Raw genomic sequence first — 71227 nt, forward strand, 5'->3', positions numbered from 1 at the left:
GAGGAAATGAATGAAATGGTCCACAAAGGGAAAAAGAAAGGAAGGAAGGAAGGAAGGAAGGAAGGAAGGAAGGAAGGAAGGAAGGAAGGAAGGAAGGAAGGAAGGAAGGAAGGAATTAAACATTTATTACAGATCTGGCCCTGGGCTACAACCTAGGGGTACAAAGTTCTGGGGATATTGCTCTCTAATAGTTTCCATTCTGACTTAGGAAGGCAATGCCTATGAGAGAGTTCATCTGGGCCCGGTGATGTATGGCGGGGTTCTGAATTGCCCTGGTAAGCCAGTCCAGTGTCTTCATCAAGTCCGACACCAATATGGTGTGCTCCTGGGAAGAGAGGACCACCAAACTGCCAAAGGATGGGCAAACCCACACAGTAGGAAATGGAGCAGGCAAGTCTCTTGCCCTTCTCAGGAGTAGGATCAGATGCATGAGTAGCCAGTATGAAACAGGGAGACTGTCTTTAAAAAAAGTAACCAAACCTTCTGCTATGTAGTGAATTGAAGGCCCAGTTGTCTTAAGGGAACAGGTGCAAGTAGATGGAAGGCAAGGAACCCAAGAGTCCTGGAGTTCACTAGCAGGTCAGATCCCTGGGTGTCAGAAGAGGATCCTGATGGCACCAACGGTAAGGCCTCCTTCTTACCAAAAATAGTGATAATTCCTTCCTTGTTCAAGAAATAAAAATAAGAGATCCCTAGAATACATGCTATACCCTCAGTTCTATCTATGATTCTAATATTTTCTCCAAAAGAAAGCAGGTTTATATTTCATAGTTAAATTCCACAGTCCAAGAGTGATGACTCCCACACTTACCAGCTGTGCGACCTTGGACAAGTCTCTGAGATTCAGTCTTCTCTGTAAGATGAGAATATTAATGCTTGTATTTCCTCTGGAATCTTGTTGGGAGGAGAGTAGGGATTGGTTTTGTTTGCTTTCTTGTTTTTTTGTCTCTTTATTCCCACAATTTGACAGAATGATTGGTCCTTAGAAGGAACTAAGAAAGGCTTGTTGCTATGGTTTTAAACTTTATTTTTTTTTGTTTTTTTAGTTTTTACAAGGCAGTGGGGTTAAGTGACTTGCCCAAGGTCAAACAGCTAGGCAGCATTTTTTATGTGTCTGAGACCGGATTTGAACTAAGTTCCTCCTGACTCCAGGGCTGGTGCTCTATCCACTGTGTCACCTAGCAGCTCCTATTGTTGTAAACTTTAAAACAATATGGAAGGGTAATTCTCACTCATCAACCCATCAACAAGCAATTATTTGGTCCTTGATTTGTGCTGCATACTGTTGGGTCGCAGAGATAACAAAGACATCAGCACTGACCCTCAGGGAGCTTCCATTCTATCAGTGAGAGACAATGACACAAAGACACAAAATTGTGACCATTCCAATCACTGCTTCCAGATGGGTACTGGGGGCCCCTACTTCATGGATTTTAAAAAAAATACTTTAAAGTATTTGTATTTATTATCATTTATTTATTATTGTTAGAAAATATTTTTAAAATACTTTACTTTGAACCTTTAATGAAAGTGTTTCTAACTTTGCCTCTCCCTTGCCTTAGACAGTCTAAAGTGTGAAGCTGAGTGTGTTTCTTTGATGCCTGAACCCCTGAGATAAAAGACTAGAAGGGAGCTTGTTTTACAAAGGAGGAAACTGAGGCTCATAGGGAAGGGACTAGCCCAAGTAAGGGACAGTTAGCAAATGTCAGAGGTGAGATTTGAGCCCAGGTCCTCTGACTCTCAAGCTCATTCTCTTTTCTACTGCACTAGGCTGCCCTTCAGAGGTGCTCTCAGAGAAGGGGTGGGAGGTAGAGCTAAGCACAAGTGACCTCAAGAGCCAATCTAGGGGGGCACCTCCCCAGTGTTAAGATACACTCCTCCCAATAGTAGTTTGTTTTCTTGGGATTCAGAAGTTTCTGCTTACAAAAGGAGCAGTGAGGGAACCTGGGTTTGATTCCTGAATCCATTCATTGAAGATGGATGGTCTTGGGCAAGCATCTTGACCTAAGTTCAGTGTCCCCATCTGAAAAGTGGCAAGGAAATAATCAATCACATTTGTTTGACATACTCCACAAGGATTTAGAGGGAAGGATGCTTGGAACTACTCAGAAAGGGGGATCACCATCCTTACCCTTGGCCATCATGCTTGCTAATATAACTTGGAGAGAATGCTGTCAAGGTTGGAAGGAAAATAGCAAAATAGAAATAGAAAACAATTTTCACAATCGAGGGTTCTTGATAAAGGCCTCATTTATTTTTTTGGGGGGGGGTTGCAAGGCAATGGGATTAGGTGACTTGTCCAAGGGCACACAGCTAGGTAATTGTTAAGTATCTGAGGCCATATTTGAGCTCAGGTCCTCCTAACTCCAAGGCCAGTGCTCTATCCACGCGCCACCTAGCTGCCCCCTCTCATTTCTAAAATATACAGAGAACTGAATCAAATTTGTAAGTTTACAAGTCATTCCCCAATTGATAAATGGTCAAAGGATATGAACAGGCAGTTTTCAAATGAAGAAATTAAAGCTATCTATAATTATTTGAAAAAATACTCCAAATCATTACTGATTATAGAAATGCAAATTAAAAGCAACTATGAGGTACCACCTCCTATCTATCAAATTGGCTAAGATGATCCAAAGGGGAAACAATCAGTGCTGGAGAGGTTGTTGGGAGGATCCGGTCACTGATGCATTGTTTGTGGAGTTGTGAACAGATTCAACTATTCTGGAGAGCAATATGGAACTTTGCCCAAAGAGCAATAAAATTGATCACACCTTTGATTCAGCAATATCAATACTAGGTCTATATCCAGAAGAAATTATAAAAAATGGGATAAGTCCCACACATTCCAGATTCATAGTAGCTCTTTTTTGTAGTGGCAAAGAAGTGGAAATTGAGGGGATGCCCATCAGTTTGGAGGATTACTGAGCAGGTTGTGGTGTGTGAATATGGTGGAATGCTATTGTTCTATGGGGAAACCATGAGTGGTCGGATTCTAGAGAAGCATGGGATGAATTACAAGAACTGATGCCGAGTGAAGGGAGCAGAACCAAGAGAACGTTGTCCACATTAACAACATTGTGAGTTGATCCACTGATGGATATAACTCTTCTCTTCAGTTCAGAGAGCTAGGACAACCCTAAGAGACCCACTATGGACAATGCTATCCACATTCAGAGGAAAAACAAAACAAAACAAAGAAAAACTTAGAGAATCTGAATGAACACTACATTTTGCTTTTTTAAAATTTCACTTATGTTTTTCTTTCCTGTCTCATGATTTTTTTCTTTTCCTTTAGTCCTAATGCCTCATACAGAAAATGACTAATCTGTAAACATGTTAAGCACAAGTGTTTACCAGACTCTTCCCCATTGCGGGGAGGGGGGTGGGAAGGGAGGATGGAAGGAAATTATGTTAACTTATAAAAATGCATATGCATGTGGATCAATGTTGAAAAACTTTCATAACATGTAAAAATGAAGTAAAATATCACTGGGAAAAAATAAAAATAGAAAAAAAATTATAACTCTTGAGCTGAATGTGCTGGTAGGAAGGTTTGTCCTGCCTATGGGTGGGATATATAGGGAAGGAAAGTATACATAGGGAGGGCCCTTCAAGAATAATTCCAAGGTTGCTTTCTCCTTCTGGGGTAAGCTTCCTTCCTGTCAGATCTATCTCAAGGACTCCTTGCCCTTCTCCAAACAGAAGCTGCTCCCATCGGGCTCCAAATGGGATGGGGACAAGAACTTAAATCTGAGCTTCACAAAGGTTTGAAGTTACCCTAGCTGTCTCCTGAGAAATGATTTGTGGGACCCAGAGGAACAGGTGGGAAGAAGCTGGGCAGCTGAGAACATCCCCCCACACACACACACACAATGACTCAGAATAACAAAATGGCAGACTTGACCTTGGAGAACATCTATCCAATCCAAACTGGAAGAGAGGACAGAGGGTCTCTCACCTCCTTCTTCCTAAAGGAGCAAACTAATGTAGTTAATGTACAAAACAGGGATTCAGACCTCAGAAGAGTTTGATTTGATTCCCAGTCTTGTCCTATGTGACACTGAATAAATTATATCTCTCAGGACTCAGTTTTCCCATCTGGAAAATGAGATGAATGGGATGAATGAGATGGCTTCTAAGCTTCCTTCCCATGGACAGCTCACTGGACTTAAACTTGGGAAGGTCTCCAGTTTGAGTCTTGCCTCAGACATTCATCGACTAGCTGTGTGATGTTGGGCAAGTCATGTCATCTCTGTCTGCCTCAGTTTTCTCCTCTGTAAAATGCAGATAATGATAACATCCACTTCATTGGGTTACTGTGAGGATCAAATGAGATAATATACATAAACCTCTTAAAGGCTAATCTTAAGGGTCAGCTTTCCTGCTCCCTGTTTCCTATGAGGCCTTGGGCAGTGCCAACTTCTTTGACTCTCATTCCCTTTAAAAGATCACTGGGTTGAACCAGATAACCTCTAAGGACCCTCCCAGCTCAGAATCTACAGAACCTGGGAGGTCACAGCACAACCAGCATTGTTTCTGTAAGGGAGACCAAAGGGGAAACTGAGGCTCAGATCACCCACGTGGCCCAGTCTTGTGACTCCAAGGTCAGCGCTTTGTTAATGCCCCTGCCCCTCAGGAACCGCTGGACCCCAGGAGAGGCTCCTGGGTGGGGCCGGAGCCGTGGCTCCAGCCTGGGGGGCTGCCTTGTGATGGGCCAGGCCTCCACCAGGGGGCACAGCCATCCAGCAGGAGCTGTCCAGGCTGCCAGCCGCCCAGCTCTCCCTCCCTCCCTCCCTCCCTCCTTCCCTCTCTCTCCTGGCCTGCATGGACAGATGGGAGCAGCTGCCTAGCCCGGCTGGGCCCGCCTCCAAGCCTGGCAAAATGGAGCCAGAGCTGCTATTGTCCTTTGTGGCAGGGGCTGCCAAGCCCCTGAGGCTGCCGGCTCCACCCACCAAGCCTTGGGGGCTGCCAGATCCCGCTTGTGCCAACCTCGTCTGGCCAGAGCAGAGCAGACGGCAGCCTTGGGCTGGCTGGGCTGCAAGGGACAGGCTTGGGCCCTGGGAGGGAGGAGGGGAGGAGGAAGAGGAGGGAGGGAAGGGGAGGAGGAAAGGGACAGGAGGGAGGGAGAAGGCAGGAAGAGGAAGAGGAGGAGGAAGGGGAGGACAGAAGGGAGGAAGGAGGGAAGGGGAGGAGGCAGGGAGCAGAGAGGAGGAAGGGGGAGGGGAGGAGGAAAGGAAGAGGGGAAGAAGGGAGGAGTGAGGAGAGGGAGAGGAGGAGGAAGGGGAGGGGAGGAGGAGGAGGAGGAAGAGGAGGAAGAGAACCTGGCAGCAGGTCTTGTCGCTGAGTGAGAGCGAAGAGGGAAAACAGGCGGAGAAGGGACAGACTAGAGGCCTCCAAAGGTTCTTAAGTGACTTCTAAGCCCCTTCCAGTCCTGCCGTTCCCTGTACTAAGGCCCCTCCCAGTTTTGACATCCTTTGTCCTCTAACGTCTCTTCTGTCTTTTATGTTCTCAACTTTTGTTTCAAGAGAAATGCCTCCGATTCCCTCCCGCTCCCCACTCCTGCACACTCTCAGCTCAAAAACTCCCCAGTCTGAAGCCAGCACGCCGTATAACGGCTACAGAAGATCTCTTCCCCTCTGCCCTTTGTCTGTCTCTGGGTCTCTGTTTCTTTCTCTCTGTCTCCTCTCTGTCTCTCTCGGCATCTCTCACTCTATGTCTGTGGATGGGTCTCTCTATCTCTCTCTTTCGGGTCCTTGGTACCCCAGTTATTATTCCTTGTTCCCAGTCTACTGGGTCCTAAATGACCTCCCCCCCCACCCCCTTGGACTTCTCACAGGCCTTTGCTTCCTCCTTTGGTGTCTATTCCAAGCTGTCTCTGCATCTTGTGCTTCTTCCTCTCCTGTGAGCTGCACAAGGACGGGGCTGTCTTGTAAACGTGGTATTTAATACAGCCAAATAGCAGAGCCTGGTATACAGCAGGTGCATAACACATGCGTTTTGTTGTGGTCGCTGCTGTGACCTGCCTGGCCGAACCTTCCCTGGGTAGAATACACTCCCTCTGCAGACAGCTCCAAGCTCCTCTTCTGTGGGGGACTCCCATCGGGTGCCTCCTATACCCTGGAGGAATGCCTTCATTTCCCCCAGCTGAAAGTGATCTGTCCTTGAATTTTCTGGGTCTCCCTTGTCCTCCTCACGTTCTTCCTGGTATCTTAGTTATTTACATCCATGGAGAAGCTTTTCATTAGATCATAAACTCCCTGAGGGCAGGGACTGGGACCCTGTTGGCAGTTAAATCTCCAGTGAGGACGGTCCTTGGAGACCAGAGGTCCAAGACTTCCATTTCTGCCACCCACAGCCTTTGGAAGAGTGGCAGTTGAGGTCCTAAGGTCTGTCTTGAGTCTGTTTCCTCAGAAACTGTGCCTAGTGATCCAGTGTTATGGAAATTTTTTCAGCCTCCTTAGTGGGGGGAGATCCCACACTGGCCTTGGCCCACAGCCCTGGAGAGCAGCCCAATGCTGGGGTCACTGCTAAATCCAATTAGATTCCAGACCAGTTCATGTCATCCCAGCTGGAGTCATCTGGGAAATTCCAAAATGGGACTTCCTGGGAATCCTTTAAATGGAGCTGCGGGTCTTACTAGAACCTGGGCCTCTGGCAAGAGCTAACTCAGGATTGGATAAAATGTAGATAGTTCCATTGTGAGAAGAGGAGGTGACACCAGACCGGGGAGGGGGGCTGAATTTGCCAAGTTCTTGGATTCTAAATTTTCTATAATTCATAGAATAATAGTATCTATCTTAGCAAACTGAAAAGTCCTTGGAGGTCATCTAATCTAACCCTACATTTTATAGATAAGGAAACTGAGGCACAGAGGAGGAGAAAGGACAAGTGAGAGAGTGTCAGAACTAGGATTTGAATTCAGGTCCCATGATTCCAAGGTCAGATGTGTTTCCACAGCTCCATGCTGCCTCCCATTTGGGGCTAGATCAGAACAGGCCACAGCCACCCAAGAGCTTATAATGAATGGAATTTTGGCCACGGCTCACTGATCATGACTTCATGGAACCCACGGGGAGGTAAACAGAGAGATGGTGTAATACGGGTGTAGCGTGAGATAGGCATCATCAGCAATGGCCAAGGTGTGGAATTCTAGATTCATAGACCTAGAACAGGAAGGAAACTCAGAGGTCATCCTTACAGATGAGGAAGCTGAAGCCGGAAGAAACGAAGGGACTTGACTTGCCCAAGATTACCAAATGGCAGTAATCTACTGGATGAAATTTGAACTGAGGTCTTCCTGATGCCAAGTCTAGCACCTTAGCTGCCATGATGCTGACTGACATTTATATGGCTTACTGAATAACCATGTTCGTCCTTTGTTCTCAAAGAGGACAATGACAGAGATCTCATGCCATGACAAACACATGAATTGGATCGGAGTGAGGGGCTGCTGTGCTAAGTCACCAGCCCCCCTTTCTCCTCCAGAGTCATCTGGCTCCAGGGGCCAGATAGGGATCAGGACAACTGGAGATGGCCCTGGATGACAGGCAATCAGGGTTCAGTGACTTGCCCAAGGACACACCGCTAGGGAGTATCAAGTGTCAGAGGATGGATTCGAACTTCTGTCCTCCTGACTCCAAGGCCAGTGCTCGGGGGGAGCCACCAGTCACCCTGGCTTAATCAATAGCATTTATCGAATGCAGAAAACTTCACTAAGCAGTTTGCAAGTGTTTTCTCATTTGAATCTCATAATATCCCTGTGAGGAATTAGCTATTATTATCCCCATTTTACAGATGGGAACCTGAGGCTCTGAGAGGTTGAGTGATTAGCCCAGACATTCATTTATATGTGTTATTTATATTTATAGTCACACAGCCAATCCAGACTTTCTCTTATCTACTCTATCACATTCCTTTCATTTATATTGCTTAATTCCATTTATTATAGGGAACATTCTCAAAAAGGGTGGAAACAAGGGAAATCAGAATGTTTTTTGGAAAGGTAGAATATGGGATTGGTGAGATCCCCAGGTTTGAATTCTTGTCCTGTCACTTTTGTATAATCTGGGCCAATTCGTTTTTCCATCTTGGGTCGGAGTTTCTTCATCTGTAAAATGAGGGGAAGAGATCTGGGGAGCTTCCCCTCAGCTCTTGACCCTTAATCCTCCCCAACTACCCGCCCCCTCCTGGTTTCCTCCCTTATTCTCCATTCTGGACCCCCAGATTGAGTTCAAAGGAAGATTGAAGGAGTTGATTTATAAGAAACTCTGCATTCCCCTTCCCCCACCCCCATCCTCCAACATACCACCCTCCTCTCTTTTTTCCCAGCTGCCAAACACCATCTTGGCCCCTCGTTGGGCTGGGCTCTTCTCAGACACTCAGGTTTCAAATATGTTTATTTCTTTTTCAAGGAAGTCTGCCTTGTCCTGACTGTCCTGCCCATATACTAGGTTCTCTGGGCCTGGCATCAATGGCGCTGTCTGCCCACCAGCTCCCAGCCTTGCCCATCTCCCTGTCATCTCTCTTCTCCCAGGTCTCATTCATCTTCTCGGAGAAGAGAAAAGTACCAAGCCCAGACAGACAAATTGGTTGCAGGTCCTTTATTAAGATCAGGAGAGTCACACCCATTAACTGAGAACATTCTCTTTCTCTCTCTCCCTCTACTTCTCCCCCTGCTCTCTCTCTCTCTCTCTCTCTCTCTCTCTCTCTCTCTCTCTCTCTCTCTCTCTCCCTCCTCCTCCTCCTCCTCCAGTGTCTCCAATGTCTCCAACTCTTTGAGGAGCCATCTGTCCGAGTCACCATCCCCAAGGAAGGCTGGCGGCACTGGCTGTGACAGCCTTGGGGAGAGGAAGAAAAAGAGGAAGGGAAAGAGAGTCCACAGTTGAAGGGCTAATCAAAGGCAGAATGGAAGCCATTAGGGACCCAGATGGTGGAAAGAAGGAGGGCTGAACCATAGCACAACCCCTTCACCAAATTCTCTCTCCAGCCCTGCCTAGGAAAAAGAAAACTGGTACTGCCTCCCAGAAAGGAAGCCAAGAAATATATCCAAAGAAAATGTCTCCAGCTACCCACTCCCAAGGGCTTTGGTCTCCACCTTTGGAAGACTAAGGAGAAAACAAAACATGGACCTTTGGCAGAATTACTCTGACCAGTTAGTAACAGATAAGAAATATCCCCTGACCGTCACCCTCTATTCTTCCATCAACATGTCTCAGATAGGGTACCCCCAAACCCAAAACTAAGATGCTACTTTAAGAGAAGCTAACTACTTGACCTAGGGGGTCGGGCAGGACTGATGACAGCCAGTGGAGGTGTCTGGCCACCACCTAGCCCTGGAATCCAAACTCCTTGTACTTGGCCGCCATATCGTTCCGAAAAAGTTCCAGGGCCTTCCCCATAGCAGCCTGGGCATCCCCACCGAAGTCTCCTGGGTGTTTGCTGTGGAGCACTTGGATGATGGCCTCTGAGATGAACTGCCAAAATGGAGAAAAGAAGAGAAAAGGGAACAGGGTGTGGGAGAGAGGGAGAGAGAAAGAGAGGAAAAAAGGAAAGAAAGAAGGGTCATTGAGGGCATACTGCCAGCCAACGCTGGGATGGAAGTCTTTAGAGAGGCCAGGGTGGGAGCAGGGAGGTCTGTGGTGAGACCAACGGAATTCAGAGAGGAGGGAGGAGGAACAGGGCCAGATGCTCTGATTCAAAATCTGGAGGGAGAGCTAAGGGTTGGAGGACAGAGACGGGAATGGGGAAAAGGCCTCATGGGCAGGGGCTCAGATTTCAGTCAGCACATATGGAACCAATTTTGACCAGAGGAAATGGGAGGAGGTTGGTTGCTTAGAGAAGTTACAGACAGACAGTATAAGCAGACTTAAGTAGAGGACCAGTCAAGTCCCAGAACTTTGGGGAAAAAAGGGGGCAAAGCAACATCTAGGCTAGGTGGCCCAATGGATAGAGGGCTAGGCCTGGGGGCAAGAAACCTGGGACATCGGGCAATTATGTAAATGTTATGATTATGATGCCTAGCTGTGTGACCCTAAGCAAGTCAATTGCCTTTTCTAGGTCTCAGCTTTCTCATCTGTACACTGGGAGTAATAACACCAGCCCTTCCTTTCCAGAGTTGATAGGGCAAATTCCATAAGTAAAAGTGCTTTTTGCCAGCCACTATATAGAACACTATAGAGAAGCTGGCTCCTATTAGACTTGGTGGGACCTTGAGAGTTTTGGGGGTTTGGGGGTTTTTGTTTGCTACATAGAAGGCTCTCCATTCCGATTATGATGTCCTGGGAAGAGCGCAATCTGAAACCAGAAGGAATAGGTTCACATCCCACGCCTGCAACTTGCTAGCTCTCTGACCCTGCCAAGTCAAGGCATGATGTTGGGAAAGCATTGGATTTGGACAGAGAAGACCTGGATTCAAAACCCAGTTCTGCCATGACTATATGTATGACCTTAGTTGAGTCACTCAATTTCCTTGGCTCTGAGGTTCCTCATCTGTAAAGAGAGGGGGTCGAAACCCTGCTGAGGTTCCTTCTAATTCTACATTTTTGATCCTCCAATCTATCACTCACCCAAGCTTCAGTTTCTCCAGTTGTCAAATAGGGGAAAAAATACCTGCCCTACCTGTGTCTCAGGTAGGTGACAGGAGTCAGAGTCAGGAAGACTTGAGTTCAAATCCTATCTCAATCACTCAGAGCTGTGTCATCCTGGACAAGTTGCTTAACCCTCTCTCAGCCTCAGCTTTCTTATCCATAAAATGGGTATTATTATATCACCTACCTTTCTAAGTTGTGAGGTTTAAAGGACATTTATACAAAACATACTTGGTAATCATTAAATCTCAATATAGCTATTATTACCTTATGGTATAGGCAGCCCAACTGCCAGCTCTGGTACTACTACCTCCATGACCTTAGGCAACCCCCACCCCACCATTACCACCTTTTGTCTCATTTTGCTTATCTGTAAAATGAGGAGATTGGGCCTCATGACCTGTGACTGCCCTTCTTGGCTCAAAAATTCTTTGCTTCTAAATATGTGTAAACCCAAATAGCTGGCTGATTAGTAGCCCTAATTTAAGGGAGCATATCTGGATGAGCACTCGAGTCTTCTTTTCATGCTCATAGGTCCAGAAAATTAATCGCATCTGCCAAAAGCTTGAGAGTGAATAAGATCTGAAAGGGCTGAAGTTCTTTGACATTTACAAAGCCTCTTAGCTTATTAGACCCTCTAGGATTCATTGGAGGGATGGGTGGAAGGATGGAAGGATGGATGGATGGATGGATGGATGGATGGATGGAAGGATGGGGATGGATGGATGGATGGATGGAAGGATGGATGGATGATGGAAGGATGGATGGAAGGAAGGAAGGATGGATGGATGATGGATGGATGGATAGATGGAAGGATGGATGGATGAATGGATGGATAGGGAGGAATATGGATAAAGATGTATGTGCACACATGTCCATATATACACATGCATGTATATATGTGCACTGTACAAATAGGCATGTATATATTCAATATTTCTCTTTTTATTTTGGATGGTGCCTATTGTGAAAAGTCAATATATCAATACAGATCAGCCCTAATACTGGAATCTAATCTTAAGAGAGTGGGCTTGGGAACACTGAAAGGTTAAGGGACTTGCCCAGAGTCATATGACCACTATGCAGCAGGTATGCCACTTGAACCCAGAGCTTTCTGATTCTGTGGCCACTATAGCCTCTCTAAGGGCAGGTTTTATTAGCCCTATTTTATAGATGAGGAGTTCAGGGAAGGGCATTAATAGCCTAAAGTCAGTAGCCAGTCCTTTTTCTGGGGCATTTTCAGGTTTGCAACAACCCTGTGAGATGGTTGATGATCATTACCCTCTTCCCTTTGACAGTTGAAGAAACTGAGACTCCAAGAGAAGTGACTTGTCTGTGAATACATAGTGAGCAAGTGTTTGGGGCCGGGTTTCCAGCTTGTTCTATTATGGCAGAAAAAGCTTTCAGATGGAAACTTGGGGCTCTTGGGAGAAACTGCTAGATAGATTGACCAGATGTGCAGAATTCACTAGGGTTGTTAAACAAGTTGGTCTGTAAATTACAAATTTAAAACAAATTCCCCAATCACAGGTGGGAAGATGAGGTAACCATATATACACCAGTTTTCCTATTGTGTCCCATGGGGGGATAACCCTTGCCCCACAGTCCATTTCATCTCCAGCCCAAGGGCCCCCATATGTCCAACAGGTTCTAGCAATTATGTCTTTCCATGCTAACTAGTTCTCAGATGACCTCACTAATATCATCACTTGTATTAGGGACGGTGAGAACCTTGCTACATCTCATTTGTGAAAACATTAGAACTTTTGGATTTATAACTTGAGTTATTTGCAGCATCACCTAAAATCAGGGTCATATAAAATCTAGGAGTGCTAGAAATAAGATACGAGATAGCAGGGAATATTGATGAGAGTATTGGATCTGAGTTCAAATTGGATAATATGCCTCAATTTCCTCATCTGTTAAATGAGAGAGGTTAGACTCAATGCTTCTAAAGTCCTTTCTGGTTTTAAAGCTATGATCCTGCAAAATTCTGGTTCTGACAGTTGCTATGTGGTGACTTTGGGTGAATAATGTGAGTTTCCCCATTTGTAACAAAAGGGGATTGGTCCAAATGACCTTGAAGAGGAATGGTTACATAGGAAAGAGTGTCAAACTTGTGTTCAGAGAAGTTCTACCACTTCCTCCTTCTTTGACCTGGGGCATGACTCTGTTTCTCAGTTTCCTCATCTGTAAAATGAGAGGATTGCCCTAGAAAACCCATAAAACCCTCCCTAATTTGAAGTCAATGGTCCTGACATGCTGTGTCGTGTAGGTTGACCTGGGTCCTCCCTCCTGTCCCTCTCCCAATGTTCTCTCCAACCCTACAAGCCAACCCCAGCTTCTGACCTCTAGGAACTTGACGGAGATTTTGTGCTTGGTGGCGTGGCTCTGGGCCAGAGGCTTCAGCTCCGCTTCATGCTGGCCCTTCTTCTTCAGGATGTTCCCCAGGGCAGTGAGCACTGTTTGGCCGTGCTTCTTGAGGTCTTCAGATGCCTTCATCTCATCCTCAGACTTCAGATGTTTAAATTTGTCGAACTTCTCCAGAGTCTCAGGGTGCCCCTTAAAGAGTCTGGGAACCAAAGAAGAGATTTGGCTCAGGGAGGAATAGGGAAAGCCATGGAGTTTAGGGGAAGTTGGGAGAGGGAGAGGATTATGGGATTTATGGCACTATGAAAGTCATGAAATATGGCTTCAGTGCCCAGTTTTGTGAACTTCTCAAGTCAATACCCCTCCTCAAACCCAATCAATTTTCTTCTCTAAGGGCCAACCTCTCTTTTTTTCAGATGATGAAACTGAGACCTCAAATCCATTCTCAGACATTTATTAGTTGTGTGAGTCTAGCAAGTCCTTTCCCCCATTTGCCTCAGTTTCCTCATCTGTAAAATGAACTCTATATGTGTGTGTATATACATAATTTTAAATTCTGTATTTATTTTTCTATTAAATTAGATTATTATTAAATTAAATAAAAATGCTGATTCTATTTAATATGTTTGTATATGCATGTTTATATACATGTATATCTATAGCTAAAATTTATCTCCATAAATGTTACTTTGCTTGGTCCATATAAGTACTCTATAAATATTAGTTTGATGATGATGATGGTCAGCAGCAGCAGCAGCAGCAGCAGCCTCATAGTCATCGAAGGCAAGTAAAATACTTCCCAGTCTCAAGGTCTCTACTGGCCCACCAAGGGCTTTCACTCTTATCTTTGTGGTGCTTTAAGACAAGGACCAGGTAATTAGGTGATCGATGCTGTTTGTTGGATGGACTGGAAGGATGTGCCCTGGGTCCTTTCTGACTGTCCAGTAGAGACACCCGCCTCCTAAGATGGGCCTCTGAAGGAATCCCTCATAAATCTAGCCTGGGGATGTCTTATTGTCTATGTAATTTGTTAACCAGGCAACCAAGTATTTATTAAACAGTAATCCGGAGCCTGAAGCTGTGCTGAGTCTGGGGCCCACCCTAGCAGACACCTGTCCATCTGACCAGGCCTGCAGCAGCGTCACCCTGACCAGGAATGCTACTAGGCTGGTTCTAATCTCCTTTGGCATGTTGGGAGCTGTCCCCGGCTCTGTGGAGAAAAGGCAATGACCTGCAGAGTAAACCCCCTGGACTAGTCCTTAGGATAACAGAGAGGGGAAACTGGGCTTTGAGATTGAGGCTCAGTCCACCTTCAGACCTATGCAGAGCTGTAACTCTCTATAGAGAAAATAAAAATATTTTAGTTATATTATTGATATCATATAATATGTATATTTATTGTTATATTTCTACACTATAATACATATCATTATTTATATAATATTTATATTATAAAATTTTCTCTAGAGAAAATAAAAATATTTTATTTATACTATTGATATAATATGTATATTTATTATATCCCTATAATATAATATCTATATTTAATTATTTATTTTATATATTATTTATATTATGAATTTTCTCTAGAGAAAATAAAAATATTTTATTTACACTATTTATGTAATATGCATATTTATTATATATTTCTATAATATGTCTATATTTAATTATTTGTATAATATATTTATAGTATAAAATTTTCTCTAGAGAAAATAAAAACATTTTATTTATACTATTTATATTTATTATTATATTTATATAATATAATATCTATATTTAATTATTTCTATAATATATTTATATTATAAAATTTTCCCTTTATAGAGAAAATAAACATATTTTATTTCTATTATTTATATAATATATTTATATTTACTAATTTATTAACAAATATTTAGTTATTTGTATAATTTTTATATTATGAAATTTTTGTCTATACAGAGAAAATGAAAATATTTTCACATGAGGGTGGGGGTGGCAGGGGCCCAAGGAAGAGTCTGGCTGAAGGTGGTGACAGGACCCTGGAAGTATAAGGATCTAGTGCCACGTGGTAAAAGATGAGAGGACAAAAGTTTCTAAATCACTTTGAGGAGGAAGCGCCCCCAGATGGCAAAGCCCTGGGCCAAAGACTCAGTTGCCTGTCCCAGTTATGTCTCAGATCTTATACAAACAGAAATACATATTCTGTACAGGTTGACACATATGTAGACAGAGAAACACTACCACCAGAAACGATGAGTTACATTCCCATAGCATAATATAGATACAAAGTGGTTTACATGAATGGTGGTTTGATGCTCAACACCAACGGAGTCAAGAATTTGTTTCCTCGGGGCGGCTAGGTGGCGTAGTGGATAAAGCACCGGCCCTGGAGTCAGGAGTACCTGGGTTCAAATCTGGTCTCAGACACTTAATAATGACCTAGCTGTGTGGCCTTGAGCAAACCATTTAACCCTGTTGCCTTACAAAAAAAAAAATCCTAAAAAAAAAAAGAATTTGTTTCCTCTCTTGCACTGTTCCTTACTAGCTGGGTGACCTTGAACAAGTCATTTTCCTTATTTGAGACTTAGGTCCTTCATCTATCATTATATAAACCCATTAAAATGTAAGCTCCTTGAGGGAAGGTCTATCATCTTGTCTGGTGTTTAGCGGCATAACGGAAGCTATGAGGTACTCACAAAGTCCTTGCTGTATTGAATTAGAATGAGAATAATAATAGTTATGCTATAGTCGAATTCTTTGGTTTGGGATCACAAGCGCTCAGCACAGTGTCTGGGACACAGAAGGTGCTTACTAATTGCTTGCCGATTTATCGATTATTGATATCATCTATAATCTTCATGGGGTTGTTAGGTGGAAAGCAGTTTGTAAATCGAGAAGGACTGTAGACCTGTGAACAACCATTATCAACTTAGGTAGAACAAGCATTATTATACCCATTTCACAGATGAGGAAACTGAGGTTCAGAGCTGAAGTGATATGCCTCAGGTCATTTAGCAGGTAAGAGACAGAGCACAAAGTCTGATCTAAGTTTTTATTATTCCAACTCCAGCCCCCCATCTCCACCTCCTGTCTATCCTCACTCCCACTCACCAAGTCTTCTCTTTTCCAGGCCCCCAAGCTTTGGTCTCAGAGAAAAGTAGACACACAGGCATGATTATTAGTAGCGGAACAGATACATCGTTATAATTTGTTCATATCTAATTAAACATATTATTGCGACATATGATCGCAATACTTTCAAAGGAGCATTTTGGGGAAAGCCCTCGATCTGGATTTCCAACCCATAGTTGACTTCTTATTATCTGTGCTACCTTAGAAAAGCCCCTTTCTTTCTGGGGCTGCCTCAGTTTCCTCTTTCTGTAAAATAATCTAGCCTAGAGAAAACATGAGCGCCATCTTCAAGGACTTGAAAGTCGTCCCTGGAAGAGAGGCTTCCATTGGTTCTACCTGACCCCAGAGAGCAAGACTAGGTAGAAGCTGCCAAGCCACAGATTTCAACTCTTGGGACAAACTTCTGAACTGTCTGGCAGTGGAATAGGCTGGCTGGCATTCTTCCTCAATGGAGGTCCCCAGGATGGTCATCTGGATGACCATCCAGGACCAAATGCCTCTTTGTTGTATCTGGACACGTTGCCCCCCTCTCTTAAAGGATCTGAGGTCAAAGAATATTTTGGTTTGGGTCCCACACCTCTAGTGTCTAGTGGTGACCTGTACACTTTTCGTCCTGGATATGTGATTTCATTGCTGTATGGAACCCCGAGTATGGAAACTCTTTCTGCCAATGAAGAATCATATGAAGCCTGAGAGATTAAGGAGATTTATGTACAAGGAGGGGCTTGAATCCAAGTCTTGCTGACTCTCTGGTCTCGGTTGCCTAGCTGTACAGTAGGTGTTTAATAACTACTTGTCGAGGGAATGAATGAAGGGATAGATAGATATTGCAGAATGAATCTTTGTTCAGATATCCCTTGGATTACATGACTTTGGAGGACCCCGTATCTCAGAGCTTCTGTGAGGCTATTATTAGACACCCACATGCAGTTATAATTAGGCACCAAGATACACAATTATCATGGTTGCACTGACACCCACACCCACACCGACACCAACACACACACACACATACACACACATAAATGTCAGAGTCCTGAACATTTGTGCAGTTTTCTGCTTTCTCCTCTAATCCTTTGCTTCAGGCCAGCCAGGACCTCCCGGCAACTGTGTGCAATGTTAGCTGATCCCAGTGGAGCCCCCATCCAAAGGCCACATGCGTCAGTGCCTGCTTTTATCCTGTATCTTTCACCCAAGGGTCTCGAGCTCATTACTAATATTATCAGGCAGCCACTATTCTTATCCTGCTCTTCTGACAGCGGGAGAAGCCAGAGCTTAAGGAGGGGAAGGGACTAGGCCTCTCATTCCAGAGGGAGCCTGGTCCAAAAATAATGGGCCAAGGGCCTAGGGCACCTCCTGGCTTGGCCAGAACCAGGCAGGACACATAATTCTAGGAGCTTTAGGGTTTTCAGTTGTTTCCCTTGGGAATACAAACCACAAAAGACACAAAGACTTGGGAGTCCTATTTCTCTCTTAGTCTGTCTAACTCTCCCTGTATTTCTGTCCTTCATCTCTTTCTCTGTCTCTAACTCTCTCTGTTTATCTGTCTCTGCCTCTCTGTTGCTCTCTCTGATTCTGTCATTCTGTCTCTGTGTGTCTGTTTCTTTCTCTCTGTGTCTATTTGTCTCTATCTTTCTCTGTCCTCTGTCTCTGTCTTTCTCTCTGTCTTTATTTCTCTCTCTCTCTGTAGCTACCTGTCTCTCTTTGTCTCAAAAACCATTAGAGATGGTTTTTGGGTACTCCTAGGGGATCTTAGCTAAATCCTGACCTCTTTGTGAACCTCCATTTCTTAATTGGACAAAAGAAAGGACTAAATGATCTCAGAGATGAAAGGAACTCTCCACAGTCCAGTTTGTCCAAACTGCCCCTATACAGAATCCTCTCTACAATATATGGGCAAGACCCCCTCCCCAGTTTCTCAGACCCTCTGAGGTCCCTTTCAGGTCTCCCATTCCAGGCTTCTAAGGTCCTTCATCCTCTTCTTGCTCCGGTCCCAGATAGCCCCTCCCCATCCTATCCTGGGAGGGCTCGGGCCTATTTTTGAAGGTGTGTTGGGAGGACTTGACTAATCAGAGCACCTGGTTCTCCGCCTGCTGAATGATCCTTGCACAAACACAGCTGCCTCCCTTGTTGCCCCCTCACCCCACAGCCGCCCCGAACCATAGCAAGTTAACCGGAGGCTCACATGGACCATGGGCTGTGGACCCAGGAGAGCGCTGGCTGGGCTAGAGAGGAGCCTCCAAAAAGGAGCTGAATCCAACGATCCTCACCTCAGTAAATGTGCAGAAGGAATTGAAAAGACTTTTTTTTTTAATCCTGAATTATTTTTTTCAGTTATTTATCCCACAGTCTTCCTGATAGCTGGCAAGAAAGTCCTTCCGACAAGCCAATGTGGGGGAGTCTGCTTCCGAGACACACTTGAAACAAAGACAGACAAGACAGGAGGCAATAGACACCCATCCCCCATCCCCAAGAAGTTTCTAGGCTTCCACAGACACAGGAAAGAAATCTCTTCAAGAGCTCCAGGGGAAACAAAATGATTCGGGTTCCTTACCCGTCCAATGGGAACACTGCACTTGCTAGTCTTGGAGGTCCCTTCCAGCTCTGTGGCTATGTAATTTCCTCTACCTGGGCCTCAGTTTCCACCCTTATAACATGGATTAATGTCTTCTCTTCTCCCTTCTCTCTTTAAATCTTACATCTCTATGTATCCCTGTGAAGACTAGGTGCAAAGTTGGATTGAGAGGCACAGAAAGCCACAATATTGTTTCTTCTCACCAACTTGCTGTGTGACCTTAGATATGTTGTTTAACTTGCCTGGGCCTCCTCTACAAAATGAGAAGATTGAAATAAGTGATATCTGATGTTCCTTTGAGCTCCAATTTTGAATGGTACTCTAATAATGGCAATATTACACAACCACAATAGCATCATCATAACTGGCATCTGTATAGTGCAAAGTGCATTCCATTAATTAACCCCTAAGAGCCTCTTAACAGCCCCTGGGAGACAAAGATTAAAACCTGGTTTCTAGTGCCAGATTTTATATTAACTTACTATGTGATCCTGGATCAGTCATTTTCCTTCTCCAAGCCCCAATTTCCAAGGGAACTCCAAAACACAGCCTAGTTGATTGCTGAGGTCATCCTCAATTCCCAAATTCTAGAATTCTAGGACTTTGGGTCTCTTATCCAGGTCTTTAAAGCACTTGGGCAGTACGCTAAGTTTCCCAATGAGGAACACTGAGGCAAGTGAATGGGCAAATGGAGAAATGGAAGTATGGCTTAGTGGTAGAAAGTCTGTATTTGGAAGCCAATGACTTGGGTCAGAATTTCTGCTGTGACTTACTCCTTGCATGGCCAGTCAAGCAACTTCCCCTGTCCGATGTCTGGGGCCTTTTTCAGACTTTCATTAATTGTGTGACTGAAAAACGAGGGCTTGGACCAGGTGGTCTGTATAGACCCTTCTGTATCCGCCATCTGAAAGCCTCTCTTTGCTTCTGCTTCCCAATCTAGAACATCCGGGACTTGATCAGATGGTAAATCTGGGATTCTAAAACTGGAAAAATGAGAGGATCTCAAGTCTAGATTCTTTGCTGCTATGATCTGTCCAAGGTCCAGAAGTAAAATCAGAGAAGGAATAAGCCTAGAATGAATATTGTCAAGCATCCAAGAGTTAGGCTTTTGGCTCCTCACTTCTGACCCCAAGAAATACAAATAGCCATTCCCGCTAAAGAAAAGATACCTTTGAATGTAATTCCTGACGAAATAGAAATGGAGACAGACAGAGATGGAGACAGAGACAGAGAGGCATTCCTGATGACTCCTTTGCTATTATAATCTGAGACGTGGGACAAACAAGTGGTACCCCAAGGACTCGGCGGTCTTCCAAAGCCGTCCTCTCTGGACTTTGCATGGGTTTTTAAGATCTCTGGAAAGCCTCCTGTCTCTTCTGTCCAAAATGACCCTAGGGAGGAGGAAAATGTTTCCAAGAAGGCAGTGACCCCTCAGTCCCCAGCTCTAGGTGCCAAACCCATGTCCTTTCAGAAAGCACAAACCCTTCTGGCCAGGGAGGAGATTCCAGTCAAACCTTTACTCCATCACTGCCAACACCCAAAAAGGAACAGTTCAGAGACTCCTGGTCCCCTTATACACACACACACACACAGACACAAATGGGGATTGGGAGATCCATAGACTATCAGAACTAGAGGGAAACTTAGATTATAGAATGCAAGAATTAGAAGGAACCATAGAGTCTAGAATATCAGATCTTCAAGGATCCTTAGAACATAGACTATCAGAGGTGGGAGGAACCTTATACAGAGAATGTCAGAGATGGGAGAGAGGTTAGAGTGTAGAATATCAGAGGAACCTTAGAACACAGAATAGCTGAACCAAAAGGAACACTAAAATGATTTAGTCCAATGTGCTTATTTTCCAAAAGAGGAACAAGACATAGAGAGGAGAAATGACCACCAGCTTGTGGGTTCCATGAGGACAAGAATCAAGTTTCACTAAAGTGCTGGAGATTGGATGATGGCCCTCATATTTCTGCACAGCCCCCATGACTGGCTCCCTTGTTGTACACACACACACACACACATACACACTTTGACTTTTATAGGCTTTCTTCTGTGATTCCTGGGACTTCCAAAATCTGGAAAGGAGAAATCTCATTTTCTTCCTATTTTTGGAAGGTCTCAGTTTCTGCCCCCAATCCCAGATCAACTGAATTGTTGTCAACCTCCCTCCCATCAGGGAAATGGCCCAGATGTCAGAGGAAGCTCAGGGGGTGGAAGGGTGGAAAACTGCCATAGACGTTTGACTGAGAAGGAAAAGGGGAAAAAAAATAGCTTTTCCAACTGCTATAGGATCAAAGGCTCCTATACGTGGGTTTGGAAGGGACCTCACAGGGCCCTTATTTTATAGGAGAGGAAACCAGAGAGCAGATCTGGCTTACCCAGAGTCAAAGAGATAATAAGGACCAGAATCAAGATTAGAATTCAGGTCCTCTGGCACCAAAACTACTTGATTCTTCGCTTCCTTACAACCTGGGGAAAGTAATTTTAGGGATGCTCTAAAGCAGGACCAGGTGTTCACACCCTTTTGGGGGCAATGCAATGAGAATGCCCCCTGAATCCTCAAGCCAGGAAGGACCTCGCAGCACCTCACAATCCAATGTTCCCATTGTGCAAATGCAGAAACTGAGGCCTAAAGTGTAGATTTAATTTGTCCGAGGACACACACAGAGTTAGGGCAAGAGTAAGGTTGCCTGGGGGTGACTAGGTGGCACAGTGGATAGAGCACCGGCCCTGGAGTAAGAAGGACCTGAGTTCAAACCCAGCCTCAGACACTTAATAATGATCTAGCTGTGTGGCCTTGGGTAAGTCACTTAACCCCATTGCCTTGCCAAAAAAAACAACTTAAAAAAAAAGAGTAAGATTGCCTGTCGATGAGTTCTATCCTATGTACACTGGTTCCTGGGTGACCTAGGAGGGAAAGTACTCATTTGGAGGCAGGGGGCCTGGATTCCTCTCTACTGGCTCTTGAAATCTCATTTTCCTCATCTTCAAAATTGAGAAAGAAGACCTATGAAGCAGTCCTCTCAAGGATACTGAGTTTGGAGTCAGGAAGACCTAAGTTCAAATCATGCTTCCTATACTTATTAGCAGTGTGACCCCAGGATAACTCCTGACTGCCTCAGTTTCCTCCTCTGTAAAATGAAAGGGCAGGAATCCTCCAGGCTCTAAACCTATGGTACTGTGATTGCTTCCCAGGTGTAAATAAAAGGTTTGTATGCATTTTCGAAAGGACGGATCACATCCACATGTATAAATATATAAAACTATTTACATAAAGCACATACATTTAAAAGATTATAAATTCATGCAATATTAGAATAGAATAAATACCATAATATACAATAATAAATGCCTTAGGAAAATATACAAATTTCAACTAATGACATGGAAACACTAGACCACTCCCACATACTCCAATGAACAGTATTAATAATTCCCATGTCTAAAGAGCATGGATGTTTCTATTGAGTGGTTACTGAAAAGATTGCAAGCTGGTCCACAGAGGACCTGGTTGGAAAGGAAGGAAGGGAAGGAAAGTTCATCTCTGAAAGCTAATGGTCCCAGCGATAGATTAGTGAAGCCCAGACACAAAGACAAGGGAAGACAATTAATCATGAACCAAGCCAAAGTGCCATTAAAATGGCAGTCTAGTACATTTTGCTTTATCGATGGGGAAGCCAAGGTCCAGAGAATGGAAGTCCCTTGTTCAAAAACCACACAATGAGCAACCCAGGAACCTGGAAACCAATTTCCAAAAGATTGAGCGCTCTCATAGCTTTTCCAGGGCCTTATCAACTGATAAGTAAAATACAGGGAACACTTACCAAGATGGAAGAGGGAAAAGAATAGCTTTTCCAATTGTTACCAAGATCAAGTAAATCATAGTATATCACAACTGTGCAAAACACCTTTTCAAGGCTGGGTCCTTGCAAGGGTCTGACCTGGGGGACAGCCTTCATTCCCTCTTCTGATTTAGCTTCCTGTTTTTAATAGAGTACAATGGCTGGGAAGCAAGAACTCCTGGATCTGGTCTCCAGTTCTGCCCATGAATTTCTGACAGGTCTCCAAAAAGACCTGAATTCAAATCCTGGTTCTGCCAGACATTCTGTGTGATTTGGGACCAGCCAGTTGCTTTCCTCGGGTCTCATTTTTTTTTCCCTATCTGTTAAATGGAGTTGAACTAAATTAGCCTGAATATGTCTAAAAACTCTAGATTTGGAGACCAAGGATAAGTGCCTGAATCTAGGCTCTTCAAGTGAATAGAAGTGTGTCCTGAATAAGCCACTCACCTCTTGGGCTTTTTCTTTCCTCTCTCTGACAAGGAGGGGGGCTGGGGATGGGGAGGAAGGCCATCACTACAAGCTTTCTAAGGCTCCTTCTGGCTCTTGGTCATCCCTTATTTCAAGGTGCAGACCCTGCCCCTGCTCACCAATTCTTGACCCAATGACAAGGAAAGAAAGAGGGGCTTCTTTGAGCTCCTCATTCAAGTCACTCAGCCTTTGTGGGGGTGACCACAGTCTGCCCCTCCTTTACCTGATGAGCACCTCCTGCCCATGGCCGGCGACGTCTGCTTCCACCTTTCCCCAGACGTTCAGCACCAGTTGCCATTCTCCATCACTGAGCCCCATGGCGTTACCCAAAGATGAGCAAGAGTGTCAGTTGTCCCCAAGTCTCCAGTTGGGTTTGGAAGCAACTCGGGCCTGCCAGGGGCCTTTATACCCTCCCTTGGGTCCTGGCCACTCCTATCAATTGACAGCCTCAGCCTCGCTCTCCCTGTCATCCCAGTCTGGGTTCTAATCTCTTTCTTTCTTGCTCACATGGAAGTTATTTTGGGTCAGGTGCCATTGTGAGCCTGCCCTGAGCTTAGGCCACCAGCTGGGGGAGGGGGCAGTGAGCCTGGGGCTAGCCCCCTCCTGAGGCAGGCAGAAAGGGCACAGGCGAGTCCCTTGCCAGAATCCTGTAACTCAATTCTCCCCGCCGCCAGAGGACTAGAAAAGGCCCTCGCCATGCCTCCAAGCTTGGGATTCCAGCTTCTTGGCCCTGACTTTGGGGCCACAAGATCTGCTTACCTTTTTTAGAACCTCTTCCCTGACCTTCCTAAAGTGATCTCAAACCTCTGAAGGAGAGAGAAGAAGGGAGGGTACCCCACCCCCAGGCCAGCTGTTTTCTTCCAGGTGTTTACCTTCACCTAGTCAGGCAAAAAAACTTTTGTTAAGCATCTGCTATGGGAGGAGGAAAGACTCTTTGGTATCAGAAAAATAAATATGTCATAGGATCATAGATTGGAGCTGGAAAGGTCTTTGGCGTCATCTCATTCAACCCCCTCACCTCCTATAGGTGAGAAAATAGAAAAAAATAGTAACTCCAAATTCACACCCTGGTCTTTGACTCGAGACTCTAAAGAGAGGGGTCTTTCTATTAGGCTGCGTGGCCCCTCTCATGCAGTCAATCAAACATTTAAGTGGCTACTGAAGGTAGCCACTGGACTTGGGGTCAGGAAAATTTGAGTTCAAATCCTCCCTCAGACATTGATGAGCTGTATGAGCCCAGGCAAGTCATGTAACTTCACTGGTAGTTTCCTCATCTGTAAAATGGGAATAAAAATGGGGTCCCTTGCCCCCACAGGGTGGGTATGAGGATCAAACAGGAAAAGATGAAAAATGCAATCTGCAGTCCATCAAGTATTTATTGAAATTTTGACCATTTTTATTCTTCCCATGATCCAGGCACTGTACCAGGTCCTAGGCAGAAAAGTAAGTCGAGTCACCGATCATTTATTAAATGCTGACTTTGTGCCAAACTTTGGGGATTCAAAGAAAAGCAAAAACCAGTCACTGCTTTCAAGGAGCATATAGTTTAATGTGGAAGGCTCAAATCCTGACTCAGTCACTTACTGACTAGATGACCTTGAGCAAATCATTAAAACTCCCAGGGTCTGTCAGTCTTGGGGCTCTTATGGACCCTTCTCAATTTGTCTAAGACCTCAGTAAGAATTATAACCCCATCCCTTAGGAAAAGGGTAAATAAATAGGCTCAAGATTGATGAATAGACTGGTTTCCCCTAGGAATTCACCAGTCATAAGAACAGGGGTCTCCAAACAATGGTTTCTCCAGGATGGAAGTCCAGGGAATGACATGAGCCCAGATTTTTGGTAGGCTCATAGGATTTCGGGAGGGATTTTGGAAGTTATGAAGTCCAATCCCTTCATTTTATAGCTAAGGAAACTGAGTCTCAGAGAAGTTAGGTGATATCTGCAAAGTTACCCAGCCAGTTGGTGCCAGAGCCCTTCTGTGCCCAGAAAAAAGAAAAGGAGAGGAGGTAACATTCCATATTTCCATATGACCCCATAATTCTCTAAGTCTGGTTTTCCATCTCCCAAAAGGAAGGTTTTGATTGAACGATCTTTGAGGTCCCTCCAATGAGGGACCTTAGGAGAAGGGAAAATGGAGAACAGGCTCCAGCCCAGGAGAGAGAGGGGAGTGGATAAAATGCATCAGCTCCAAGAAGCCCAGAAGGAGATTTATTAACATCTGGGGATCTCCACTGCCTCCAGATTCCAGAGGATCCAGGAGGCAGGGGGGAGTTTGGAAGCCTCCGGGACCCATCCCAGGAATGAATGTATTTAACAATGAATTGGCTTAAGGCCTGCTGGCGGCCTTCTGGCTCCAAGTCCCCTAACCTGGAGGCCATCACCCACAAACACTGCTCGGCAACTTTGCCCATATAAGCAAATGCAAAGACCCTGAAACGTGGTTCCATTTCTCCATCTCCACAACAGAATGGCCTTGCCCAGAGGTTGCCATAGAAACCCAGAGCCTCCCGCTCTGTTTTTATCATATAATTACCAGAATGGCAGCTCTCACTATGCCAGGACCAGGCGTGTGGGGGAAGAGAGGCTCTGGAAAAGTGGATGGAATTTCAGTGAAAAAAAAACCTCCCCCCCCCCACCAGCTCTTACACAATCTTCTATTTTCCACTGATGGTTTATTGTTTAGGTGAGTTTCTAGATGAGAGGAGCATAATAAAAAGAAAATTGATTCTGAATTCAGAGGAGCTGGGATTGGATCCCACCAGCCTGACTCTGGGCAAGTTATTTAGCTTCCTTGGGTCTCAGTTTCTTCCTCTGTAAAATGAGGGGGGTGGATGACCTCTGAGACCCCTTCTCCATCCAGAGCTATGCTCGGTGCAGTGGATGGAGTCTGGATGACCTAGGTTCAAATCCCAACACTGATGATGGCCAGATGACCTTGAGCATGTCCCTAAAACTCCCCGGCGTCTGTGAGGCTTTGAGCTCTCTGTGATCAAGGGCAAGTCACCTGACCTCTCTGCGCCTCAGTTTACTTGTCTATAAAATGGGGATAAAAAGCTTAAGAGGGTTGAGTGTGGTGTAATAAAAGGAAGGGGTTCTGGGAGTGTAGTACTAGCCTCTGCCATTTGCTGCTTGTGTGATAGTGGATTAGCCAATTCACTTTTCTGGGTCTCAGTTTCCTTCTCTGTAAAGTGAGAGGGTTAGACTTAAAGAACTCCAAATTTGCTTCCCGCTATAATCTAAAATGCTTAATTTGGAGATGAAGACAATGAGACTCCAAGGGAGGAAATAACTCAGTTAACAAGTGACAGGGACCCAAACTTGGCTCCAGAATCCGAGACCTGTTGTGCGCTGTTCACTGAACACGTCCTGGCTCATTCTGGGAGGGGCGATCCTGTACTCCTAGCACTTTATATTTTGTCCCTCCCAGTTCTGAAAAGTCAGATTCTTGGAAAGGGACCAGCTTCTCCCCTGCCATCTCCCCCTTATTCACCTCCAGTGATCTTTGGGAAGGGGACAGGTGGGGCCAGGGCAGAGAGCCTAAAACCCTTCCAGAAGGTCTAGCTAGTAGCTACAGCCTTAATGGCAGCTACCCTTTGTCCCCAAGACTCAGAGACCTGGAGAAGTGAGAGAACATTGAATGAAGAACTGAGAGAGATCTTGAAATATGGAACGTTAGAGTTGAAAAGAATCTTGGAACATGGCACGTCATAACTGGGAGGGACCTTAGAACACGGAATAGCATGACTAGAAAGGACCTAAAAGTATGGAATGTCAGAGCTGGAAGAGACCTTAGAACATGGAATGTCAGAGTTAGGATGGATCTTAGAACTTGGAGTGTCATAACTGGAAAGGGCCTTAAAATATGGAATGTCAAAGCTGAGGGACCTTAGAACAGGGAATGATAGAGTTGGGAAATACCTTAGAATATGGACAATCGGAGCTGGGAGGGATCTTAGCACATGGAGTGTGATAGCTTGGAAGAACTCACTCCAAGTTCTTTCATTTCTAAGACCGTCAGAACGAGGACATTCTGAGCCCAAGAACCGCTAAGTTAAGTAATGACAAAAGCATCTAGAGCCAGAGAAGATGCTGAAATCAAAGTCAGAGGCCTGGGTTCCTAACTCAACCCATTCTGCTGCGTAAGAGTCATAGAATGTCAGGGAGAGGAGGAAGGTCATTTCGCCCAACTGTCGTATTTTTGGATGAGGAAATGAGGCTTGTGGATGTGAAGTGGGGCCTCCAGAGTCCTTAGTCACAGCTCGGAAGGAGCAGAGCCAGAATTGGAAGCTAGGTCACAGAATTTCAGAGTTGGAAAGAGCTTCTTCCCATGGCACCTAATCCAACTGATGATCAAAATCTCTCTGATGCCATCCCCACGTGTGGTCTTCAGTTGGGAGCTCTCCAAGGATCTGGCAAAATATTCCTGAGCCTCAATTTGTCTCTCGGTAACTTCTATCCAATGTTTCTGGTTCAACCGCTAGAGGAAACTGAGTAAGTTATGGGGCTCTCCACTGCCTCCTTCTCTTCTCTGTTCTCTTAGACAATGTTCTCAAAACACAACATGAATTCACTTTCATTTATAGTCAACATAAGGATCTCCCTCCTCCTCCTCCCTCTTCCTAGTCCTTCTTTTCTTCCTGTCACTTTGTCTCCCTCTCTCCCTTCTGTCTCTCTTCTCTTCTGTTCTGTTCTGTTCTGTTCTGTTCTTCCTCTTCTCTCCCCTCCCCTCCCCTCCCCTCCCCTCCTCTCCTCTCCTCTTTTCTTCTCTTTCTGTTCTCTTCTCTTCTGTTCTCTTCTCCATCTTCTCTTCTTCCTCTCCTCCCCTCCCCTCCTCTTCTCTTCCCTCTCCTCTCCTTTCTCTTCTTCCTCTTCTCTCCCCTCCCCTTCCTCTCCTCTCCTCTCCTCTCCTCTCCTCTCCTCTCCTCTCCTCTCCTCTCCTCTCCCCTCCTCTCCCCTCCTCTCCCCTCCTCTCCCCTCCTCTCCCCTCCTCTCCCCTCCTCTCCCCTCCTCTCCCCTCCTCTCCCCTCCTCTCCCCTCCTCTCCCCTCCTCTCCCCTCCTCTCCCCTCCTCTCCTCCTCTCCTCTCCTCTCCTCTCCTCTCCTCTCCTCTCCTCTCCCCTCCCCTCCTCTCCCCTCCCCTCCCCTCCCCTCCTCTCCTCTTTTCTTCTCTTTCTGTTCTCTTCTGTTCTGTTCTCTTTTCTCTTTTCCATCTTCTCTTCTTCCTCTCCTCTCCCCTCCTCTCCCCTCCCCTCCTCTCCTCTCCTCTCCTCTCCTCTCCTCTCCCCTCCCCTCCTCTCCTCTCCTCTCCTCTCCTCTTTTCTTCTCTCTCTGTTCTCTTCTGTTCTGTTCTCTTTTCTCTTCTCCATCTTCTCTTCTTCCTCTCCTCTCCTCTCCTCTCCCCTCCATCATCTGGACTTTTCTGGACTTTCCTCATCTCTAGATGGTAGGCCTGAACCCTGAGGTGCCAGGCTGCTCCAGGCTGGGATCTCGTGGGGGGCTCGTTACAAAGACACTGGAGATTCCCTCTGTGACCTCAAGGAGCTTAAGGTCCTGCTTCGTGGGCTCGCCACAAGGGAAACCATCAGTAAGTCTCTAGATGTGTTCGGTGCCCTAGCACCCCAAACTCCCCTTCCAAGTAGTCTCCTTGGGCATCTCCCCTTGTTCGAGATCCATCATCACTCTATGAAGAAACTCCAGCCTCTCTGGGAGTGGCCTCCAGAGCCCCTTTAGGACTGAGGTCTGGAAGCTTGTGCCCCTGCCCCCTATGGGACTCTGGCACCTCCCTGGGCCCCAGACCAGTCTCTGGGGGATCTCTGGCCATTTCCACACATCACAATGGCATGGAAGAGAGGAGGGGGAGGGGAGGAGAGGCTAGAGAAGAGAGAGGGGAGGAAGAGGGGAGATGCTTCCATCTCAGACCGGACCCCAATCTATGAAGGACATTCCCAAGTAAGACAGTCACTTCAGGACAGGACGGGGCAGCAGAGGTGGTGCCGATGTCTTGCCCGGCCCTCTGTGAAGCAAAACCATAGGAGAGAGGAGAGGAGAGAGGAGAGGAGGGGAGGGGAGAAAAGGAGGAAAGAAAAGCAGGAGGGGGAGGGGAAGAGGAGAAAAAAAGGAGAGAATGGAGCTAGACAAGAGACAGAGCTTTCCACTTCCAACGGCTACATGCATCCCCCCTCAGCCAGGCCCCCTGCCCAGCTTCTGCCTTTTTCCTCTAGCTCCCAGCCCCCAAGATTTAGCTGGCAGGCCTGGCTGGGCTGTCCTCTTCCCCTCCCCTCCCCTCTCCTCTCCTCTCCTCCCTGCCTGCCCCAACTCAGCCCACTGTTGGCAAAAGCGAACAGCTGGGCTGGGAGCCAGATCAGGCCTCAGTTCCACCTAAGATGTGTCCCGGGACTCCCCGAAGAGCAGGGCTATGGGGCCCAAAGTATGCAGACCCCCCTCGCCTCCCCTCAGTCCCCTTTGGGGTCCAGGATTTGAAGCTGCCGCCCCTGCCCCAGAACCCTTTCTCCCCCGGCACCTGCCCAGTCTCCATAACAACCATTGTGCCAAACCACCAAGCCTGCTGTCCTCACCTCACTGTCTTCACCTCGCCTCCTGCCAAGAGTCTCTGGGCACAAATGGGGGGTGGGTAGAGGTGTCCCTGAGCGCTCCAGGATGGGGGGCGGGGGTGGGGAGAAATACAGGGAACTAAAAATACAGTTTTAAATGAGAAGGTTCTGCCCATGTTGAATTGCCAGGGAGTAGAGATCTCAGCCCTGGATAGAAGCTTAGAGATCCTCAAGTCCAACTCTTTCATTTTACAGAAGGGGAAACTGAGTCCCTGGGAAGGGAAGTGACTTATCCAAAAATGGTAAAAGAGTAGAGTGAAACCCAAGCCCTTTGACCCCACCTCCAGGGTCCTCTTGGATTAAGGAGATAATAGGTGCAATGAACTCATTGCCAGGAAAGCTATAGGTGCGAATCTCACCTCAACCATTCGCTAGCTATGTGACCCTGGTAAAGTCAGTTCCTCTCTCTGCCTCAGTGGAATGTTCCTTAGGAAAATGGGAATAAGAGGCCCTGGGGGAGCTGCCCTCCTAGGGCGGTCGTGAAGCCTACGGAGACGTCTCCCACGATGAAGTCCACCGGAGCTCCCAAGGGGGACGTTAAGCAGGGCTGCTGGGTCTGGGGTCTGGGAAAACCCTCCTCACTCAAGCAGAAAGCATGCTGTGACCCTCGGAGGTCATTCTGTAGCTGCTGAGGGACGGCCAAGGCTTGATGGGGAGGGTCAAGCTCCAGGGCAGGAGGGAGGAGGAGAGATGGCACAGGTGTGTCTGCTGCCATCTGCTGGCGGCCAGTTGGGATGTGGCGGGGATGGGGACTTTCTGTGTGGGGAGGACGGAGGAGAGACAGACAGACAGACCAGGGGAAAGAGAGAGGATGAGAGAGAGACGCACACAGAGAGGGAAAGAGGCACAAAAAAGAGAAGACAGGTGAGACAGAGAGGGAAAGAGAAAGAGACACACATGGAGAAAGAGAGAGACTGTCACAGCCAGACATGCAAAGGAAAAAGAACAGTCCTAGACAGAGAGAGGAAGAGCAACAGAGAAGAGACGGAGAGATCACGGAGCGGTGAGGGACCCGAGAGAATCCACCAGGAGAGAGGAAGGCATCAGAAGCATTCTGAGGAAAGGCAGACTTGTTTAGGAGATGGCAGATAATAACTCCCATTGGTGAGCATAGAGCGAAAAGATGGGCCAGGCTGAAAATGAAGGGGTAACCGACTGTGGGGAGCCTTGAATGTTAGTAAAGGAATCTGAATTTCACTCTATAGCCAAGAGAAGGAGAGCATGGAGCCGACCTGGATTCAAGTCTGTTTTTGTTTTTTCCAAGGCAGTGGGGTTAAGTGATTTGCCCAAGGTCACACACCTAGGTAATTATTAAATGTTGGAAGTGGGATTTGAACTCAGGTCCTCCTGACTCCAGGGCCGGTACACTGTGCCACCTAGCTACTCCTGAATTCGAGTCCTACCTTGGATACACACTGGCTATTTGACTTTGATTCAATCATATACATTCAGGGGCTTAAATTGGAAAAGAACTGCTAATTTGTATTGGTCCAGGCCTTTCTCGGTGAGAATTCCCTCTATCATTGAAATCACGTCTGGTTTCAATCACTGGAAAATTTTTCAACCATGTTAGTAATGAGAGTTCACATTTATACAATATTTTCAGGTTTGTTAAAGGCTCTTCTATCTTCCTTGTAGAATCTGCAGTATCCTTGCGACCATTTTGCAGATGAGGAAACAATCTCAGACACAAAGCAATTCATCCCAAAGCCAACTAGTTTAGCTGATGCAGCTGGGACAAGACCCCGGATCATCCTGAGGGCATCATCTTGAACAGCACAGTTGCCAAGGTAACAGCTCAGTTATAACTGATTTCCAGTTTACAACTCACTTTTCCTACCTCCGCGAATAAGGGGTACAAATAAGAGGTAGTGTGGTAACATTGAAAGAAATCTGGAGGGGGTGGCTAGATGGCCCAGTGGATAGAGCACCAGCCCTGGAGTCAGGAGCACCTGAGTTCAAATCCCAGCCTCAGACACTTAATAATGACCTAGCTGTGTGGCCTTGGACAAGTCACTTAACCCCATTGCCTTGCCAAAAAAAAGAAAGAAATCTAGAGTCAAAGTCAAGGAGACTCATCTTTCTGAGTTCAAATCTGGCTTCAGATACTGACAGCGTGACCTCTGGCCAAGTCCCTTCACCCTGTTTACCTCAGTTTCCTCCTCGGCAAAATGAGCTAGAGAAAGAAATGGCAAACTATTCCAGCAACTCTGCCAATAAAACTCCAAGATAAGGTCTCAAAGAAAATAAAACAAGAGCTGTGTGGTCCTGGGCAAGTCACTCAAGCTCTGTGAACTCATTCTCTTCCTATGTAAAATGAAGGGGTTAGACTAGTTGGTGTAGCATTTCCAGCTCTAAACCCATAATCATATAGCACATCATCTGAAACGAATTCCTACTCAGACTCACACATCAGGTTCCCAGAACTCCAATGACTACTTCTTCTCCTCCCAGAGTCGAGGGGTAGCATTGAAGGGTTAGGGGTATTTTTTGCTAAGGTCATACAGCTCATGAGCCCCCATCAGTGTGTTTCTAGTTACACTTGGTATCCATCAACCAGACTTAATTAGGTTTTAGGAAGGGGTATCTTAATATTTCTCTCTAATTGGTTTTGAAAGAACAACAACCCTCTAAAGTCAGTGAACAGTCTCCTAGGTACATAACTCTCCCAAGATCATATAGACTCTAGCACAGGTGGCAAAGGGGTTACTCCCAGTTCCTGGAAGTCCCTTTGTGGACGTTCCCAATTCGTTCCCCTTAAGCAAGATGTACTTTTTTGTCTGCTAGGCTATTTGTAGTCTTGAATTTCCGTTAAATCTGTCCTTGGCTACGGATGGAGAAGTTGCAATCAGCTATTCTGGGGATGCTGCTAGGACAAGAGTCTAGATTCTCCAGCTCTCCAAAGTTCATGAGAGCCTCCTCCAGCCCAAAGGGGAGGCGGTGTTGGTGGTAAGGGGTCTGAGGTTGAAACCCTCTCCTCCCAAGGACAGAACCTTCCTCTGACTCCACTACCTACTCGAATCTCTGATTCTACTTACATCATTTTACACAGGACTCAACCCAAATAGATTTCGTATGATAACCAGGGAGGTCCCCAGACCTCATTCACCCCAGAAAATAAAGGAGATGTGTTTCGCCTGATAGATGTCATAAGGATAGCATTATGATCATATAACCTGATAGATGTCATAAGGATAGCATGTATGAGCATATAACCTGATAGATGTCATAAGGATAGCATATATGATCGTATAACCCAGTAGATGTCATAAGGATAGCATGTATGAGCATATAACCTGATAGATGTCATAAGGATAGCATATATGATTATATAATCCGGTAGATGTCATAAGGATAGCATATATGATCATATAACCTGATAGATGTCATAAGGATAGCATGTATGAGCATATAACCTGGTAGATGTCATTAGGATAGCATATATGATCATATAATCCGGTAGATGTCATAAGGATAGTATATTATCATTTATTCCAAGTGGGATGGATTAACTGTTTTACTATCTCAGTGACCTCTAGCTTTACATATGTAAATAGAATGATCTTCACTTTATAGATGAGAAAACAGACTCTGAGGTGACTTGCCAAGGGAACCTAGAGGTCCTGATTGCATGTCCCAGGATGCTTTGCAATATCCTTTCCCTAGCTATCTGAGGAGGGATTGACCTTCTCAACCAAGTAAGTGTGGAGTGAAGAAATTAGCTCAGAAATCCGTTTTATATTGGCTAGGAGCCTGGCAAGACAGAGCAGCCCTTTGGGGAGGCGCAGGCTTCAGAGCTCAGGTACAGGTGGGAGGCCTCGCCACCTGCTCTGAGCGGGATACAGTTTCTCTTCCTGAGCCAAGGCTGGGAGCCCTTGGGTCTGTTTTGATGTGTCACCAAGGTGCCCCTGGCAAGCAGCTGGCATTCATATGGCACCTTCCCTGCTGCAGGTCAAAGTCCTTACTTGGTACTTAATTCTGCATTGCCTTCAGTGAGGTGAGTCATTGTTCATTCCTGTCTCCCTTTTATAGATGGGGTCATATAGGGTACAGAATTAAAGAGAGAACAGCACCTGAAGACCATAGCTGGGGAGGCGAAGGGGGACTAGACCAGGGGCTTTTTACATTTAGGGGGGCCTGGTAAAGCCAATGGATGCCTTTTAAATGCCTAAAGTATAAGTTATATTGAACAAGCTAGAATTTTTTCCAAGTTCATAGACCCCAGGCAAAATCCTCTGATTTAGTCCTTCTCTTTAACTTTACAGATAATAAACTGAGGCTTAGACAGAGAAGCGACTTAGTCGCACAAGTAATAAGAAGCAGAGTTAAGATTCGAACCCATGTCTTCCAATTTCAAATCTAGTGTTTAATGCCCATGTCCGGGCTTGGGAGGCCAGCCAGCCCCCCTGGACAGTGTTTCCTAATGAGAACAAAGGAGGTTTCTTCTCAGGCAATGAAGCTGCAAGCCTAGGGGGTGGCTCGGCTGACTCCTTGCCTCCCTTAGGATTTCTCTTTGTTCCCTCAGAAATGGGACCCGTCGGAGCCTGCCTTGAGCCCAGGGGAGTATTCAGAGCGAACACAACAGTTTCTTAAGTCCTGGTCCCCTCTGCTCACCCCACTTCCTACAGTCACTTCTTAATCTGCCATCCTGGGCCAGCCTTGGCCAAGATTGGAAATGGGCCAAATGCTTTTGGCCCCCAAACTCCTCTTTCTGGGCCCTCTCCCAGCACCACCTTCCCATTGGGCACCCACTCTGCTTCTGGCTGCTCTGTCTCTAAGAGAGCAGCCCCTGGAGTGGAAAATTCCCTGCCTGAGAGTCTGGAAAACCTAGTCTTAGGTCTGAAATGACCACCCTGCTGCCTTTGTCAGGGGCCTCATCTTCTCAATCTCCCCTCTCCCCTCCTCCCCACCCCAGTTCTGACATTTTCTGTTCTAGGATCTGTTCTAGTTCTGATAGTCTCTGTTCTAAGCTCCCTCCCAGCTCTGACCTTCCTTGTTCTAAGGCTCCCCCCAACTCTGATATTCCTATCTTTTTCTTTTTTTTTTAGAATTTTTGCAAGGCAATGGGGTTAAGTGGCTTGCCCAAGGCCACACAGCTAGGTAATTATTAAGTGTCTGAGGTCAGGGGGCTGCTAGGTGGCATAGTGGATAAAGCACCGGCCCTGGAGTCAGGAGTACCTGGGTTCAAATCTGGTCTCAGACACTTAATAATGACCTAGCTGTGGCCTTGGGCAAGCCACTTAACCCCATTTGCCTTACAAAAACCTAAAAAAAAAAAGTGTCTGAGGTCAGATCTGAACCCAGGTCCTCCTGACTCCAGGGCCGGTGCTCTATCCACTGTGCCACCTAGCCACCCCAATATACCTATTCTAAGATCCCTCCCTGCTGACCTTCCTCGATCTCAGGCCCCCCAACTCAGATATTCCCTGTTCTAAGTTCCCTCCCAGCCCTGGCATTCTATTGTCAAAGGTTCTTCCTGCCCTCATATTCTTAAAATTCTAAGAAAAGTATCTGATATGTTTGGACATGAAGGATGTGTCATACCTGCTGCAAAGAGCTCATGAGTCACAAGTTCAGAAGAAGGGACACATTTTCAGACCTAGTCAAGATATTGATTTGCTTTCTTTGGCCTCATTTAGTTGTTACAAGGGAAGGTTCTATTGAGAGGGACATTGGGAAGTAACAGTACATTTTCTAAAAAAGAGAGAAAGAGCATATACTAAAAAATTGTTTAAAAAGAAAAGAGGGGACAGTCAGGAATCAGGAGGACCTGAGTTCAAATTTGACCTCAGACACTTGATAATCTCCTAACTGTATGATCTTGGGCAGGTCACTTAACCCCATTGCCTTGCAAAAACTTTAAAAGAAAAAGGAGAGGTGGTGCCCAGATGGCAGAGTAGACCCAGCAACATGGGTTAACTCTCCAACATTTCCCTTTAAACAACTTTAAAAAATGCCTCAAATCAAAATTTTGGAGCAGTGGCGCCAACAAAAAATCAAGATGAGACATTTTTCCAGTCTAAGACAACTTAGAAGAAAGGTCCATGCCACTGGGGTGAGAGTTGGTCAGGAGAGCATGTGGTGGCAGCACCATAGATGGACCTTAGAGGTGACCCCAGTACAGAAGCAGCAGCTTCAGCCCAGAGATGTAATGGACAGTAGACCCTTTGCTGATACTGGCTGCAATTGGGGCTAATTAGCCATTCTATTGCCCGTAGGAGTTCTGGGTCACGGTTCCAGGGAGGAGAAGAGCTGGGGGGAAGGGGTGAGAGCAGGGACTGTGGTCACAGATCCAGGGGCAAGAGGAGTGTTGGTGCTTGAAGCTGCAGGGGAGCAGTGGCCCTCCCTGGCTAAGGACCAGAGTACAGACCAGGAGAGCAGTGATCACACCTCTCCCAGGATCATACCATCTGGAGGCACTGAAAACCTGCAGATTCCCTAAACCAGCTTTGTAAATAATAGCAACAAAAAGTCTGATGCTTGGGCCAGTGCCAAGGTCAGGGTGGTCAAAGTCAAGAATTAGGCTAGAAAAATGAACAACAATTCAAAAAATCAATAAAAAGCTACTGCAGGAAAAACCAAGACACAGACTCAGCAGAAGATAACAATGTGAAAGTAACTGCAACCAAACCTATCAGAAATAAGGGGAAGTGGGGGCAGCTAGGTGGTGCAGTGGGTAGAGTCAGGAGGACCTGAGTTCAAATCTGACCTCAGACACGTAATAATTGCCTAGCTGTGTGACCTTGGGCAAGTCACTTAACCCCAGTGCCTTAAATTAAAAAAAATGAAAAAAAGAAATAGGGGGCAATAGGTGGTGCAGTGGATAGAGCACTAACCTCGGAGTCAGGAGGGCATGAGTTCCAACCTGGCCACAGACACTGGACACTTTCTAGCTGTGTGACCTTGAGCAAGTCACTTAACCCTGATTGCTCTGAATCCAGGGTCATCTCCAGTCAAACTGATTCATACTTGACCACTGGACCTAGATGGCTCTGGAAGAAAGCGTGAAGCTGTTGACATTGCACAGCCCCCTTCACTCAAATCCAATTCCCTGCTTGCCATGGCAGCACCTCCCTGATGTCACGGTCTTCTTTGAGAATAAAGGATAAATATTATCAGAAATAACAACTGTATAAGGGACCCTAATGCATTGTTGGTGGAGTGCTGACCTGATCCAACTATTCTGGAGAACAATTGGGATTTTATAGCCCAAAGAGCTATAAAATTCTACATTCCTTTTGATCCACCAATACCACTACTAATCCTAGACCCCAAAGAGATCAAAGAATTTTGTGGTGGCAAAGAATTACAATTAAAGGGGATGCTCATCAATTGAAGAATGACTAAACAAGTTGGGACATATGATTGTGATGGAGTACTACTGTGCTATAAGAAAGGATGAGGGGCAGCTAGATGGTACAGTGGATAGAGCACCGGCCCTGGAGTCAGGAGGAGGACCTGAGTTCAAATTTGGTCTCAAACACTTTTCAATTACCTAGCTGTGTGACCTTGGACAAGTCACTTAACCCCATTGCCTTGCAAAACCCAAAACAAAAATTATGAGAGGGGAGGTTTCAGAAATACATGGCAAAATATATGGATACAAAATGAAGTGAGAAGAATGGGAACATCATTGTGCAGAATAATAGCAATGTGGTAATGATGAGCAAACTACTGTGATACACCAGGCTACTCTGATCAATACAATGATCCAATTCAATCCCAAAGGACTCATGATGGAAAAATACTCTCCACCTCCAGAGAAGGAAGTGATGAACTCAGAATGCAAATGGAAGTCTAGTTTTCTCACTTCATTTTTTTTTGCTTTTTTTCTTGCAATATGGAAAAATGTTTTGCATGATTTCACATGTATAATTGATATCATATTGCTTGCTTTCTTGGTGGGTGGAAGGTGGGATGGAGGGAAAGAATTTGGAACATGAATTTTTTTAAATGTTAAAAATAAACTAAAATGTTAAAATGTTAAAAGTTAATAAATAATTCTTTTAAAAAAAAGGAAGAAAAGCATCTGGTAAATTTACTCACTTTAAGCTGTCAGGGATGACATCAGGACATCTGAGGGAAAGATAAGAAGGATCTTGTAACAGGCAAGTCAAACCCCACCCCACTCCCCCAAGACCCAAAGGAATATATCTCAGACACTTGAACCCAAGAACCTTGGGAATAATGGAGTTACCAGTTCTGTTTTCAGTGCAAGCCCTACCCCCATCACAAAGGGAAGCAATCACTTTGGAAAAGCCCTATCCCTTCCCTTTCCTCACCACCACTAACCTCTGTCCACCAATGGGCAATGGGTATGTCCAAGAGGCCCTGGCAGGGGTAGTGCCAAATCATTGGTCCTGCTTCCAGACCAAGTGCTGGACGAAGCAGCCCCTCTCTCCCTTTCCAGGATGGGTTCCGTCCACTGCTCCTGCAGCTATCATGGCTACAATTTTGAAGATCCAGAGAAAAGCCATTGACCGCTAAAGTCTTGAGCTCTGTCAAATGGTTCAATGGCAGAAACCAACAGGATTTTATCAGTGGAAATGACATTCATGAGGCCTCATTCCCATCTGATTGCCCATTGTCCTAAGGACCAAGGGATCTTTCCATCAGATTGGCCCTGAAACCTCCCATGATTATTCTCTCTCAGCATGTAAGCTCCCTGAGGGAAGGGACTGTCTGACTTTTCTATCACTATCGCAATTGTTCTATGTTTTTTTTTTTTAGTTTTTGCAAGGCAGTGGGGTTAAGTGGCTTGCCCAAGGTCACACAGCTAGGTCATTATTAAGTGTCTGAGGTCAAATTTGAACTCAGGTCCTCCTGACTCCAGGGCCAGTGCTCTATCCACTGCGCCACCTAGCTGCCCCTGCAATTGTTCTATTATTGAGATATTTTTCTTGCTTCCCTGAGATTTCTGCCATTGAATTGTAAAATAATTTCTAAATTATTAACTTAATAATTGGCCACCAAAAAAGAAACAAATTATTAACCAGAATTTAAAATACAATTCTATGAAGGGAGAGAGTGGCTTTGTACTTAGAGAACAGAGCACCAAGGTGAGGGGTTTCTTTCATTGCCATTCATTCTCCAGGTTGTGAATAGATAAATGAAAAGCTCAGTATTGGTTCTTACTCATTTTCCTTTGAAAGATCATCGGAACAAAAGTCGATTTTATAGCCTCAGACTCTATTGAATTTCTGGGAGCAAGAGAGAAACATAGACCCTAATTTAGTTTGGAGGATCAGAGAATCATCACAAGGGGGTAAATGAGAGCTATAAGAGATTTCTTTTTTTTTTTTAAATAGACTGGTATGGATTTTTTGTTTTGACATCACCTTGATCTGCTCCTGTATCCCTCCTCTTATCCCCTTCCAGACAGCCACCTTTAATAGGAAAATTTAAAAAATAAAAGAAGGGAAAAAAATCAAGCAAAATCAATTGATATATTAAAAAATTCTGATACTATGTACAATGTTACATTCTCATGGCCCGCTTCCTGTCTACTCCCTCATCATCACTGCAAAACTGAATCTTTCCAAACATCTTCTAATCTTGTTCCTCATAATTTTTCATTTCTTTTATTTCTTGGGAGGGAGGGTTTCTCTCCATTTATATATGACTGCCATTATGTATATTTTTTTCCCATTCATGTTTAGTCTTCCCAGTTTCTCTGCATTTATCACATTCATCATTTTTTACAAAACAGTAAGATTTCTGTTCATGTTAAGTCTTCCCAGGTTTCTCTGTATTTATCACATTCATCATTTCTTATCGCACAGTAAGATTTCTTTAACAATCACCTACCACATCTTGTATAACCATTCCCTGGTCAATGGGCACTGACTTTGTTTCCCAATCTTTGTTACTCCCCCCCCACACACACAATATCGCTAAAAATATTTTACTTTTTTTTTTTTGAACATTAACATTTGATGATAGTGGATGGACCTTACAAATGAAATTTCTGGATAAAAGGATGAAGACATTTTAGTCCCTTTATTTGCGACATTCCAAATACGAGGAATTTCTAACCCTAAATCAGACAGTTGCCTGGACTGGTGATTTTGAATCAAAGGGAATCAAAGCCACAGATTTAATCAGCTCCTGCGGAGTCTGATTAGTTTATTCTGGATGTGGTCCCGTGTAGGTTTGGCTATAAACTTAAAGGTGATTAGCTTGTCCTGGTCAAGGAAAGACTTTCAATTTATTGTGTATTAGCAGCTGGGCTCTGAGAACCTAAGCTAGCTCAGAAGATGGTGCGGAGAGAATGTTAGCATCCACATTTCTGAGCACAGAGAGAATCAGAAGAAAGAAAGAAGAAACACAATAATTAGTAGAGAACAGACAACCGACACTGGCAAAGCAATGGAAGCTTCCACAAAGAGGACACACCCATCAACGTGACCCACAGAGAGTAAGATGAGCTGCCCACCAGGGCCCTAGTAGCAGGGTGATGCCAGCAGCCCAGCTTTGGCAGCAGCTCGAGTCCTCCACATCATACAGGAATTCTTCTCTGCCCTTTACACATGCCCCCCCAGTTATAAATGTTGGGCATGAGGGTGTGGTAAACTGCAGGACAGATAGAATGCTACAGAAATTTGTTGTTGTCATTTTCATCATCAAGCATTTGACTATCTTCTAAATTATTATAGTATGATATATTATCATATAATATATAGTTATTATATAATAATATATTTAAATCTTCTAAAATTACATATAGATAGGCAAATAGATAGATAGGTGATAGATAGATAGATAGATAGATAGATAGATAGATAGATAGATAGATAGATAGATCTTTGTTCTGTTTTGAACCCCCCAATGGGGTCTTCTTGGCAAAGATACTATGGAAGTTTGCCATTTCCTTCTCTAGTGGGTTAAGGCAGAGATTAAATGACTTGCCCAGGATCGCACAGCTACTATCAAAGGTTGAATTTGAATGCAGATCTCCCTGACTCCAGGCCCAGGGCTCTAGCCACTGAACCACCTAGTTGCCTCCAAGACAAACAGAGTTTTAGTGACTTGCCCACACAGTGAGTTTGTGGCTGGGTTTGAACTCTTCCAGGTCCGATGCTCTAGTCACTGAGCCACTCAGCTCCCTCTGGTCTCCAGAGACTGGGTAGTAAGTACAGACTGCAGGGAAGGCCCATGAGTTTACGGCTTCAAGTCAAGAATGACCCATAGGGAGTCTCAAATTTGGGACTTCTGGGGTTCACGTGTGAGAGATAGTTTCCCAGATACACAAATATCACACAATTTCCATTGAGTTTGTAATGAACTTATTTGTTCTTTCAAAAAGGCTAGTTGGGTAAGGGTAACTCTTTTGCCAATGGAATAAATTCTATTTTATTTATTTGTTCGTTTGTTTATCTATTTATCTATTCATTCATTCATTCATTTACTTGTTTGTTTATTTGTTTAATTTATTTATTTTAGATTTTTCAAGGCAATGGGGTTAAGTAGCTTGCCCAGGGCCACACAGCTAGGTAATTATTAAGTGTCTGAGGCTGGATTTGAACTTAGGTCCTCCTGACTCCAGGACGAGTGCTCTATCCACTTTGTCACCTAGCTGCTCCTGGAATAAATTATCAATAGTGAATTTTAGGCAATCTTTTTTAGGGCAAAGGTAAAAAAAGCTACCCAAATATGACCTAAAACTGGAAGGACCCTTGAAAATTATCTTTGTCCAACCTTTCATTTTATACATTTGGAAAACAGGCCTGGAGAAAGGCAGGGGCTTGTTCCAAGCTAAGTTAGCTAAGAAATGGTTGAATCTGGCTCCGTCCTCAGCCATCCCATTATGGGATGTCAGCCCCGTTGCACATACCCAGTATGTATTCAGGCTCAGGGCTGGACTCTGAGGCTCCCAGATGGGAAGGGGAGCCAAGACTTGAGTATCTGTCCGTGGCCAGGCAAAATAACAGAGTCATCCTGTGACTTTTATTCCAGTTCGGCCAGCTGTTTATTCCCCTCTGCTGGGCTCTGCTGGCAGGGCCTCACCCCACTCTGGGACTTCCAGGGCTAACGGCAAATAGTCTAGAGATCCCCCCAGCACAGATCTGGCTGGGTCTCCAGGTATATAGGTTTTATTCTTCTTCTGGCAAAACCTACTTAGGAGACTTGAGAAATAAAGCTGGTGATAAGATCAGAGCTCATTTTACTGACCAACACCTATTTTCTCCTGAAGGCAGGCTCTCATGGCACATTTCCTTGCTGTTCACAAAGAGAGATCTTTATAATCATTGGGCAAGTGGTTTTAAGGCTGCCCCAGCAAGGAGCAAAGTCCCCTTCTGAGAGTGCCAACTGACTCTGCTGGGTGGGGCCACACAGCTCCCCGTGGACTAGGAAAAACCAACAAAAACCAAACAAACCAACTGATATTGTGTCTAAGTTCATCACTTTTTCCAAGGCAGCCCAGGATGTCTGCCTGGGCCTGAGACTAATTGCACTGACTGGTGAGCAGCCCCTGAAGAGGTAAGAGCATCCCTTTTATAGGAGGGGTCCCTGTATGCTACCCACTGGGGGGGCATGGACCCCCCCAGCCTTGGCAGAGGTCAGTGGAGGGTGAGTAAGAGCCATCTGTGGGTGGGTGGCTGGGAAAGGAATGAGGGGCTGCTCTAGGGGACTGAAGTATTCAGTCCCAAGGGTTTCTAAGGGAACTGGGTATCATCCAAGGCTACTCCCCTAGCTTATAGGTTTCTAGGGGTAGGGCTTGGGTTAATTTGATCCATCAGGCGGTCTGTGACTGGCGGACACTCGCCTTTTCCGTCCCATCCCTAGGCTAATGATATCTTACTCCCCTCTGGAGAAGTTGCAGAGCAATGGGTCCCTTTTGGGAACAGACCTCTTTTAAAAGTTGCCTTTATTGAAAAGGTTGGAAAGTTAAAGAAATTGAAAAGTGAAAGTTAAATTCCCCCAGGAAATATTGTTGGTTCCCAAAGTTCCCAACCTTTTAGATCATCATAGCAAATCCAGAGAGTCAGAAAAGGCCATTTTCTGTTTAAATACTAATAATAGGCTCATCCTGTGCCATGCCCCAGTGAATCTTCTGATGTCAAGGATTGCGTCGCGGGGGAAGGGCCTGTGCATGTGGCTTTAGGATTGAGTCCCCACTCTCTCTATCCTTATCTAATTATTGGGATAATATTATTGACAATTGCTGCCATTCACACGGCTCCTTTACGGTTTGCAGAGGACTTGAGAAATGTCATCTCCTTTCATCCTCACAATGAACCAAGGGAGGTGGGGACTGTTGTTTCTCAGTCGTGTCCAACTCTCTGTGACTCCATTTGGGGTTCTCTTGGCAAAGATACTGGAGGAGTTTGCCATTTCCTCCTCCAGTTCATTATACAGATGAAGAAACTGAAGTAAAGAGGGCTAAGTGACTTGCCCAGGGTCATATGGCTAGGAAGTGTCTGAGGCAGCTCTTGAACTCAGATCCTCCTGATTCCAGGCTCAGAACTCTATCCACAGCTCCACTTAATTGCTCTCCTTTGCTTTTGTCTTCCTTCCTTCCTTCCTTCCTTCCTTCCTTCCTTCCTTCCTTCCTTCCTTCCTTCCTTCCTATCATCCAGGATACAATGATATTTTTGTCATGATAACAATGATGAAAATAATGTAAATAATAGCATTATGTATTGCATATTATTATTTAAATATTAAATAAAATATATATATATATGTTAAATAAAATATTTATTCTGGATGTGGAAAGTCCTTTTGCTTGTATTGATTACAATCTTCCTATCACTTGGGAGATGCCCGAGACACAATATTAAATGTCTCTGGAGGGCCAGGGTTCCAGTCCCACTTCAAGCACTTATTAGCCACTTAATACTGGATAAACCACATTAATCTCCCTGGGCCTCAGTTTCCTCATTTGCAACATGGGATTTAGAGCTCTCAATTTATGATCCTACCAATCCAACTGGAAAAGGCTATCAGACTCTCTGGGAATGGAAGAGGGTCCAAGAAGAGGGTGATGAAGGGGCCAACCCAGCTCGAGAAAATTTGATTGAAGCTAGGGGCCCTCACCCCCCAACAGTAAGTCAAGTAAAAAAGATAATAACAATTTGATTTGTAATAATATTAACTAACAAATAATTATGACAAGATCATTGATATTAATAATGATATATAATTAGCAGGCTTAATGTAATTCTGTATTTATGGAATGAATATTCATCAAATTATTAATTATAACATAATATTAATATTTGGAACATTCTCAAAATCTACTAGTTCAGAATTTTATTTTGCTAATAACCTACCAGTAAGTCTGATTTCTTTCCTTCTAAGTAAAACAGAAACCAAATGCCTAATCTAATTTAATAATGAAAAGATGATGTAAAGACTAAACTGCCCTGGGAAGCAGCAGTAACTATTTAGATGCAGAAATGTCAGCCCTATTTGTCGTCCTCAAGAAACTGAGGGGGTATTTTTTTGGAGACTTCCCAGATCATGGTTTTGAAGAATGTGCTGGAGATTGGTGATCATTCCCCCATTCAAGATCTCCGACATCTATGCTAGTAGTTCTTTTGGGGACAGGGGTCCTAGATTTAGAGCTGAAGTGGCAATGTGGCGCAATCCTTTCATCCTACCAATGAGAAAGCTGAAGCCCAGAGAAGGGAAGTCACTTGCCTGAAGTCACACAGGATTAGGGAGCAGAGGGAGAGTTCAAGACTGGGTCCTCTATCTGAATTCAAGCCTCTCTCCATAAGACTATACTCCCTCCAACCCCCTCCTCCTCCTCATAGATGAAGAGACTGAGGCCCAGGGAGGAAGAATTACTTGCCCCAAATCAAGAATGATGGACCTGGGGCCACCCTCCCATGCCAGGGATGCCCTCACGGCTCCTATTGCCCCCTTAAGAGGAAGGGTTAGGGTCCAGCTCTCAGCCACTGAGGGTCTGAGGGCAGGGAAGGTGACAGGCCCTTGGATCCCGATGAACTCTGGCCTTGTTCTGCCAACGTTATATTTAGAAAGGAGCCAGCCTGCCTGCCTGCCCACCTGCCCATCTGCCCGCCCACTCCTGGGAGACCGAACACCATGCAGCTGCCACTTGAATCTAGATATATTTAGGAGGCTCTAAGCAGGGCCTGAGGCCAAGGCCACAAGCAACCAGCTGTGGGGCCCTTCCCTGGGGGGCTTCAGAGCTCCTTTCAATACCCACAGAGAGCAAGGGAGAATGGCTAGAGCTCCGACCTGGGGTCAGGAAGTCCAGGGTTCAAATCAATCTCTCAAATCTGTGTCTCTCAAACACACTCATCAATAATATGGAACCAACGAGGCCTGGGCAGGAGCAGAATAAGGTCCAATGGAGAGAGAAGTCCCTGGCATGTGTGGGTAGGGTGAAATGCCAGCCCTGAGATTTGCTGTCTGGTGACCTTGGGCAAGGGGCTTAGTGGGTGAGACAGCTCTCTGGGACTAGGGCTGGTTCAAAAACTAACCACAAAGCTGCCAGAACCCTGGATTCAGAATACTTGGTTGTCATTGGGTATTTTCTCCATCCATGGCTATGAGTCCCCACCCTGGGCAGGTGGACGAGGGTCAGCCCGGCAGTCAGGAAGATCTGGGTTCAAACCTCAACTCAGACACTTTCTAGCTCTGCGTCCTTGGGCAAGTCACCTTTCCCAGCCTCAGTTTTCCCATCTGTAAAATGCAGATAGCAATAGCACCAATATCCCAGGGGAGTTGGAAGGTGCGGACACAAGCATATCAAAGCCCTTTGCCAACCTTGAAGCCATATAGAATTGTTAGTTATCATAATTAGTTATTCTAATTCCAAGGAAATCGCAGCTCTGCCCTGCCCCCAGTTCCTATTTACTTAAACATGTGTCTGTTGTGTCCCCCGAAGGAAGGAAAGCTTCTGGAGGGCAGGGACTGCAGGCGTTCTGTCACACAGCAGTGTGCTGGGTGCATGCAGCAGGCACTTAATACATGCTTGGGTCAGGGGCTTAGAGCGGAGGGAGGCTCAGCTTGGCCTGTCTAGGTCAATCTCCAGTGCTGACCTTGAGTGCCCTGGCCCTGGGAGACACAGGCCGGATGGGGCCAGGCTGTGGAAGGCCTGGAAACCCAGCGAGGGCAGAAGCCCGAACGGAGGCCCACGGGGGTCCCAGCTTCAGAGAGAATTGATCCCGCTTCCTAACACAACCCATCTGGGCCTTCCTGGCCAGCTCCTGCCCCAGACACAGGCCAGACACAGCCCAGACACAGCCCCAGGGCTTGAGCTCCTTCTCTGTCTGTGTCTGTCTGTCGTCTCTCCCTCTCTCTGTGTCTCTCGGTCTGTCTCTGTCTTTGTGTCTGTCTGTCTCTGTCTCTCTCTCTTTCTCTGTTTTTCTGTCTCTCTCTCTCTCTGCGGGCTTTGTAAACAGAGATACTCTTGCTCACACACCTGGAGGAACAGGTTTTGGGCCTCAAGCTTCAGGAGCTGGCTCGGGTCCCAGCAATGTCTAAGTCACCCTAGGTACCTGAGAACTCTCCCTGCCCCAAGGAGGCCCCTTTTCCTTTCCTCCTCCTTCCCCTTTTCCTCCCCCTGCCCTTTCTCCTTCCCTTCTTTCCCTTTTCCCCTACTCCTCCCACTTCTTTCCTTTTCCTCTCCTCCCCTCCTTTCTCCTCTCCTCTTCATTTCTCTTTCTGCCTTCCGCTACCCCCTTCCCCATCCCTCTGTCCTCAGCCCTCTTCCTTCCCTTTCCCCTCCCCTCCCCAAGTCTTCCCTTCTTCCCCCTTTTCCTCCTTCTCCTGCCCCTCATTCCCTGTCCCCCTCCCTCCCCAGCTAGACGTATCACTCAACACCACCAGCCCCTTCCTGTCCAAGGCAGTCTAGAACCCAGGAACCTGAAGTTAGAGGACCTCAATTCACCTCCCAGATCTTCTCCTAACAACCTACATGACCGTGTACAGGTCACTTGCCCAGCTTTGCCTCAGATTCCTCCTCTGTAACGTTAGGGGCTTGAACTAGAGGCCGCCGAGGTCCCTTCTTACTCTAAGATGGATGGTTCTGGAAAGGCACCGTGGAACACTGTGGAACAAAGTCCTGATAATCAACTCTATGTGACTCGGTGTCTGCTCAAAATCCCTTGAGTGCCCACTTTGAGAACCACTGCCATCGTGGCGAGAAGCAGATCTGGATGGGAGGGACTCCTCTGACGCTTGCTCCCTGGGGGACTTGAGTCCTCCTGTCCCTTCCCTGGCTTAGATTAAAATGAGGAGGGCACTCTAAAATAATGGCTGCAATGGAAACAAAAGGATTCGAGAAAGGGACTGAGCTTTGAGAATTTGAAAAAAAATTAAAAAATCAGAACAGTCTTCAAGAATGGATAATAAAATAAGTCAATCTCTCTCTTCCTTATAGAGAGGTGGGGAACCACCTGGGAAGAATGCTGCATACGTTGCCAGACCTCATCATCTATACAGTGTTCTGGTTTAACTGTTTTTCTTTGTTACAAAAAAGAGGGTTTATTTGGAAGCTGGGTGAAGGGAAGTATTTCAGAAATGATTGGGTTATTAAAACAAAAGACATCAAGAAAATAGTTCAAAATAAAATAGAATGTGACATGTGGACTGGATAATCCTGGGAAGGATGCACTACTATTATCACCTCCATTTTATAGATGAGGAAACTGAGGCAGATAGAATATACCTATATAGCTACCATGTCTGAGATCTTATTTGAACTCAGATCTTCACTACCGGTCCAGCATTTTAACCTGGATGCATCACCGAGATGTTTTGTTTCTCTACCTCTATGTCCTCTTTTCTTTTTCTAAATTAAATTTTGTTAGAGTAGTCTATGGACTAGATCATAGTTGCTTAGTGAAGTATTCTTTCTTTATTATGAATTGCTGGGTCCAAAGGCGGCTAACCTGATAACAAACCTCTCCAAATCTGAGCTTCTTAGTGAGTGATGGAAAGACTTGCTTTCTTGCAAGCCTGTGCTTGAACCAGACCTATCAGGGTTTATAATCTGCTGGAAGAGCCTTTAATAACCCAGTGCCACCTACTATAATGTACTGAAGAAGGATTTGTGCCATGGATTTGTGGGGGGGCTAGCCTGGGAATCTAACTTTTGTAACATTATTCCTTTTTTTGTTTTTGTTTTTGTTTTTTTAGATGTTTTTTTTTTTTTTGCAAGGCAAATGGGGTTAAGTGTCTTGCCCAAGGCCACACAGCTAGGTAATTATTAAGTGTCTGAGACCGGATTTGAACCCAGGTACTCCTGACTCCAAGGCCGGTGCTTTATCCACTACGCCACCTAGCCACCCCCTGTAACATTATTCCTAAAGGAAAAATGTACCTTAAATTCCACACAACTGTCTTACAAATCAATTTCTGGTTCGCATCTGTCCACAAATTAGAGACTTTACTGGTTAAAAACATCTGTTTTCTTTTTTTTTTCAAAGGGAGCAAATATCATTTCTTTCACCCTCACCTCACCTAATCAAGTCACAGAGAGAAAAAATGATGGAACGCCTTCTTGATAGCATGACTCCAACATGCGAACAAGGTATCACCTTTCTTTTCTCCTTGATTCAACATTATCCAGTCCTGGTATATAACTCAGCATTATCCAGAGCTGAAATAATTCAACATTATCCTATCCAGACCTGGGATAATTCAGCATGATCCAGACCTCTTAGCATTATCCAGAGTTGAAATATTTCAACATTATCCAGACTTGAAAGAATTCCTCATTACCCAGACCCAGGATGATCCAACTTTACACTTGGAATAGTTCAACATTCTCTAAATCTAGAATGATTCGACATTATCAAGTTTTGGAAATGAGGGCCATTACCCCTTAGATTTGCGTTTACCTGCCCTTGGGACCCAATCTCCAAATGGATTGAAGAGTTGGCAGGATGGTTTGGATGGGAGAGGATGGGGCCTGAACTGGAAGGTCCTACATTCATTTCGATGAATTCAAATCAACAGGCATGTAAGGAAGCCCTCACCTTGGGTACGGCACTGTTCGAAGTCCTGAAGTTACAACAACAAAAATGAATTATTCTCTGCCCTCAAGTTGCTTCCCTTTCTCTTTGGAGACACAATATTTCCCACCCCAGACAAAGAAATAAAGTCTCCAAAGCTCTCCTCCTGCTCTCTTCCCTGGGTTTGAGAAGTGTCTGTGTCAGCCAGAAATGAGGTAGTTTGTCCATATGGCCTCTCCCCTGCTTAAGAAAACTCAGGAATGCTCTATTCTTGTGGTTCTCAAACTTTTTTCATCCGCAGACCCCTTTACATTCTAAAAAGTTATTGAGATCTCTGACCCAGATTTTTCTTCATGTGAATTGCAGTATTAGAAACTATATAACATCTTAATATATATATATATTATATTATATATATATAATATATATATTATATATTTTATATATATATAAAATATATATATTTTATATATATATATTAGGTTTTTGCAAGGCAAATGGGGTTAAGTGGCTTAAAGTGCTATATGATGGGTGGATGCCTCCTCCCCCCACCCAGGCTGCTGCTATCTTCACCATTCATTCAAAGAAAACCCTAAATACTTTTTTTAACTCTGTGGACAGGGTTTTTAGAACTTTAAATGATCATTTAAATTTTTTATCTGACTGAGCCCTAGAGAGGTCAATTCACACAGATCACAAATGTTGTCTTCCTGGCCCCCAGGGATCATCATTTTTCATTAGATATCCATGTGGCAGAAAAAAAAAAATCTGGAAACTTGGATTTGAATCCTAGTGCTGACATCTGCCAACTCTGTGACCCTGGGTAAGTCACTGGAAATGTCTGCACTGGTTTTCCCCTTTCCAAGGGATATATTTGCTCTTTCTCCCTCCCAGGGTTGTTTTGAGGCAAGTGTTTTGTAAATCTTGGCACACTGGAGGAATGAGAGCTATGATTCTGAGAGTCCCCTGGAGACCAGGCTCAGTACTCCTAGGTTTTCAAAACACTTGCCTCACAACAGCTCTGGGAGGAAAACATTATTTCCCTTGATTTATGCATTAGAAAAGTCAGATCCAAGAGCAGCTAGATGGTGCAGTGGATAGAGCACTGGCCCTGGAGTCAGGAGGACCTGAGTTCAAATCTGACCTCAGACACTTAATAATGACCTAGCTGTGTGGCCTTGGGCAAGGCACTTAACCCCATTGCCTTGGAAAGAAAGAAAGAAAGAAAGAAAGAAAGAAAGAAAGAAAGAAAGAAAGAAAGAAAGAAAGAAAGAAAGAAAGAAAGAAAGAAAGAAAGAAAAGAAAAAGAAAAAAAAAAACTAAAAAAAAAAAAGACAAGCCAGATCCAGACTTGTCCAGTGACTTGCCCAGGGTCACCCAAATGGCAGATGACAGACGATTCAAATCTAAGTTTCCTACATTTTTTTGAAACCACCCTGAGAGGGGTCACTCTGGGTCCAGTCACAGTATGTCAGATTTGGGAAGGATTTTAAAATACAGAATGCCAAAGATGGGAGGGACCCACTTGTAACATGAATATTAGAGCTGGGAGAGCCCTTAGAATAGGGAATGTCAGGGGTGGCTAGGTGGTGTAGTGGATAAAGCACCGGCTCTGGAGTCAGGAGTACCTGGGTTCAAATCCGGTCTCAGACACTTAATAATGACCTAGCTGTGTGGCCTTGGGCAAGCCACTTAACCCCGTTTGCTTTACAAAAAACTAAAAAAAAAAAAAAAATAGGGAATGTCAGAGGTGGAAGAGGCTCTTAGAGACCATTGACTTCAGTTCCCTCCTTTTACAGCTTGGGAAACTGAGGTCCTAAAAGATTAAATATGAATAATAATGACAGCTTAAATGGCCATAACTCCTATTGCAGAGCACAACAGTCCTGGGAGGTACAAGTAAGTTTTAGGAGTATCGTTATGCCATTTCCCAGATGAAGATACTGAGGTTCAGACAGGTTTTGGTCAAAGTCACCGAATGTGACTGGAAGTAACTGAGGTCTCTAACCAATTTCTGCCTCATCCACTAGAAAACGACTGCCTTCCAGCGACCAGCCCTGAGCATCTGCCAGACTCCAAAAGCCTGAAAGAACTGAAGCAGAAGGAACTCTCAGAAGATGAAGTTTGGGAGAGATTCTTTGCTCATTCTCTCTCAGACAGGTGATTGTTCCGGGGGCTCGTGTCCTACGGAGGCGCATTGGATGGCGCCTTACCTGGGGGGCTGTCCTCTCCTACTAGACTGAAATCTCAGTGGTAGAGCCTGGGCTAATAAGGGAGCACTTGGCTTGGAATTCCTTCTGCTATATCTATGCCTTCCTAGCTGTATGACCCTGGCCTAGTCACTTCCATTCTCTTTGACTCAGTGTCCTCATCTGTGAAAGGGGGATCCACTCCCACCCACCCCCTTTCACAGATGAGGACACTGAGTCAAAGAGAATGGAAGTGACTAGCCCAGCACTAGATCTCAGTCCCTGGGACGGGGACCATGACGTTCATCTTTTACCTCCTCAGTGCCTAGCTAGCTAAAGGTTGCGCACATACATTGTAGGTAGAATGGACACCTCCCCTGGCTGTTTTCTCTGACTGTAGTGAATAACAATCACAACGGCACCCAAACCTGTTCTGTAGTTACACACATTATCACACAGGCTTTATGCCCTTTTGATAGATGTAGAAACTGAGGTTCAGAGAGATGAAGTAAATCGCACAAGATTTGAATCTAAAGCAGTGAAATATTACTTCACTGAAAAGGTTCTCCAACCTGCATGGGGGAAAATGTGAATGAGGAAATGATTTGGGATGATGTGTCCAATGGGTATCCCACTGGACAGCCAAGGTTAAAGGGCTTCCTGTATATCCCAATTGCAGCCTACAGCAAGCATCATGTAGTATAATGTGAAGTAGAAAATGAACCAGGGTTTGAAGGCAGAAGTTCTGGATTCATTACTTGTGGGGTGATGAAAAAAGTCAAGTCTACTCTATCAGTCTCAGTTTCCTCATCTGCAAAATGAGGGGGATGGACTTCATGACCCCTAGAAGGCTTCCAACACTAAAGATCTATGATTAATTTATCCTTTTCCTTCTGCCTGAATATTTAGTGTCTCATTGAACTAGGCTGCAATCTCACAATTTGTTGGTAGGCATCATTACCAGGCATCCAGTGCATTCAAGGTGGTGCCATTCTGTTCATTTGGGTTCCTTGGTTTCCATAGCATTAGCATTAATTAGCAGTTCCTTTGTAGAGTGCTTTAAGGTTTGCAAAGAGTTTTACAAATATTTCATTTTATTCTCCCAATAACTCTGGGAGATAGATGCTATCATCATCTTCATTTTACAGGAAGAGGAAACTGAGGCCCAGAGACATTTGCAGTCATAGGTTTAGACTTAGAATGGATTTTAGAGGTCCTACAACCCCTTTGTGTTTCAAATGAGGAAACTGGGACCTAGGGAAGATAAGGGATTAATACAGGTCACAGAAGCAGTAAGCGTCAAGGGAGAAATCTGAACCCACTCTTTGACTCCAGAGACAGGGAAGGACCTTGGAACAGGGAATGGTAGAATTCTTCCTTTCTCCAGAAACAGTCATTGGCTGTCATGGTCTCTCGCCACCTTGGTCAGCTTCTTCCAGTGTCTGATGGGGGCAAAGGATACAAAGACTCTTCTCTTGGTTGATACAACTCAGGATGCCACTCTCGTCCAAGGCCACAGCCCAATGTGGCAGTGACTCTGGGGCCTTAGAGATTATATTAATTGACTTTTTCCAAATGGACATACTTTGATTATGCAACAGACTCTTCATCTGTTGCTCAAAGATCCACTCAACCAAGTATGAAGAGATTCATCCCAAGTGGATCACAAGTTGACAATGAACTTTATTACCATAGGTCCATTTCATCTCATTTTCAGATGGGTACGAAGGACTCCACACCATCAACCAATCACTTATTGAGTATCTACTATGTGTCTCTACTAAGGTAGCACAGTGGATAGGACAATGGACCTTAGAGGCAGGAAGCCCTGAATTCAAATCCTGTCTCAAATGTTTACTAGATGTGTAATCCTGGGAAAATTCCTTAATTTCTTCCACACTCAAATTCTTCATTACAAAATGAGTGGATGGAGTTTGATGGCACCTAACAGTCTTTAAACTCGAAATCTGTGATCCTATAAATTACACCCCGACTCTGGCTTCTAACATGTTATCTCTCCTTCCTAGCTTCATGCTCGCTGACAGCTGGGTAACCATCCACCTGATCCTTGCCCAGTCACTGATGAAAATCAGCTGTCCTTGTTTCAAAGTGATATTACTAATCACCGAAATAACCGCTAAGTTGCTCAACGCAGTTACCAGGGTCCTGACGTAGTATCAATACAGACCAAGAAAGGAGTTCAGAGACAAAAGACGATAATGCAAGATCCCAGAGAAAACAGTGAGGAGGGGAAAAGGAAAAGGCAAGACAGAGAAACAGAGAAACAGAGAAATGGGGGAGATAGAGACAGCGAAAGACACAAAGACAGAATATGGGAGGGGGGAAGGGAGAGAGGGAGGAAGAAAGGAAGGAAGGGAAGGAAGGGAAGGAAGGAAGGAAGGAAGGAAGGAAGGAAGGAAGGGAGGGAGGAAGGAAGGGAGGAAGGGAAGACCTAGAGAGAATTTCATAATGGAGAGCTGAATATAATTCATATTAATCAATGACTCAGGCATTAATTAATCACGTGTCAGACATTGTTCTGCAAAAACAAACAAAAGTCCCTACCCTCAGGAAAATTATGATCTACTGGAATTTGCTTCTCTGGTTTCTAGGTTTCTATTTGTAAATTGATTTGAGTGCTCACTATTTGCTAGATACTGGGGATATGAAGACAAAAGTGAATCATTCTTGCCCTGAAGAAGCTTATATTCTATCAGGGAAAATGATGTGTATATAAATCAGTAAATACAAAATGCATATAAAAATCTTTTAAAAATTATTATTAAGTTTTCCAATTATATGTGAAGATTCATTTTGTCATGTTTTCTTCCTTCTACCCTTCCCTCCCCCCGCCAGATAGCAAGCTAGGTTGTTACCCACATTTCCACATTAGTCATGCTGTGAAAGAAGAATCAGAACAAAGGGGGAAAACCACAAGAAAGAAAAAATAGTTTAAAAAATGATTCTGACTCCATAATCCTGTTTCTGGATGTGGCTGCCATTTGCCATCACATGTCTTTTAGAATTGTCTTTGATCACTGTAGGCAGCAAACATTTCTCAAGCATCAACGCTGATGGTCCTGTGCTGTGGAGTTTTGGATAAGATAGAGTCCAGAATCTAGCACATCCTTAACAAAAAGGATACCAGGTCCCCATGCCCCTCTTGCTCTCCCCCAGGAAGCTCAAGTCGATAGAAATGTCTTCTCCCCAGGAGCAGCTATTTGGAATGAATAGCAAAAGAGAGAAGTGGTGTCTCCTTACAGAGGGATCAACCCCTCTAGTTTTGGAATTTTCCTTATTAGACTGTAATCTCCTTGAGGGCAGGGCCTGTGTCTTCTTTCCCCGAGGGTCCAGCATAGAGCCTTACATGAAGAGAAATTATTATTTTTTATTCAAGATTTTATTTATTTTGAGTTTTACAATTTTTTCCCCTAATCTTACTTCCCTCCCTCCCACCCCCCACAGAAGGCAATTTGCCAATTTTTACACTGTTTCCATGGATACATTGATCCAAATTGAGTGTGAGGAGAGAGAAATCATATCCTTAAGGAAGAAACATAATGTATAAGAGAGAGCAAGATCAGACAACAAGATAGCAGGGTTTTTCCTAAATTAAAGGGAATAGTCCTTGGTCTTTGTTTGAACTGCACACTTCTTCATGAAGAGAATTGTTGATTAAGAACTGGTGGGGTCCTCCTGCATGACTTCACCAGTGAGAATTCTGGAAACCAGAGAAGGAAATTCCAGTAGATCATAATCTTCCCCAGGGCAGGGACTTTTGTTTGATTTTGTAGCATGGTGACTGACACATGGTTAGAGCTTGATTAATGATTGAGTTATTGATTACAGAGGTCCAACTTAGACCTTCAGAACCTGAATCACGTGCTGCTTTCCCTCCAATGCTCAGAATTCAAGAGAAATCCCATTTCTGACAGATTTCTTTCCTGCTTAAAGTTATATGATCTGAGTAAAGAAAACCAATGTTATTTGGGCAGTGAGGAGCTCCCAGTGGATAATGTGCCAGGCCTGGAGTTAGAAGACTTGAGTTCAAATGAAGTCTCAGACACTTACTAGCTGCGTGACCTCATCAAGTCACTTAATCCTCTTTGCCTCAGTTTCCTTATGTGTAAGATGAGGAGCATAATAGCATCTGTGAGGGTTGTTGTGAGGTTCAAATGAGATAGCCCAATAAATGTTGATTCTTATTTTCAATCTTATCACCAATCATTTGACTTTAATTGTTCCCAGGGAAGAGATTGACCTGATTAATGAGGCCCTGTCTGAGCCATATGGAGACAAGCTGCTTGATGACACTACTGGACAAGGTGATGGACTCTCGGCCGAGGACAAAATCTTCCTGAAAGAGTTTGCCGAGAAGAAGATGGAGCTGGAAGAGCGTATCCGAGGCCTCCACGCTATTGCAGATCAAGTTGAGAAGACCCACAAGAAATGCACCATCACCAATGTGGTAGCTGGCTCCACCAGCATCGCCTCGGGTGTCATGACCATCATGGGCTTGGCTCTCGCGCCAGTCACAGCAGGAGGAAGTTTGATCCTCTCGGCTTCTGGGATTGGCTTAGGGGCAGTCGCCGCCATCACCAGCCTTTCCTCTAGCTTAATTGAACATGCCAGCAATTCAGCGGCAAGAGAGCAAGTGAGTAACCATAAAGGTTCAAAGGGACAAGCAGCTGTGGCAGTGTTGCGTAAGGAGGCATCCCAAGTTGTTTCTGTTGCGCAGAAGTGTATATCTATGGGTAACCAAGTCAAGGAAGAAATCACCAAGAACATCCGTGCCTTCCGCTTGGCTAAAGCCAACCCTCGTTTAACTACTACTGCCAAAAATTTCATGACCACCGGATACCTTTCAACCCGGAGTGCCCGGAAGGTGGAGAAAGCCTTCGGTGGTACAGCCCTAGCCATGACCAAAGGTGCCAGGTTGTCGAGCGCCATGGCAGCAGGTGCATTCATTCTGGTCGACCTGATTACCTTCATTCATGACCTGAACCATTTCCTGGAGGGGGCAAAGGCTGAAATGGCAGGAGAACTGAGGGAGCAGGCTCAGGAGCTGGAAAGGAAACTTGAGGAGCTTACCCAGGCCTATATGTTAACCATCATCACCTCACACAGCAATGGAGAAGAGAAGCCTGTGGAGGATGCGGTGGGATCAACTCAATAGGAGCAGAAAAAAAGTGCCTTCCTTTAGGTTCAAATTTATGGGATGTTCAGCCTTCAGAGCACTGCTAAAAGTTAGGCACTGTCCTAGGAGAGCTGAGGCATGTGTGTGGGTCAAGGACAGACTTATCGGCACTCATCCCTGCTCAAGAAATGTCCAATGAATTTTTGTTGGTATTGTTGATTTCTATACTTTTCCATCTCTCTCTCTCTTTCTCTCTGGGTCTCTGTCTCTGTCTCTCCACACACACACACACACACACACACACTCTCTCTTTCTCTCTCTCTCTCTCTCTGTCATATGTGAATACTTTATTTCCTAATTCTTTTTTGTTTGTTTTTGCAGAGCAGTGGGATTAAGTGATTTGCCCAAGGCCACACAGCTAGAGAATTATTATGTGTCTGAGGTCGAATTTGAACTCAGATCCCCTGACTCCAGGGCCAGTGCTCTATCCACTGCACCACCTAGCTGTTGCTATTTCCTAATTCTTAACAATCTATTCTGCCTCTCTCTCTCTCTCTCTCTCTCTCTCTCTCTCTCTCTCTCTCTCTCTCTCTCTCTCTCTCTCCCTTTGTCTTTCTCTCTGTGTCCCCACTGTCTCCCTCTGTTTCTTTTCTATCTCTTTTTCTCTCCCTCTCCCTTCACTCCGGAAGAGAGTGAGAATAGTGTCTTTGCACAACACCCTTCCCTTTAATCCAAATTACATGCATGTCGTCCTTACTTGATGTCGTGATCTTCATGGCGATTGAAGGGCAACAAGGAGATACACATGTGCCTATTTGTGATAGAACACATCCATATACATGCAATATGTCTGTAGGTATATATGATATATGCATATCTGTGCATATATATGTGATAGTTCAGGAACAGCAATATTTTTAAATAGTCCATTTGCAGGTTTATGTATCAATTTTATTTTATGAATACCGACCAGGCTGCCCAGAAATGGGGAAGAATCAAAGTCTTCTCAATGGGATAAGAATTACTGCACATGCTAGGCACAGGACTCCCAGGGTTGGAATTGGCAGAAGGAATGCAGCCTGGCCTGGAGGGCCCCTTGGACACTGACCACAAGCAATCTTGCACCTCTAGTGAAGTGACAATAAGGGAGGTGACATCAAAGGGAGGTTGAGCCCCTTCCTTCCAACCACTGGCCTGAAAGGCTCCGAATCCTGCCTCCTGGTTCCCAGATGTAGCTATGTGGTACTTTGGAAAGCCTTTCTTGTGGAACTTTGTCTCAGTCTTTTTGTGAATGTGCCAAATACTTTCTTTCTCTGAACCTCCTCTGTCAGGGCTTAAACCCCACCACTGTTTTATATATAGCATATATGGTAGTGATGGAAATGATGGTGATGACGATGTTGGTGGTGGTGATGGTGCTGATGGTGCTGATGATTAACTTCTGGAATATTTGGTTTTTTCCTTTATATCTCTGAGCATAGATCAACCTGGCATACAATTAATTGGTACATAATAAATGCTTGCTGTTGTTCACTATAGTGAAATTTATTTACATAGTATATATAACACTTAATAATTTAATTTGATTATCAAGGCAAATGTTAGAGGCATAGTGATAGAATAGATCCAGTTCTGTCTTGGGAGTCTGGAAACCTGGGCTATAATTCAAATCCTGACATTTCCTAACTATGTGACCTTGGGTAAGTCACCTCTTCTCTGGGTTAGTTTCTTCCTTGTTGAAATGAGGGGATTGATTATTATGGTCCCTTTCATGATGTCTTTTTTTTGTTTGGGGGGGTGGGTTCCAAGGCAATGGGGTTAAGTGGCTTGCCCAAGGCCACACAGCTAGGTAATTATTAAGTGTCTGAGGCTGGATTTGAACCCAGGTACTCCTGACTCCAGGGCTGGTGCTCTATCCACTGTGCCACCTAGCTTCCCATTATGGTCACTTTCAACTAAAACCTCCTGTATTCTCTGTAGAATTCATTTTAAAAACTAATTGCATAATTTTATTGGGGGGGGGAGGAAAGAGAATAAGCATTTAAATAATGTCTACTATATACTTTACAAATATCACTTCAATTGATCCTCATAATAACCCTGAGAGGTAGGTACTAATATGACCCCCATTTTACAAGAGAGGAAACTGAGGCAAACATAGATTTTTTTTTTAATTATCTTGCCCAGGGTCACTCAGCTAATCAGTGGAGGCTAGATTGAAACTCAGGTCTTCCTGGCTTCAGGCCCAGTGCTCTACTTACTTCACCATCTGGTTGCCAATAATGGTCTCACTTTGTACCAATCACCAACTATCTAAGTAAGCACCTACTAGGTCCCTGGCATTGGAAAGACAAAGACAAAAAACATCCAGTCCTGTTCTCATGGAAGTTACAGTCTCAGGGTGTGGGTACAACTTATACATAGATAAGTCTCTATTGTGCAAAATATCCCCAACATAAATAATAATTTGTCCTCTTCCCCTTTGGGAGAAAAGATAAGTAGGGGAAGCTCAGTAGTTAGTTCAACATCCTGCCAAGATAGGGAATTGCCCCAGATGTCTTTGTGCAAGTGTACAAAATATGGTAAACAAGATGAACCAGGGATTCTAGTGGAAGAAGGCAAATTTCACATCATAGTATGGAGATGTGGTGAGACCTGGGATGGAAGAGGTGGAACATTCTGAAGGAGAAAAGGTAGACACAAAAAACGGGGGGAACGTCATATCAAAAAATATACTGATGAGAAGAAATCCGGGCACCTGAGGGGAGAAATGCAATGGAGAGCATTTGAATGAGAAGCGAAGGAAGGAGAAACAGGCCGGACAGAAGAAGTGGATGATGAATTTGGGAAACATCACTAATCCCACATTGAGACATGGCAGCACAGTGGTGAGGCTCTCTGACTATGCAAACATTGACGGGCTTTTTCTCTTTTCCTACTATAAAGGCTACAAATAAATTTTTAACTTTTAACTTTTTTTAACTTTCAACAATTTCATTCCTTAAAAGCTAAAAGGAGGGCGGCTAGGTGGCACAGTGGATAAAGCACCCACCCTGGAGTCAGGAGTACCTGGGTTCAAATCCGGTCTCAGACACTTAATAATGACCTAGCTGTGTGGCCTTGGGCAAGCCACTTAACCCCATTTGCCTTGCAAAAAACCTAAAAAAAAAATGTTAAAAGGAAACGTGCTGGTCTGAAGCTAATCCCAATCAATAAGGAAGACTCACTAATGAAGTTGAAATGATGAGAATTTTGTGAGTTTTGATAGGTTGAGGAAAGTTGAGCACATTTCAGTGTGTACACTGGAGAGGAGAAAAGATTTAAAATAGTTTAAAGAAAGGAGACAGAGAACACCATGGCCTGAAATTCTAAAGGGAAAGTTGGTCCAAGAAGGATGGTAAACCCTTAAGAATTAAAAATTAAGAAACTCTAGAGGACGTAAAGGGAAACAATTCCAATGAGGAGCAAGAAGGGAATCTTGAAGAAGGAGAATGATGGTCAATGACATCTAAGAAGGGTATAGAAAATGGTAGCAAGGAATACAATGGCAGAAGAATACAAAAGCAGCATAGGATTCTGATAGAATAATGTCATGAGTACTCAAATTTAGAATGAGCTAAAGGAGGCTGAAGAATTTGAGCTCTGTTGGTAGCAAGAGGAGGATTCAAAAAAGCAACTTCTTCAAAAGGAGGATGGAATGCTGACGGAAGTATAAAAGAGAAAAGTTCTAATTATTCAACTCTTTATGTTTTCTTTATTGAGTTTGATTCTTGACAAGATTCAGGAATGGGCTATTAAAAGGATTGTCTTTGAAAACTTAGAAAAGAAAGAAGCCATCTATTAGAAGTGCTATGGTTCACCAAGATTGGGTTGTGCTCTAGAGATAACATTGCTAAAGCAGGTCAAAGGGAGAAAGAAAGGCCCTATGTAAACCAAAATATTCCCAGCAACACTTTTTTTGGAATAGCAAAGTCTAGAAATAAAGTACAAGCCCATCAATTGGGGAATGAATAAATAAATTGTGGTACATGAATGTAATGTTCTTTAAGAACTGATGTCTAGGGGCAGTTAGGTGGTGCGGTGGATAGAGCATTGGCCCTGGAGTCAGGAATACCTGAGTTCAAATCTGGCCTCAGACACTTAATAATGACTCAGCTGTGTGGCCTTGGGCAAGCCACTTAACCCCATTTGCCTTGCAAAAACCTAAAAGACATAAATTTTAAAAAAAGAACTGATATCTATAAAGATGTTAGAGAAACTTTAGAAGACTTGCACAAACTGATGCAAAGTAAAGTCAGTAAGAGCAAAGAAAAGAATGACTATAATCATGAGAATAGAAACCACCACCACCACCACCACCACCAAAACTGTGCACTTGTCTCTAAGAGGAAAGGAGAAAATGCATTCTTTTACTTTCTTTGCAGAGCTGTAGTACTATGGGTATGCCAGTTATACTGCCTATTCAGTTGCTGAGTTGTCTAGTTTTGTTGAACTACATCCCCCTCATCTTTTTTCTTCTTTCTTACAAAAAAAATTTACACTCTAGGAAGGGTAAAGGGAAGAATATTTTTGGAAATGAAGGTGATATAAAAATATGACAGCAATAAAAATTTTAATTTAAAAAATTTAATTTAATTAAAAAAGTGTAGACAACACGAAATACTTGGAAGTCTACCCTCCACAACAAACCCAGGAACTATAGGAACATAATCACAAAACACGTTTCACACAAATAAAGCCAAATCTAAACAATTGGGAAAATATCAGCTTCTCATGGGTAAGCCAAGCCAATATTAAAAAAAAATGAAAATTCTACCTAAGTTAACTGACTTATTCAGTGCCATATCTATCAAACTATCAAGAATTATTTTAAAGAACTAGAACAAATAATAACCAAATTTATCTGGAAAAATAAAAGGTCAAGGATGTCAAGGGAATTCAAAAAGATGCAAAGGAAGATGTTTTAGTTGTATTAGATCTCAAACCACATTATAAAGCAGTAATCACCAAAACTATCTGGTACCGGCTAAGAAATAGAGTGGTGAATCAACGGAATAGATAAGATTCACAAGACACAGTAGCAAGTAACCAGAGCAATCCACTGTTTGATAAACCCAAAGACTCCAGTTTCTGAGACAAGAACTCACTATTTGACAAAAACCACTAGGAAAACTGGAAATCAACTTGGCAGAAACTAAGCAAAGACCAACAGCTCACACCCTATCCCAAGGTAGAGTCAAAATGGGTACATGATTTAGACAGAAAGGATGACATCATATGCAAATTAAGAGATCAAGGAACAGTTTACCTATCGGTCTTAGCGGGAAGGGAAAAATTTATGACCAAACAAGAAAGAGAGAATATTTTGAAATGAAAAATGGAGAATTTTGATTGTATTAAATTTAAAGGGTTTGTACAAACAAAACCAATGTACCTAAGATTAGAAGGCATGCAGAAAGTCCCACTGGAGCTGATGCTCCTCTAGGAGAGATGACATTATTTAGCAAGATAGTTGATCATTCCTTTAGTCTGGCCTGGGTAAACCATGTTAACTTCTGAGAGCCACATTTTTAGAAAAGATAGCAATAATCTTTAGCAGGTTTAGAGGAAGTTGGACAGGATGGTAAAGAGACTGGAAAATGACTTGAAAAATTTGGGCTGTTCAGCTTGAAGAAGAGAATGGGGTGGGATGGGAAGAACATAATATTTAGTCTTCCAGGCTTTGAAGGGTTATCATATGGATCTGTCCTGGTTGGTCCAAAGAACAGAGCTAGTAAAAGAGGTAGAAGTGGCAAAGAAGAAAATACCTTATCTTGGTATAGGATGTGAGATATTGGTCTTTGCTTAGTTTCTGCCAAATTGGTTTCTAGCTTTCCAAGTAGTTTTTTGACAAATAGTGAGTTCTTGTCACAGAAACTGTAGTCTTTGAGTTTTTCAAACCCTATTTTACATGGAAAAACTTCCTAAGAATTAGAGTTTTCCCAGAGTGTAGCAGACTGCCTCCCTGGAAGTGACCTCTTCATCGGCAGAGGCCTACAAGCAGAGTCTGGAATACTCATAAGGGAAATGGTAGAGGGGACTTCTATTCTGGTATGGATGGAACTTGATAGTCTGAAGGCTCTTTGGGCTCCAAGATTCTGTGATCCCAGGAGACTCAGGCTAGGGTTTAAACTAACCTATATTTATATTACTAATGCCCTGAAATGAGAAACTGGTCGATTTGAAAAAGAACAAAATGACAAGAGAAGATTCTGACTTCAATTGTGAGCCTGCAGTTACTATATTTAACAGCAACAAAACCCCTACAGTAATAATAACAGGGTGGAAGAACAGTGGAGACTGTTGCTGCTTTTTCTATAGAGTCCTATTTCTTTGTGGTGAACGATGGCAGCGCCCAGTGGTAAGAAACCATGGGAAATTTAAGAAGCAGTCAAAAAGATCTCAATGTACCAACACAAATGAAGTTGATGGCTATGAGTCAGCTAATTACCAGGGCAGAGTTGCTTTAGAGTGTTTCTTTTCTTAAAATATGGACAAAAAGAAATGAATTAATAAACATAGTAAAGTCTTCAGTTAGTCGGTATGATCAGAGAATGAAACGTTCAGATGAGACAAATTTTCTGAGCCAATGATGGCTAAATGTCCACCATCAGTAAAAATAACCATTAACTTCAACGACCCCACGAGTGAGGAGTGTTTCCTGTTGTAGCTATAAGATGTGGTACCCACAAATCCCACTGGCCAAAAAACTGGAGTTAGTTTCTTTTCACTTGGAAATGGAAAAAAGGCAGGATATAATGCATGTTTATGCATGTGCCCCAAAGGTAACATTTTTAGCATTTAATATAATGAATTGTGGCAATGTTCACTCTCTTTTGTATCCCGAGGTGCTGTCTTCACACTCACAACACACATATACACAGCAGGATTAGAAAAATAAATTAAGTCTATGATTCACAGGTGTTTTCACACAGCTTGAAGTTCTAATCTTTGACTTGCGACTTTGGAAGAGTCTGTCAACATGGCCTCTGAAGCTTTTTTCTTTTTACCCATTTGTCTGATGGTTTGGGATGCAAAGCTCTCTCAACATGCTCCAGACCTGTGACTTCCACCCTCTTGATTTCAAATCTAGTTAAGGGAGGGAAATATTACATCGATTTGAGGATCCTAGGATTGACAGGTTTGGAAACTGAGGTCCAAAATGGGGAAGTGATCTATCTAAGCTCACAGAAGTTTTTGGCAAAGCCATCCACATTTTCTAACTCCTAATCTCATTCTTTTTCCATTATGATTTGGGGCAAGGGAAAAAGAATTCATTGATTGATCAATAAAGGTTTACTCTGAGCCAGGTGTCTCAATAGGTGCTGGAGATACAAAGACAAAAGTGAAACAGTTCCACCCTCAGGAGGCTTGCAATCTATTGAGGAAAACAACCCAAAGATATGGAGAGATACAAGTTTTAGACAAATAGTCGAATAGGAGATGCTTGGGGAGAGCAGAGTTCAATCAGTCATCCTTCTGTGCTCTCCCTTGTCCCATTGGATGCCTTCCCTCTAAAATAGTGATGTCAAAAGGCCTCTCCAGGCTTGAAACTGGCAACAAGGAGCGGCTAGGTGGCATAGTGGATAAAGCACCAGTCCTGGAGTATCTGAGTTCAAATCCAGTCTCAGATACTTCATAATTACCTAGCTGTGTGGCCTTAGGCAAGCCACTTAACCCCATTTGCCTTGCAAAAGTCTAAAAAAAAAAGAAAAAAGAAAAAAGAAACTGGCAACATGAAAATTCTGCCTTGTTCAGGTGGTGATTCAATGAGAACCGTGTTTACCATCTCTCAGCCTAAGAAGCCACCTTTGTTCAGACCTGGAGTTAGGAAGATCAGAGTTGAAATTTGACCTTGGACGTGAATTAGTTGTGTGACCCTGGGTAAGTCATTTAACCTCAGTTTGCTCATCTGTACAATGGGAATTTGGAGAAGGAAATGGTAAACCACTCACGTATCTTTGCCAAGAATATTCCAAATGGAGTCCTAGAGAGTCAAACTTGACTGAAAACAACTGAACAACATTAATGGCTTCTTATGGGCTCCCAAACAGCAGTCATAACCCTTTTTTGATAAGGAGGAGGAAGAGGAGGAGGAGGAGGAGGAAGAGGCATATTTCATTCAAAGGGGAAGTTTTCATACTAGAAGACCAACTGCCCCTAGGGTGGCTGTGAGAATATTTGTAGATTTTTGGCACAGAGTACTATACGAATTATTATTATTACCATGATTTGCCCAGTGTCACCCAGCTGATTAAATGTCAGAGCTAGGATTCAAACATGGGCACTTCTGACTCTGAACCCAATGGCTTTCCACCGGTCCTGCCCTTGTGAAGCTTACACTCTAATTGGTCACTCTCTTTCTAGGTGGCCAAATCAAAGGTCACTCCTTCATTCCCTGGCTCTGGGTCAACTCCTGATCACTATGGAGAAGAGAGGCTGCTGCCTTCATCCTTGAAAGAGTCTGTCCTTTGACAGTCTGATCCAAACCAGTTCCCCGTGGTTTAGCCATGTGGCCACCAAAAGCCATCTGTGAATTTCCTGACAAGTCACTAGATGGTGCCAACAGTCAGGAGTGGCCCCCAGCATCGTCCGGCCCAAGGGGAGGACGCCACCCTGCATGGGCACCATGAGCCCTTACCTTCTTTCTAAGTGACCATTTCTTCAACTCAGGAGAACCCCTGGGAGATGGGTAGTGGGGAATGGCATCGATTCAGAGGTCCGGAAGACAGTCATTTAAGTTGAGGTCAGTGCCTTGTTTTTCAATTGCTGCAGGATGAAGTAGGCCAGCTCTGGAGGCAAGAACAAGGCTGATGTTTTGTGGGTTTTGAAGAGCATTCTGAGGGGTGTGCCTGCTTTTGTTGGGAGGATGTTTAAACTAAGCTGGCCTGCCTTTTAGCTTAAAACATTATTGCATCTACCACAAAGTAATGTCTTTTCCTTTAACCCTCTGGCCTCCCACAAAGGACGATTCTCTTCATAAAACATTCAGGGAGAAAATAAGCTCCTTGAAGAGGAACTTATCCTTGAAATTCCAGTCAAAATCCCACCACCTTCAAGAAGCTTATTGCCCTTGCTCTGTTGATGATCTCTACTCTACCTTGCCCACTGCTTATTTGTCTGCAGAGGTTTGCCCATTGCGCCCCTCCACAGGCCGTTGGGTTCTTTGAGGACAGGACTAGATCACAAACTTGATGATGTGAACCCTTTGGAGGCAGGCACAACATGATGAAGAAAAAACCCCAAATAACCTTTAATCCTTAAATATAGAGCTTTCTTAGCCTGGGAAGGGGTTCCTATAAGGAGCTTAGGAAACACCATTGATTGATTATTGAATTACGCCTGGGACATACCCCCCTCTTATGGATGAAGAGACTTGAGACCCAGAGAGGCAGAGACTCCCCCAAGGTCATACGAAAAGTTCAGAACAAAACCCAGGCTTACTGACTTATTGGCCAGTAGATATTAATTTGACCCACCATTCATCCATCTATCTGTTTATTCTATCTATCATCTATCTAGCTATATCTATGTCTGTCAATGAATCTATGTCTATCTATGTATCTACGTCCATCTATCCATCCATCGCTGTGTACCCGTCTATAATAGAAATATCTTTGTCTCTGTATCTATGTAAGTCTTTGTCCATCCATCGAAATCTGTATATCTATATATCTATCTATGATAGCCCATCTATTCATCTAGGTCTGGCTACGTATCTGTTATATTCATCATTCACCTAGGCAGCTGTTTATCCATGTCCACCTATCCATTCATATATCTATGTCCACCTATCCATCCATCCATGTATCTACACTATCCATCTATGTCCCTCTGTATATCTATGTCCATCCACTAAGTCTATGGCTGTTTAATCTATCTATCTATGCCCATCTCTCCATCTATCTGTTGATCTGTGTCTATCTCTGTATCTTTGTCCACCGATCTATATCCATCTATTCATCCATCTACCTAACTGTAAATGCCTGTTATTTGCATGTGTTTAGATGTAATTGTATTGATATATGTAGAAATATATATTCTTATAAATACAAAAATAAATCCCAAGAGACTATAAATAAAAGATTTTGAGATAAAAAAATTAAGAGAGTACATTAAACATAGCAAGTAGTTTGGGAAGGAGGGCCCAAGTAGCTGGGGAACAGGAAAAGTTTCAAGCAGAAGCTAAGGTGTGTTTTGAAGGAAAATAAAGATTCTATGAGGTAGAGGAAAAGAATTTAGTCAACAAACATTTCTTGAATGCCTGCTATGTGGTAAGCATTGGGGAAAGCATGGAGAAACAAAAAAGGCAAAAAACCCAGTCCCTCCCCTCAAGGGAACTCTCATTCTTGGGGGGAGACAAGTCCAAAACGGTCCATCCAAAACTCTATACACTGTAAAGGGAAAGGGATTGCACAGAGAAGATGCCACCAGGGTGGGACCCTGAGGAGCCTCTCTTGAAGCAGAAACTTGGGGGGGGAAGGCAGGGAGGCTGGGTTGGAGGGGAGGTGGCAAAACATTCCAGGTAACATAAAGACATGCTGCATGTGAGGAAGAGACCAGTTGGACTGAATCAGAGAAAGCAGGAGGGGAAATAGCACATGATGAGGCAGAAATGAGGATTAGGTCAAAGTGGCACGACTTAAAAGTGGACCAGAGGTTGTATTTGCTGCTGTCAGTTCAAGTGGAGGTGCGGCGCTCCTCATTGTTGGTGGTTGTCCTTGTGCCATTCAATGCCTCTCGTTTGGAAGCCAAGATTGTATCTTGTCTTGGTTCCCAATGAATGCTCAGGGGATGATGAATGAATCAAATCAATTCAGACATTTATTGACTACCTTGGTGATTGGTGCTGGGGATGCAAAGACAAGAGGTTTAGCAGCTCCAACTCTCAAAGAAAGACCTTTTATCCAGTGACAAAGTAGAGACTAGAATAAGAATCATTAGAGTTGAAACTGCCCTGACTGTTCTGTCCAAGGTCGCCAATGGCCTACCCATAGCTAAATCCAATGGTTTTTTTCTTTGTAGAATTACTTTTTAAATTTTATTTAAGGCAATGGGATTGGGTGACTTCCTCAAGGTTGTACAGCTAGGCAATTAAGTATCTGAGGCCACGTTTGAACTCAGGTCCTCCTGACTCCAGGGTGTTCAATCCACTATGCCACCCAGCTGCCCCAAAATATTATTATTAAAAAAAAAGAGGGAAAAGCAATTCAGCAGTTCTAACATATCAAGCCATCCAATGTCATATGCTTTATGGGTCTTCTTTTCAGGTCTCACCTCCATGACCCTGCTGTCCATCTCCTTCACCACAGGATACTCTCATCTTCTGTATATGCAGAGCTATTTTCCTGTTGATTCTCTGATTAGAATGTGACCTCCTTGAGGCCTCTGGTTGTCACTTGTGACCTCCTTAGGGTCTCAAGTCACTTCTTTGCAAAATGAAGGTGTTCATAATACATTGTGGAGCTGCGAACTCATCCAACCTTTCTGGAGAGAACTTTGGAACTATGCCCAAAGAACAAAAATGTGCATCCCCTTTGATCCTGCAATACCACTACTGGGTCTATACCGGAGGGATGGGAATTCAGGGAAGCCTGGAGGGATTTGCATGAACTGATGCTGAGTGAGATGAGCAGAACCAGAAAAACACTGTACACCCTAACAGCAACACGGGGGCGATGATCAACCTTGATAGACTCGCTCATTCCATTGGTGTAACAATCAGGGACAATTTGGGGCTCTCTGCGATGGAGAATACCATCTGTAGCTAGAGGAAGAATTGTGGGGTTTGAACAAAGACCAAGGACTGTTACCTTTAATTTAGGGGAAAAAACCCTGAGATTTTATTGTCTGATCTTGTTATCTCTTATACTTTATGTTTCTTCCTTAAGGATCTGATTTCTTTCTCATCACACTCAATTTGGAACCATGGACAACATGGAAACAGAATAAAGACTGACAGATTGCTTTCCGTGGGGGGTGGGGGTGGGGAGAGGGAAGTAAGATTGGGAGAAAAATTGTAAAAAAACTGAGAATAAAATCTTTAATAAAAAAAGAATTGTGGACTTTTAACAAAGACCAAAAACCCGTTATCTCATTATTATTAGTTTTCGGTTAAGTGGCTTGCCCAAGGCCACTCAGCTAGACAATTATTGTCTGAGGCCGAATTTGAACTCAGGTCCCCAGGCCGGTGCTCTATCCACCCGCACCACCTAGCTGCCCCTTGTTATCTTATTATGTAATTCTGCTATCTCTTATACTTGATTTTTCTTCCTTAAGGTTATGATTTCTCTCTCATCACATCCAACTTAGATCAATGTTTACCATGGAAACGATTAAAAGACTTAACAGACTGCCTTCTGTGGGGGGGGGGGAACAAGAATAAATCAAATCTTTCTTAAAAAGAGTAAAACAATAGAACAAATGACTTGAATAAAAGGTAAATTGTTGATGTCACGTCTGCCTGTGACCCCATTTGGGGTTTTCTTGGCAGACACTGGAGAGATTGGCCATTTCCTTCTCCAGTGGATTATAGAGCTTTTTGATGGCAATCAGAGGTCAAATAGAACAAGGCAGTGTCGGAGGCTGGATTTCTGTGCCTCTCCCGGGGCACCATTCTGCACCCCTGGACCAGACCTATGATTTCATTGATCTAGATGTACCTTTGGTGAGTGCCTTGGGTTGGTTTTGCTGTACTTCTCCCCCTCCCCCTTTTCTTGTTTTGCTTAAGAGAAAGGGGAAAGGGCAAACTCAGAAACCAATTTTGAGTGGTTTTTAAAATTTCCAGAATGGACTCTTGTGGCGTGCATGTGTGTGTGTGTGTGTGTGTGTGTGTCTGTGTCACACACCCATGCTTATGGGAAGGCCGAGTTTCCAGTCCATTTTCAGACCTTGCCTAGGCCAACACAAACACCGTGCCCAGACACATTGGACCCTGTAGCCATTACCCCTCTGCTCTCTTCTCTACTACATTTTCCCCTCTTCCCTTGGCCATTTACCTTGGGCCATGGGCTTTCCTCCATCGGCACCTAAGCCCAGATCCAGAAGCAGCGTCCAGGCTGACCTTCTGCTCTGGCCTGTACCAGTCTGCTGAGTGAGCTCTGCAATGCCACCTAGGTGGTTTGGAACCTCCCCAGTCCTTTCATCTATGAAATGGGGAGATCTCTTCATATTTACATCACCTTCCTTACTACCCAAGATCCTTAGGAGGGAAGTGAGAGCCCTCCAGAAATGTTTCTCTGGATTCTGACTCCGATGGCGCTCTCCCTCCCTTTCCGCTTCCTTCTACAGAAGGATCTCCTAAGAGGAGGATGCCATGGGGAATCAGCCAGTCCAGGGGTCTTAACCCGGGTCCACAAACCTGTTTTCTCAAGTTTGTGATTTCAGAACATCAAAACTTTTGCTAACTGCATTTCAATATTTTAAAAATCTATCATTTTATGCATTTAAAAAGCATGTTTGATTAAACATCCATTGAACCTCTATCAGACTAAAGGAGGAGGTTGGTGAGGGAGGGAAAAAACCCCGAAACTCAAAATTTTTAAAAATATTTAAAATTATCAGACGTGTAACTGGGAAAAAAATAAAATACAATTTAAAACAAACCATGATGTTTTGAAGGAGCCCGGGCTCCCCCCAAGTAGAATCAAATCCCAAGGAGGAGTTAGCCCCAGCTCAGGAATTCTTCCCACCCTTCCACACATGGCTCCCCCCAGTCTTCCCCTGAAGCACTATGACAAGACCCTACTTTCCTGTTTCCAAGAGCATCAGAGCCCAGCAAAATCCCAAGTTTCTCTGGGGGTGGGTTTCCCAACAGCTTCCACTCTTAGAGGGCCCAGCGCCACCCACTGCGGAGTGGCTGAGCCAGTAAGGACTGCAGACAGAGGCGAGCCAGAGCTGGGTGTTTCTCTCTTTTATTTAAAAACAGTGCTTCATTACCATTTGCAAAGGCCAAGGCAGTGCCCCTCCCTTGCGAAGAGTTTATAAAAGCCAGCAACATGATCAATAATTTATACACATGGATAGTAATACAAAAAAATAAGGAGTAAAAGCTAAAGATCTAACTACTCCGACCTTCACAATTCCAGCTACTTGATAATAATAGGAGTAACCCAATGAATACTGTATGGTCTGAAAGCTACTATACATTATGATACTTAACAAGAGGGGAGGGGGATTCGAGACTGTCACAAAGCCCTGGGGTGCTTCTCTGGGGTTAGCAGGGAAACAGGACCCTGGGAGAGCAGCTCTGGCGTCCTAGGAGGTGATGGGGATGGGAGGGGAGGAGATGGCAGGAAAGAGGGAGGAAAAGCCAGGTGGTCAAATATACAAGCATCCCTTTTGATGCCCCCTATGCCCCAGAGGTACCTGTTTTGCCATGGCAATGGAAGGGGGCAGGAGGGGTGATTCAGTCACTGCCATGGGGGGCTGCAGGGAGAGGAAGGGGGGGGCAGTTCTAGTCTTGCAATGATTTGAACTGAAAAGCCCAGAGTCTCAGGTAGGTCAGCCTGGGGGTACAAGAGACTTTGACCCTGGCTGTTAGCACTCTGCAGCCCTCACTTAGGTGGGTCATCAGCCCCAGGTTTCACTTCAGCTATTCACAAGCAGAATGATAATGGGAGAGACAGAGACAGAGACAGAAACAGAGAGAAGTCAACTCATATCCCTTGAGGAGAAAAAGGATTAATTTATCACTCAATATAGTCAAACTAAGCTGCCAACACACACACACACACACACACACACACACAAACTATCTCTCAATCTCTCTCACACACACACACACACACAAACACACACACATTGTGAACAGAAAAAAAATCCCAAAACCAAGAGAAAGACTTTAGCTGGGAGTCTTGATGGGGGGATTGACATTCCTCAAAGCCCATTAGACCCCAGGGAACCAAATAGATAAAAATTACAACTAAAAATCAACCCTCCCCCCAAGCCCCTCCTGGGAAGCTAATGGGAGTGGGGAGAGACAAGCAGCCCCTTCTCTTCTTTCCGTGCCAGTCTCAGATGAACCTGCCCAACACGGGCCTTCTGTGGTTGCCTGCCAGGCCCGGGGGTCACTCCTCCATGCTGGCCCTTTCCTTAAAAGCAAGGTTTGGGTTTTGGCCGGTGGGCAAGTTCTCCCTAAGTTACCAAATCCCTGCCAACCAGCACTACCATGGCTGAATTGATCGACCGTTTTCCTGAGTAAACTTTAACTGGCTACAGTTGTGGTAACGTGGAGAAGAACTCAACCGCAACAGCCAATGACACAACTTGGGGAATCCCTCCCGTTTCTAGTGTACTGGATGGGGAAGTGAACAGCTTGGTGCAGTCTGGTGCGGGAGGTCCCC

At 44.4% G+C, this 71227-nt stretch overlaps 2 protein-coding genes across 6 annotated transcripts; one reads left to right on the forward strand and one right to left on the reverse strand.

Annotated features, from left to right (window-relative positions):
- Positions 1-8588: 8588 nt before the first annotated feature.
- Positions 8589-23360, reverse strand: MB (myoglobin). Its single transcript, XM_074226797.1, has 3 exons — positions 23194-23360; positions 12939-13161; positions 8589-9476 (listed from the first exon to the last, which is right to left on the reverse strand). Exons 1-3 carry the CDS (start codon positions 23286-23288, stop codon positions 9330-9332), a joined length of 465 nt encoding a protein of 154 aa, XP_074082898.1. The 5' UTR covers positions 23289-23360; the 3' UTR covers positions 8589-9329.
- A 5497-nt stretch (positions 23361-28857) lies between these two features.
- LOC141515336 (apolipoprotein L6-like) lies at positions 28858-59558 on the forward strand. 5 transcript variants are annotated; one of them, XM_074226800.1, is made up of 5 exons: positions 28858-28921; positions 31222-31373; positions 47991-48094; positions 50549-50678; positions 54956-59558. In XM_074226800.1, exons 3-5 carry the CDS (start codon positions 48049-48051, stop codon positions 55881-55883), a joined length of 1104 nt encoding a protein of 367 aa, XP_074082901.1. In that variant the 5' UTR covers positions 28858-28921; positions 31222-31373; positions 47991-48048; the 3' UTR covers positions 55884-59558. The 5 variants fall into 5 exon arrangements, with proteins under 5 accessions (XP_074082901.1, XP_074082902.1, XP_074082903.1 ...); XM_074226801.1 differs by lacking the exon at positions 28858-28921 and adding an exon at positions 30647-30687; XM_074226802.1 differs by lacking the exons at positions 28858-28921; positions 31222-31373 and adding an exon at positions 32966-33580.
- Positions 59559-71227: the final 11669 nt, after the last annotated feature.

The sequence above is a fragment of the Macrotis lagotis genome, chromosome 2, assembly GCF_037893015.1.
Source record: "Macrotis lagotis isolate mMagLag1 chromosome 2, bilby.v1.9.chrom.fasta, whole genome shotgun sequence".
NCBI lineage: Eukaryota > Metazoa > Chordata > Mammalia > Peramelemorphia > Peramelidae > Macrotis > Macrotis lagotis.

Excerpts from the sequence above, each read along its gene's own strand:
- MB (XM_074226797.1), bottom strand. The coding sequence starts at position 23,288 with ATGGGGCTCAGTGATGGAGAATGGCAACTGGTGCTGAACGTCTGGGGA. Across the intron at positions 13,162-23,193 it reads GGGCAGGAGGTGCTCATCAG|ACTCTTTAAGGGGCACCCTG; the intron begins GTAAAGGAGGGG and ends TTTGGTTCCCAG. Across the intron at positions 9,477-12,938 it reads TCTCCGTCAAGTTCCTAGAG|TTCATCTCAGAGGCCATCAT; the intron begins GTCAGAAGCTGG and ends CCATTTTGGCAG.
- LOC141515336 (XM_074226798.1), top strand. The coding sequence starts at position 46,968 with ATGCTGCATACGTTGCCAGACCTCATCATCTATACAGTGTTCTG. Across the intron at positions 48,095-50,548 it reads GACTCCAACATGCGAACAAG|AAAACGACTGCCTTCCAGCG; the intron begins GTATCACCTTTC and ends CTCATCCACTAG. Across the intron at positions 50,679-54,955 it reads GCTCATTCTCTCTCAGACAG|GGAAGAGATTGACCTGATTA; the intron begins GTGATTGTTCCG and ends AATTGTTCCCAG.